This window comes from Rutidosis leptorrhynchoides, chromosome 10 (assembly GCF_046630445.1).
Source record: "Rutidosis leptorrhynchoides isolate AG116_Rl617_1_P2 chromosome 10, CSIRO_AGI_Rlap_v1, whole genome shotgun sequence".
Lineage (NCBI taxonomy): Eukaryota > Viridiplantae > Streptophyta > Magnoliopsida > Asterales > Asteraceae > Rutidosis > Rutidosis leptorrhynchoides.
The window spans coordinates 12,016,126-12,088,214 of record NC_092342.1 but is presented as its reverse complement, the minus strand read 5'-3'; the positions used below and the strand labels follow the sequence as shown (position 1 = coordinate 12,088,214).

The window sequence follows — 72,089 nt, the reverse complement described above, 5'->3', positions numbered from 1 at the left end:
AGACAAAAAGAGGGCCGAAAACCTAGCTGCCGATCACCTTTCTCGACTTGAGAACCCGAATCTTGGGGTTCTCCATGAGACTGTTATCCAAGATAACTTTCCAGACGAAAATCTCATGAAGATTGAGAAAATTGATGATCCATAGTTTGTAGACATAGCCAACTATCTTGCGGGTGGATTCCTAGAAACCGGTTGGTCACATCAGAAAAGAAAGAAATTCTTTAGTGACTAAAATACTATTTTTGGGAAGACCCTTATCTATTTAGGCGATGTGCGGATGGAATTATTCGTCGGTGTGTTTCGGGGAAAGAATGCACCGAAATTCTGCTTGACTGTCACCTTGGTCCAACAGGTGGGCACTTTGGTCCCCAAATCACGGGGAGGAAAGTTTACGAGGCCGGTTTCTATTGGCCTACAATATTCAAAGATGCCTACACTGTTTGTAAGGCTTGTGACGCGTGCCAACGGGCCGGTCAAATCACTAAACGGGATGAAATGCCTCAACAAAGCATCCAAGTATGCGAGGTGTTCGATGTTTGGGGAATGGACTTTATGGGGCCCTTTCCAAAATCTCATTCTTACCTATACATACTTGTTGCCATAGATTATGTTTCCAAATGGGCGGAGGCAAAACCTCTACCAACAAATGATGGCCGAGTTGTGGTAAACTTTTTGATGGAACTTTTCTCTAGGTTTGGCACGCCAAAAGCTCTTATAAGTGACCGGGGCACCCACTTTTGCAATAAGCAATTGGAAAAGGTGTTGAAGAGATATGGAGTAATCCATAAAATTTCAACATCCTATCATCCCCAGACAAGTGGGCAAGTAGAAAACACCAATCGGTCATTAAAATGCATACTTGAAAAGACCGTTGGTGCAAATCCAAAAGAGTGGTCAATCAAGTTAAACGATGCATTGTGGGCCTTTCGCACGGCCTACAAAACACCAATTGGAACAACTCCTTTCCGTATGGTATACGGAAAAGCATGCCATCTCCCGTTGGAGATTGAACACAAAGCGCATTGGGCGCTAAGGGCATGCAATTTGGATTACCAAGAAGCGGGTCGGTTACATTTGACCCAACTAAACGAATTAGACGAGTTAAGGCTCGAAGCCTATGACAACTCTCTAATTTACAAAGAAAAAACCAAACAATGGCACGAAAAAAGATTGAAACATCCAAAAGAATTCATGGAAGGAGATCGTGCCCTTGTTTACAATTCCCGTTTCAAGTTATCACCAGGAAAGCTTAAGTCCCGATGGACGGGACCATTTGTGGTTAGAAAGGTGTACCCTTATGGTACAATTGAAACGGTGAACTGGAAGGGTGATACTTTTAAAGTGAATGGCCACCGGGTCAAACACTATGTTGATGGTCCCCTAGAAATTGAGGATGAGGTTAGCCTCAACTTCAAGAATAAAGCATAAATCAAAATGGGGACGAGTTTGGTGAACGACTCGTTAAAAAATGGTTCACAATTGTAAATAGGTTTGAAATGTGTGCACGATAAATTTTAGTTTGGTACAAAATGATTTACGTTTGGCCTTTAAACACGCGCGACTCAGAAAAACAGGTCAGTGAGTTTTAGTGCAATGGGACGCCGTCCCATTTTCCTGGACGCCGTCCCCATTCAAAGACCTGGACGCCGTCCTCTTTTGCTAGACGCCGTCCCAAAATGAAACCTTGGACGCCGTCCTCCTTTCTGGACGCCGTCTAGAGTGACTGACTCAGAAAAAAATACGTTTTAAATACCTATCCAACCCATTTCTTAACCACAAAAACACATTTTTATCCATTTGTCTCTGCCAAATACGAAACACTCTCCAAAAACCCTAATTTCTACCTCAATTTCGCGATTTCTTCTTCAAATCCAAACTTCAAATCATGTTTTCTAGGGTATGGATACTCCATTTTTACACTTTTCTTTATCAATTACTTGAATTGTATGTTTATATCTATAAATTGGTGAAGGATAATTGTGGGGTGTTTGATTTGCATGATTATTGTTAAGATTAACATGCCTTAGTAGTTTAATTGCCCATAATGTGTTTATTTTGCAAAGATTACATGCTTTTAAGGGTTTGTTCATGATTTTAGGGTTTGTGGAATTTGAATCCGAATTTAGGGTGATTAGTTCATGATGTTGAGTTTGTGTATGATGTTAATGAATCTTGTGAAGTATTTAATTGTGTTGGTGATATAGATGTCAAATTGGCCGGGTTATTTTTGAATGTTCTTGAATTTTTTAGCATATTGTTGAATTGTAATGAACTTATGAAGTAAGTATGCTTGATTTTCATTTGTATGGGCCTGTTGAAGTAAATTGATGGAATGGAATGCCATAATGTATGATGTTATAATAGGTCATTTGAACTAAAATTGCGAAAAATGTGTTATGATTTGTGATGAATATCATTAGAATGCAAATTTAAATGTTATGACCTATAACACAACATGCTTGAATCCTTGAGTCATAAGTTGATGCTACATTGTGAAGTTGTGATTTTCATTTTTGAAAAGTTATTAACGGGTTTATGTTGACTATAGTTGACTTTGGTTTAAAATTGTGAACATACGCTTTTGCTTAAATGAGTCATAATACTTATGAACTTGAAATGGAATGATTAAGTTCTCTTGCTACTCGGTTATGTTTTAGCTAACATTAACACAACGGTTTCTATGTTCTTTTGGTCTGGTGTTAATGTTTTGCAGGGACATTCAAGCCGAGGAGGACCGACAAAGAGAGGAAGGACAGCAGGTTTGGCTCCACCACGACAACCATCACCACAACAGCAACATCATTCATCATCATCGTCAGGAGAAGAAGAAGAGGAGGATCGAAATGATCCTCGAGTTTGGTTGACACAGGTTCAAAACGACGAAGACTACACAGAAACATTTGAGACGATAAACCGTAGGCCTATTAATGCCACTTGGTATTTTATCTGGGGCCCATTGGAAGAGGCGGGTATGCGCCGCCATGTTTCTAACTTACTCGCCATCCCCTACGGTAGAGTAGTCACCCACGCTTGAGAGCAAGTTTTCAGCATCAACGAACCAATTTATCCGGTGCTGCTTAAAGAATTCTACTCAACTGTGCGGTTTAACAATGTCAGTGATTATTTGTCAAATGACTTTCTTCGATTTCGTTTAGGGGGTGAGTACAGGGGTATAAGTAGTTTTGAGCTATGCCGAGTTTTGGGTATTTTTGAGGAACTCACCGATACCCAGTTAGGTAAATACTTGCGGGCCTCCGATTATGTTGGCCGGCATGAATTTAGTGATGTTTCTTATTGGCGAAGGATTTGTAGGCCGAATGCGGCTGCACAGTTTAGATCAAGCAGGCACAGGTACAACGAAATCGCAGCCCGGGATGATAAACTGCTTCATAGACTTATCGCATGCACTTTTAATGCGAGGGTTGAGGGTCACGAGAAAGTGAAAACGTTGGATTTATGGATTATGGACCAAATAAAGCGGGGTTGCTATACTGACATTCCTGGGTTGATCGGTAATTATTTCCTGGCCATTGCTACCGAGACACGGCAACAGAAGCCACTTCTGGGAGGCCACTACATCACCCGAATTGCTCGACATTTTAACATAGATTTCAGCAGATTACAGGAGTGTACGAACGTCATGAAACCATTAAAAAAGGTTTCTTATATTAATGCTGAAATTCTTATGAAAGATAAAAATGGGCATTTGGTACCTTTTGAGGCAGGTGGCGCAGGTGGCGCAAGTGGCAGTGGCGTGCAGCAAGAACAGCAGCAGGAAGAAGAGGCGGAAATGGAAGCACAGACTAACGTTGGTGATCAGGTTCCGTGGCATCCGTCCCAATCAAGTTGGGACAGTTTGGTTGGTAGTGTTAATAACATGAGGTTGAGCCCGAACGAACAAAGGACGCACAACAACCAAATGTGGGATAGTCAGCAACGAATGGAGCAACGCCAGATTGCTCAAGTACACAATACGGGATGGAACAGTTATGGTATTGATTGGAATAACCATAACTCAGAGTTGTTTTATTCCAACCCCGAGCAGTACTATGGAACGACACGTCTGACACCCCAATACTACACGGATCCTGAACATCCACCTCCCCCTCATCCGATTTATAACTCTACCGCTGCGTTGCAGGATGCTCGGAACAGATTTGAGCGGGAATATCCACAGGGACGCCCGTACAGAGATGGTTCGGGTAATTATTTTTGGCCGTATGATAACTAGGCCTGCATGCCTTTGATCATTTTGTACTTTGTTTTGAGACAATTTAATTTGTGTGGTGTGATTTTAGACAATATTTGGTTTGTAATAACTGGCTAATTGTGTGGATTTATGAACGGTTGTGGTTGTAAAAACACCGTTCTTTTTATTATAAATTGTGTGGTTTGTTAATTTGTGCAGCGTGATTGAACTTCAAAGACTGGCATTAAGTTCAGCGACATTTGATATTATGATGTGTGTATGATGATAATCGCGGAATGGACGATGCTCTTATGCTGGCAGTAAGTTCAGCGGCATCCGTCTACATGTTCCACGATTTGCAGGTTAAAAATTGAAAATTTCTACAATCACCCTATCGCTTTACCCTCTAAATTTAATCATTTTTCTGATTTCATGCAATGAGGGCCTTGCATGATCTCAAGTGTGGGGTGGGGAATAGAAATTTATCGGGAACTCGTTTCACTAAAATTAAGGCGTTTATTATAAAAATTTTAAAATTTTCAAGTAGCCTTAAAAACGATTAAAAGTCTAAAAACCATGTTATACGCATTATGATCTTAAAATCTAGAAAATAAATGTTGGTTTACATTTTAAATTATTAATAGTCTTTGAAGTTGCACTATCATTCAATTATTTGAATGAAAATCCTACTAGTTTAGTAAGCTAACTTGTAGGTCACTTGTACCAAAACGAGTGTAAACCGTGAGAGAGCGGTGATTGTATAGCGTGGTCGGAAACCGGATCTCGCGCCAGATCGAAAACCCTAAGGACGGTCCTCATTGTTTCTCCTAACAAGGACAATGTTGCATCCGACCACTTGATATGACCAATAGGATGTATCTTTTCCATCCTCAAGGAAGTAAAGTCTTCCGAATGACACACTTACTGATTCAATTCAGAAGATGTAGTCCAGACCAGTTGTAGGGTGACAAAAACTCTTGAAAAGTCATTACTGACATCGACTGGAAATTTACCAGGCCTCAACGTCAAACAGGGAAACTGGTAGTCAAAGTTTATCTCAATGAGGGAGATTAACTAGTAAAACGGGGGGCACCATGTATACACAAAATGTTAGTGATTTATCAGATCCCCTGAAGGATAACCTCCAGAAAGGTAAAATATCAGCTTTTAAGTCTGATAAACCTCAATCTTCATGATTGATTTAACAGATTAGATGATTACCTCATAATTGTCAATGATGTCCGGACGTAATGTGTATCCTCCTAAAGCACATTATTTTCTACCGACATCTCGTAATGTTAGGTACCGTGGGAGGGATTGGCTTGACCAATAGCGGGAAACCCGCACTCATTTTTAAAAATTCAGAAAATCCGATCAAAATCGGAAAACGTGCATAGTATTAAAAACTAGCATGATATTTTCAAAACCATAAAACGTTTTCATAAGATCCTGATTTCCCTAGGGTCAAATTTTTCGGATACTTGGCTCTAATCTCCCAAAAATGTGTGTGTGTGTTTCCATTGTGTATATAACGTGCGTGTGATTTCAATAAAAGTGTGCTATACTTAAAGCGTGTGTTTCCATTGTGTATATAGCGTGAGTTGTGTTTCATATCAACGTGTGTGTTTCGTGTACTTCGAGTGATTCATGTAATGTTTGTAATCTATATTGTGTGATTATGTTTGATATTGTTCTACTTTGTAAAGAAAGAATTGCTTGAGGACAAGCAAGGTTTAAGTGTGGGGTGTTTTGATATTGCTCAATAACATCATATATATCTATCGCAATATCGTGTAAAATGCTCTAGAATCGAGGATAATGAAGGCGTTTCTACAAGTGATAATCCAAGATGCGCAAATTTGTATCGGAAGAGTGATTTACAAAGAGTTTTGATGATTTATGACATTGGTTGATCCCGATACGACTTAAGGTCTATTTAGTGCTCTAAAATGGTAAAACAAAGCTTCCAAGGTGTTAGGCTTCGTCCAAATAAAAGAGGATTGAAAAGAAAGCGAAACAGTGGATTTCAGCATATCTGGACACCGTCCGGGGTTATAGGACGCCATCCAGCATCTTGAAACAGGACGTCGTCCTGGATTTGAAGACGCCGTCTAGCTCTTAAGGACGGGACGCCGTCCAGCCTTTTTGGACGCCGTCCTGTAGTAGGTTTCAGCCGACTTTTGTGCTTTTTACCTACTTTCTCCACTTTAAAACTACTGTTTTGAGGGACTGTTTCATAACTTATGAACCAGTGAGTACAGAGACGATTTTTAGGAGCAAAATTGGAGAACTCCAAGCTCTTGGAAGAGGCTCAACATCAAGACATCAAAGATCAAAACCTTCATCATCCAAGAACTCCTTGTTCTTGTAGGTTATTCCTTGTTCTAAAACAATGATTTCAGTTGTTAATCTGATTGTTATGTTGTCTGTTACCATGATTGTTGGCTAGTTTCTATAATGTTTGTCTAGATTAATAACCAAGGTATTGGATGTAATCTTATTGATTGAATGTATTATGTGTGATAGATTAAAGCTTGAATTAAGAACCATGCTTATTGCTGTTAAAATCATTTGTATCTAGTTAATTGATATGTTGTTGATAAAGAGAACTCTTGTTGATGTATCATATTGATTTACAATCAACTTGTCTTAGATTGATTGTTTACTAAACCGGACCAAGGGGGTAAACTAGATTAAAATGGTTAAACAAAATAGGAATGAATTGTGTAGAGCGAACGCAAAGACAATTGTTATTCAAGTCTTTGATCTAGCTAATCAACTAGTCACAAACGAAAAGGTCTAAGTAATAGGGAACCCTCACTTAGTAATTCTAGTTTTAGTACTCGCTAAAGAGAACTCTTGGCGGGTCGATTTAGGTGATTAGCATGCTTATAATAGTTATTTGATTACAAATACAAGAACCATAGTGAAAAGGGAACCCTTGATCTTGTGATTATGTTTGCGTGTTTATTCAAGAGAACTCTTAGTGAACCTATTAGATAACTTACACACATAATTATTCAATCAGGCCTTAATATCAAAACTTACATCCAATACCGAGGGTAAAATATCTAGATGAACATTTCATCTCTTTGATTTAAATCAAAACTATCTTACTTGCTTTCTTTGCATTTATTTTCATCTTATAAATTTAAAAGACCAAAAATATTGTTTTTACATTTAACCTTCTCTGATTTGGCTAAATCGTTAAATGACCACCAAAACATAAAACTTGTACCTTTAAGTTTCATTTACTTAGTTAATCATAATATAGTTTCTAATTCTAGTTTGGCTAATACAACTGTCCTTGGAACGATACACGGAACTAAACCAGTTACTATACTACTACACGATCGGGTACACTGCCCGTTAGTGTGTAGAAATCTTTAATCGGTATTTTTCCATATTATTTTATACGACAATTTATACGACACTTCTCGCACATCAATTCTCATGAACCTATAACAATATATACATATATATCAAAGTATGTTTAAAATATATTTACAACACTTTTAATATATTTTGATGTTTTAAGTTTATTAAGTCAGCTGTCCTCGTTAGTAACCTACAACTAGTTGTCCACAGTTAGATGTACAGAAATAAATCGATAAATATTATCTTGAATCAATCCACGACCCAGTGTATACGTATCTCAGTATTGATCACAACTCAAACTATATATATTTTGGAATCAACCTCAACCCTGTATAGCTAACTCCAACATTCACATATAGAGTGTCTATGGTTGTTCCGAAATATATATAGATGTGTCGACATGATAGGTCGAAACATTGTATACGTGTCTATGGTATCTCAAGATTACATAATATACAATACAATTTGATTAAGTTATGGTTGGAATAGATTTGTTACCAATTTTCACGTAGCTAAAATGAGAAAAATTATCCAATCTTGTTTTACCCATAACTTCTTCATTTTAAATCCGTTTTGAGTGAATCAAATTGCTATGGTTTCATATTGAACTCTATTTTATGAATCTAAACAGAAAAAGTATAGGTTTATAGTCCGAAAAATAAGTTACAAGTCGTTTTTGTAAAGGTGGTCATTTCAGTCGAAAGAACGACGTCTAGATGACCATTTTAGAAAACATACTTCCACTTTGAGTTTAACCATAATTTTTGAATATAGTTTCATGTTCATAATAAAAATCATTTTCTCAGAATAAAAACTTTTAAATCAAAGCTTATCATAGTTTTTAATTAACTAACCCAAAACAGCCCGCGGTGTTACTACGACGGCGTAAATCCGGTTTTACGGTGTTTTTCGTGTTTCCAGGTTTTAAATCATTAAGTTAGCATATCATATAGATATAGAACATGTGTTTATTTGATTTTAAAAGTCAAGTTAGAAGGATTAACTTTTGTTTGCGAACAAGTTTAGAATTAACTAAACTATGTTCTAGTGATTACAAGTTTAAACCTTCGAATAAGATAGCTTTATATGTATGAATCGAATGATGTTATGAACATCATTACTACCTTAAGTTCCTTGGATAAACCTACTGGAAAATAGAAAAATGGATCTAGCTTCAACCGATCCTTGGATGGCTCGAAGTTCTTGAAGCAGAATCATGACACGAAAACAAGTTCAAGTAAGATCATCACTTGAAGTAAGATTGTTATAGTTATAGAAATTGAACCAAAGTTTGAATATGATTATTACCTTGTATTAGAATGATAACCTACTGTAAGAAACAAATATTTCTTGAGGTTGGATGATCACCTTACAAGATTGGAAGTGAGCTAGCAAACTTGAAAGTATTCTTGATTTTATGTAACTAGAACTTGTAGAATATATGAAGAACACTTAGAACTTGAAGATAGAACTTGAGAGAGATCAATTAGATGAAGAAAATTGAAGAATGAAAGTGTTTGTAGGTGTTTTTGGTCATTGGTGCATGGATTAGATATAAAGGATATGTAATTTTGTTTTCATGTAAATAAGTCATGAATGATTACTCATATTTTTGTAATTTTATGAGATATTTCATGCTAGTTGCCAAATGATGGTTCCCACATGTGTTAGGTGACTCACATGGGCTGCTAAGAGCTGATCATTGGAGTGTATATACCAATATTACATACATCTAAAAGCTGTGTATTGTACGAGTACGAATACGGGTGCATACGAGTAGAATTGTTGATGAAACTGAACGAGGATGTAATTGTAAGCAATTTTGTTAAGTAGAAGTATTTTGATAAGTGTATTGAAGTCTTTAAAAAGTGTATAAATACATATTAAAACACTACATGTATATACATTTTAACTGAGTCGTTAAGTCATCGTTAGTCGTTACATGTAAGTGTTGTTTTGAAACCTTTAGGTTAACGATCTTGTTAAATGTTGTTAACCCAATGTTTATAATATCAAATGAGATTTTAAATTATTATATTATCATGATATTATCATGTATGAATATCTCTTAATATGATATATATACATTAAATGTCTTTACAACGATAATCGTTACATATATGTCTCGTTTAAAAATCATTAAGTTAGTAGTCTTGTTTTTACATATGTAGTTCATCGTTAATATAATTTATGATATGTTTACTTATCATAGTATCATGTTAACTATATATATATATCCATATATATGTCATCATATAGTTTTTACAAGTTTTAACGTTCGTGAATCACCGGTCAACTTGGGTGGCCAATTGTCTATATGAAACATATTTCAATTAATCAAGTCTTAACAAGTTTGATTGCTTAACATGTTGGAAACATTTAATCATGTAAATATCAATCTCAATTAATATATATAAACATGGAAAAGTTCGGGTCACTACAGTAGGTCTCTTAAAATATTGGGTTGTCTATCCATTTTGTGTTTTTACACTGTAAAATAGACAAGAGTTAGATTTATAAAAAAAAAAATACTTATTAATACAAGCAATTTTTACATATATCATAAAGCATAAGCACACTATATTACATATATTACACCACACGAATACAACTATCTTATTTCGACTCGTTCGTTTCTTCTTCTTCGGTTTTGGTTCGTTTTGTCAAGTTTCTAGGGATATATGATGTTCCCCTAATACTAGCTGTCGTTTTCCACAACGATTTAGAAAAACCTGGTGGTTTAGAGGTTCCCGGGTCATTGTTACAACTTAAGGGCTTCGGGGGTTGACGATACATATAAATTTCATCGGGGTTGGAATTAGATTTCTCTATTTTTATGCCCTTTCCCTTATTATTTTCTTTTGCCTTTTTAAATTCAGTTGGGGTAATTTCTATAACATCATCGAAATTCTCGTCGGAATCCGATTCATCGGAGAATTGGTAATCCTCCCAATATTTTGCTTCCTTGGCGGAAACACCATTGACCATAATTAACCTTGGTCGGTTGGTTGAGGATTTTCTTTTACTTAACCGTTTTATTATTTCCCCCACCGGTTCTATTTCCTCCTCCGGTTCCTCCTCTTCCGGTTCTGATTCTTCTTCCGGTTCTGATTCTTCTTCCGGTTCTTCTTCGGGAACTTGTGAATCAGTCCAATATATATTCGACTCTTCGTTATTATTAGGTGAGTCAATAGGATTTGTGCTAGAGGTAGACATCTATCACACTATATCAAACATGTTAAGAGATTAATATATCACATAATATATACATGTTAATAATATATAGTTTCCAACAAAAATGTTAAGCAATCATTTTTAAAGAAAACACGGCCGAAGTCCAGACTCACTAATGCATCCTAACAAACTCGATAAGACACATTAATGCAAATTTTCTGGTTCTCTAAGACCAACGCTCGGATACCAACTGAAATGTCCCGTTCTTATTGATTAAAAACGTTCCATTTTAATTGATTTCGTTTCGAGGTTTTGACCTCTATATGAGACGTTTTTCAAAGACTGCATTCATTTTTAAAACAAACCATAACCTTTATTTCATAAATAAAGGTTTAAAAAGCTTTACGTAGATTATCAAATAATGATAATCTAAAATATCCTGTTTACACACGACCATTACATAATGGTTTACAATACAAATATGTTACATCAAAATCAGTTTCTTGAATGCAGTTTTTACACAATATCATACAAACATGGACTCCAAATCTTGTCCTTATTTTAGTATGCAACAGCGGAAGCTCTTAGTATTCACCTGAGAATAAACATGCTTTAAACGTCAACAAAAATGTTGGTGAGTTATAGGTTTAACCTATATATATCAAATCATAACAATAGACCACAAGATTTCATATTTCAATACACATCCCATACATAGCGATAAAAATCATTCATATGGTGAACACCTGGTAACCGACATTAACAAGATGCATATATAAGAATATCCCCATCATTCCGGGACACCCTTCGGATATGATATAAATTTCGAAGTACTAAAGCATCCGGTACTTTGGATGGGGTTTGTTAGGCCCAATAGATCTATCTTTAGGATTCACGTCAATTAGGGTGTCTATTCCCTAATTCTTAGATTACCAGACTTAATAAAAAGGGGCATATTCGATTTCGATAATTCAACCATAGAATGTAGTTTCACGTACTTGTGTCTATTTTGTAAATCATTTATAAAACCTGCATGTATTCTCATCCCAAAAATATTAGATTTTAAAAGTGGGACTATAACTCACTTTCACAGATTTTTACTTCATCGGGAAGTAAGACTTGGCCACTGGTTGAATCACGAACCTATAACAATATATACATATATATCAAAGTATGTTCAAAATATATTTACAACACTTTTAATATATTTTGATGTTTTAAGTTTATTAAGTCAGCTGTCCTCGTTAGTAACCTACAACTAGTTGTCCACAGTTAGATGTACAGAAATAAATCGATAAATATTATCTTGAATCAATCCACGACCCAGTGTATACGTATCTCAGTATTGATCACAACTCAAACTATATATATTTTGGAATCAACCTCAACCCTGTATAGCTAACTCCAACATTCACATATAGAGTGTCTATGGTTGTTCCGAAATATATATAGATGTGTCGACATGATAGGTCGAAACATTGTATACGTGTCTATGGTATCTCAAGATTACATAATATACAATACAAGTTGATTAAGTTATGGTTGGAATAGATTTGTTACCAATTTTCACGTAGCTAAAATGAGAAAAATTATCCAATCTTGTTTTACCCATAACTTCTTCATTTTAAATCCGTTTTGAGTGAATCAAATTGCTATGGTTTCATATTGAACTCTATTTTATGAATCTAAACAGAAAAATTATAGGTTTATAGTTAGAAAAATAAGTTACAAGTCGTTTTTGTAAAGGTAGTCATTTCAGTCGAAAGAACGACGTCTAGATGACCATTTTAGAAAACATACTTCCACTTTGAGTTTAACCATAATTTTTGGATATAGTTTCATGTTCATAATAAAAATCATTTTCTCAGAATAACAACTTTTAAATCAAAGTTTATCACAGTTTTTAATTAACTCACCCAAATTAGCCCGCGGTGTTACTACGACGGCGTAAATCCGGTTTTACGGTGTTTTTCGTATTTCCATGTTTTAAATCATTAAGTTAGCATATCATATAGATATAGAACATGTTTTTAGTTGATTTTAAAAGTCAAGTTAGAAGGATTAACTTTTATTTGTGAACAAGTTTAGAATTAACTAAACTATGTTCTAGTGATTACAAGTTTATACCTTCGAATAAGATAGCTTTATATGTATGAATCGAATGATGTTATGAACATCATTACTACCTCAAGTTCCTTGGATAAACCTACTGGAAATGAGAAAAATAGATCTAGCTTCAAAGGATCCTTGGATGGCTTGTAAGTTCTTGAAGCAGAATCATGACACGAAAACAATTTCAAGTAAGATTTTCACTCGAAATAAGATTGTTATAGTTATAGAAATTGAATTAAAGTTTGAATATGATTATTACCCTGTATTAGAAAGATAACCTACTGTAAGTAACAAAGGTTTCTTGATCTTGGATGATTACTTGGAATGGATTTAGAAAACTTGGAAGTAAACTTGCAATCTTGGAAGTATTCTTGATTTTATGAAACTAGAACTTTTAGAATTTATGAAGAACACTTAGAACTTGAAGATAGAACTTGAGAGAGATCAATTAGATGAAGAAAATTGAAGAATGAAAGTGTTTGTAGGTGTTTTTGGTCGTTGGTGTATGGATTAGATATAAAGGATATGTAATTTTGTTTTCATGTAAATAAGTCATGAATGATTACTCATATTTTTGTAAAAACACCGTTCTTTTTATTATAAATTGTGTGGTTTGTTAATTTGTGCAGCGTGATTGAACTTCAAAGACTGGCATTAAGTTCAGCGACATTTGATATTATGATGTGTGTATGATGATAATCGCGGAATGGACGATGCTCTTATGCTGGCAGTAAGTTCAGCGGCATCCGTCTACATGTTCCACGATTTGCAGGTTAAAAATTGAAAATTTCTACAATCACCCTATCGCTTTACCCTCTAAATTTAATCATTTTTCTGATTTCATGCAATGAGGGCCTTGCATGATCTCAAGTGTGGGGTGGGGAATAGAAATTTATCGGGAACTCGTTTCACTAAAATTAAGGCGTTTATTATAAAAATTTTAAAATTTTCAAGTAGCCTTAAAAACGATTAAAAGTCTAAAAACCATGTTATACGCATTATGATCTTAAAATCTAGAAAATAAATGTTGGTTTACATTTTAAATTATTAATAGTCTTTGAAGTTGCACTATCATTCAATTATTTGAATGAAAATCCTACTAGTTTAGTAAGCTAACTTGTAGGTCACTTGTACCAAAACGAGTGTAAACCGTGAGAGAGCGGTGATTGTATAGCGTGGTCGGAAACCGGATCTCGCGCCAGATCGAAAACCCTAAGGACGGTCCTCATTGTTTCTCCTAACAAGGACAATGTTGCATCCGACCACTTGATATGACCAATAGGATGTATCTTTTCCATCCTCAAGGAAGTAAAGTCTTCCGAATGACACACTTACTGATTCAATTCAGAAGATGTAGTCCAGACCAGTTGTAGGGTGACAAAAACTCTTGAAAAGTCATTACTGACATCGACTGGAAATTTACCAGGCCTCAATGTCAAACAGGGAAACTGGTAGTCAAAGTTTATCTCAATGAGGGAGATTAACTAGTAAAACGGGGGGCACCATGTATACACAAAATGTTAGTGATTTATCAGATCCCCTGAAGGATAACCTCCAGAAAGGTAAAATATCAGCTTTTAAGTCTGATAAACCTCAATCTTCATGATTGATTTAACAGATTAGATGATTACCTCATAATTGTCAATGATGTCCGGACGTAATGTGTATCCTCCTAAAGCACATTATTTTCTACCGACATCTCGTAATGTTAGGTACCGTGGGAGGGATTGGCTTGACCAATAGCGGGAAACCCGCACTCATTTTTAAAAATTCAGAAAATCCGATCAAAATCGGAAAACGTGTATAGTATTAAAAACTAGCATGATATTTTCAAAACCATAAAACGTTTTCATAAGATCCTGATTTCCCTAGGGTCAAATTTTTCGGATACTTGGCTCTAATCTCCCAAAAATGTGTGTGTGTGTTTCCATTGTGTATATAACGTGAGTGTGATTTCAATAAAAGTGTGCGATACTTAAAGCGTGTGTTTCCATTGTGTATATAGCGTGAGTTGTGTTTCATATCAACGTGTGTGTTTCGTGTGCTTCGAGTGATTCATGTAATGTTTGTAATCTATATTGTGTGATTATGTTTGATATTGTTCTACTTTGTAAAGAAAGAATTGCTTGAGGACAAGCAAGGTTTAAGTGTGGGGTGTTTTGATATTGCTCAATAACATCATATATATCTATCGCAATATCGTGTAAAATGCTCTAGAATCGAGGATAATGAAGGCGTTTCTACAAGTGATAATCCAAGATGCGCAAATTTGTATCGGAAGAGTGATTTACAAAGAGTTTTGATGATTTATGACATTGGTTGATCCCGATACGACTTAAGGTCTATTTAGTGCTCTAAAATGGTAAAACAAAGCTTCCAAGGTGTTAGGCTTCGTCCAAATAAAAGAGGATTGAAAAGAAAGCGAAACAGTGGATTTCAGCATATCTGGACACCGTCCGGGGTTATAGGACGCCATCCAGCATCTTGAAACAGGACGCCGTCCTGGATTTAAAGACGCCGTCTAGCTCTTAAGGACGGGACGCCGTCCAGCCTTTTTGGACGCCGTCCCGTAGTAGGTTTCAGCCGACTTTTGTGCTTTTTACCTACTTTCTCCACTTTAAAACTACTGTTTTGAGGGACTGTTTCATAACTTACGAACCAGTGAGTACAGAGACGATTTTTAGGAGCAAAATTGAAGAACTCCAAGCTCTTGGAAGAGGCTCAACATCAAGACATCAAAGATCAAAACCTTCATCATCCAAGAACTCCTTGTTCTTGTAGGTTATTCCTTGTTCTAAAACAATGATTTCAGTTGTTAATCTGATTGTTATGTTGTCTGTTACCATGATTGTTGGCTAGTTTCTATAATGTTTGTCTAGATTAATAACCAAGGTATTGGATGTAATCTTATTGATTGAATGTATTATGTGTGATAGATTAAAGCTTGAATTAAGAACCATGCTTATTGCTGTTAAAATCATTTGTATCTAGTTAATTGATATGTTGTTGATAAAGAGAACTCTTGTTGATGTATCATATTGATTTACAATCAACTTGTCTTAGATTGATTGTTTACTAAACCGGACCAAGGGGGTAAACTAGATTAAAATGGTTAAACAAAATAGGAATGAATTGTGTAGAGCGAACGCAAAGACAATTGTTATTCAAGTCTTTGATCTAGCTAATCAACTAGTCACAAACGAAAAGGTCTAAGTAATAGGGAACCCTCACTTAGTAATTCTAGTTTTAGTACTCGCTAAAGAGAACTCTTGGCGGGTCGATTTAGGTGATTAGCATGCTTATAATAGTTATTTGATTACAAATACAAGAACCATAGTGAAAAGGGAACCCTTGATCTTGTGATTGTGTTTGCGTGTTTATTCAAGAGAACTCTTAGTGAACCTATTAGATAACTTACACACATAATTATTCAATCAGGCCTTAATATCAAAACTTACATCCAATACCGAGGGTAAAATATCTAGATGAACATTTCATCTCTTTGATTTAAATCAAAACTATCTTACTTGCTTTCTTTGCATTTATTTTCATCTTATAAATTTAAAAGACCAAAAATATTGTTTTTACATTTAACCTTCTCTGATTTGGCTAAATCGTTAAATGACCACAAAAACATAAAACTTATACCTTTAAGTTTCATTTACTTAGTTAATCATAATATAGTTTCTAATTCTAGTTTGGCTAATACAACTGTCCTTGGAACGATACACGGAACTAAACCAGTTACTATACTACTACACGATCGGGTACACTGCCCGTTAGTGTGTAGAAATCTTTAATCGGTATTTTTCCATATTATTTTATACGACAATTTATACGACACTTCTCGCACATCAATTCTCATGAACCTATAACAATATATACATATATATCAAAGTATGTTTAAAATATATTTACAACACTTTTAATATATTTTGATGTTTTAAGTTTATTAAGTCAGCTGTCCTCGTTAGTAACCTACAACTAGTTGTCCACAGTTAGATGTACAGAAATAAATCGATAAATATTATCTTGAATCAATCCACGACCCAGTGTATACGTATCTCAGTATTGATCACAACTCAAACTATATATATTTTGGAATCAACCTCAACCCTGTATAGCTAACTCCAACATTCACATATAGAGTGTCTATGGTTGTTCCGAAATATATATAGATGTGTCGACATGATAGGTCAAAACATTGTATACGTGTCTATGGTATCTCAAGATTACATAATATACAATACAAGTTGATTAAGTTATGGTTGGAATAGATTTGTTACCAATTTTCACGTAGCTAAAATGAGAAAAATTATCCAATCTTGTTTTACCCATAACTTCTTCATTTTAAATCCGTTTTGAGTGAATCAAATTGCTATGGTTTCATATTGAACTCTATTTTATGAATCTAAACAGAAAAAGTATAGGTTTATAGTCCGAAAAATAAGTTACAAGTCGTTTTTGTAAAGGTGGTCATTTCAGTCGAAAGAACGACGTCTAGATGACCATTTTAGAAAACATACTTCCACTTTGAGTTTAACCATAATTTTTGGATATAGTTTTATGTTCATAATAAAAATCATTTTCTCAGAATAACAACTTTTAAATCAAAGCTTATCATAGTTTTTAATTAACTAACCCAAAACAGCCCGCGGTGTTACCACGACGGCGTAAATCCGGTTTTACGGTGTTTTTCGTGTTTCCAGGTTTTAAATCATTAAGTTAGCATATCATATAGATATAGAACATGTGTTTATTTGATTTTAAAAGTCAAGTTAGAAGGATTAACTTTTGTTTGCGAACAAGTTTAGAATTAACTAAACTATGTTCTAGTGATTACAAGTTTAAACCTTCGAATAAGATAGCTTTATATGTATGAATCGAATGATGTTATGAACATCATTACTACCTTAAGTTCCTTGGATAAACCTACTAGAAAAGAGAAAAATGGATCTAGCTTCAACCGATCCTTGGATGGCTCGAAGTTCTTGAAGCAGAATCATGACACGAAAACAAGTTCAAGTAAGATCATCACTTGAAGTAAGATTGTTATAGTTATAGAAATTGAACCAAAGTTTGAATATGATTATTACCTTGTATTAGAATGATAACCTACTGTAAGAAACAAATATTTCTTGAGGTTGGATGATCACCTTACAAGATTGGAAGTGAGCTAGCAAACTTGAAAGTATTCTTGATTTTATGTAACTAGAACTTGTAGAATATATGAAGAACACTTAGAACTTGAAGATAGAACTTGAGAGAGATCAATTAGATGAAGAAAATTGAAGAATGAAAGTGTTTGTAGGTGTTTTTGGTCATTGGTGCATGGATTAGATATAAAGGATATGTAATTTTGTTTTCATGTAAATAAGTCATGAATGATTACTCATATTTTTGTAATTTTATGAGATATTTCATGCTAGTTGCCAAATGATGGTTCCCACATGTGTTAGGTGACTCACATGGGCTTCTAAGAGCTGATCATTGGAGTGTATATACCAATATTACATACATCTAAAAGCTGTGTATTGTACGAGTACGAATACGGGTGCATACGAGTAGAATTGTTGATGAAACTGAACGAGGATGTAATTGTAAGCAATTTTGTTAAGTAGAAGTATTTTGATAAGTGTATTTAAGTCTTTAAAAAGTGTATAAATACATATTAAAACACTACATGTATATACATTTTAACTGAGTCGTTAAGTCATCGTTAGTCGTTACATGTAAGTGTTGTTTTGAAACCTTTAGGTTAACGATCTTGTTAAATGTTGTTAACCCAATGTTTATAATATCAAATGAGATTTTAAATTATTATATTATCATGATATTATCATGTATGAATATCTCTTAATATGATATATATACATTAAATGTCTTTACAACGATAATCGTTACATATATGTCTCGTTTAAAAATCATTAAGTTAGTAGTCTTGTTTTTACATATGTAGTTCATCGTTAATATACTTTATGATATGTTTACTTATCATAGTATCATGTTAACTGTATATATATCCATATATATGTCATCATATAGTTTTTACAAGTTTTAACGTTCGTGAATCACCGGTCAACTTGGGTGGTCAATTGTCTATATGAAACATATTTCAATTAATCAAGTCTTAACAAGTTTGATTGCTTAACATGTTGGAAACATTTAATCATGTAAATATCAATCTCAATTAATATATATAAACATGGAAAAGTTCGGGTCACTACAGTAGGTCTCTTAAAATATTGGGTTGTCTATCCATTTTGTGTTTTTACACTGTAAAATAGACAAGAGTTAGATTTATAAAAAAAAAAATACTTATTAATACAAGCAATTTTTATATATATCATAAAGCATAAGCACACTATATTACATATATTACACCACACGAATACAACTATCTTATTTCGACTCGTTCGTTTCTTCTTCTTCGGTTTTGGTTCGTTTTGTCAAGTTTCTAGGGATATATGATGTTCCCCTAATACGAGCTGTCGTTTTCCACAAGGATTTAGAAAAACCTGGTGGTTTAGAGGTTCCCGGGTCATTGTTACAACTTAAGGGCTTCGGGGGTTGACGATACATATAAATTTCATCGGGGTTGGAATTAGATTTCTCTATTTTTATGCCCTTTCCCTTATTATTTTCTTTTGCCTTTTTAAATTCAGTTGGGGTAATTTCTATAACATCATCGAAATTCTCGTCGGAATCCGATTCATCGGAGAATTGGTAATCCTCCCAATATTTTGCTTCCTTGGCGGAAACACCATTGACCATAATTAACCTTGGTCGGTTGGTTGAGGATTTTCTTTTACTTAACCGTTTTATTATTTCCCCCACCGGTTCTATTTCCTTCTCCGGTTCCTCCTCTTCCGGTTCTGATTCTTCTTCCGGTTCTGATTCTTCTTCCGGTTCTTCTTCGGGAACTTGTGAATCAGTCCAATATATATTCGACTCTTCGTTATTATTAGGTGAGTCAATAGGATTTGTGCTAGAGGTAGACATCTATCACACTATATCAAACATGTTAAGAGATTAATATATCACATAATATATACATGTTAATAATATATAGTTTCCAACAAAAATGTTAAGCAATCATTTTTAAAGAAAACACGGCCGAAGTCCAGACTCACTAATGCATCCTAACAAACTCGATAAGACACATTAATGCAAATTTTCTGGTTCTCTAAGACCAACGCTCGGATACCAACTGAAATGTCCCGTTCTTATTGATTAAAAACGTTCCATTTTAATTGATTTCGTTGCGAGGTTTTGACCTCTATATGAGACGTTTTTCAAAGACTGCATTCATTTTTAAAACAAACCATAACCTTTATTTCATAAATAAAGGTTTAAAAAGCTTTACGTAGATTATCAAATAATGATAATCTAAAATATCCTGTTTACACACGACCATTACATAATGGTTTACAATACAAATATGTTACATCAAAATCAGTTTCTTGAATGCAGTTTTTACACAATATCATACAAACATGGACTCCAAATCTTGTCCTTATTTTAGTATGCAACAGCGGAAGCTCTTAGTATTCACCTGAGAATAAACATGCTTTAAACGTCAACAAAAATGTTGGTGAGTTATAGGTTTAACCTATATATATCAAATCATAACAATAGACCACAAGATTTTATATTTCAATACACATCCCATACATAGCGATAAAAATCATTCATATGGTGAACACCTGGTAACCGACATTAACAAGATGCATATATAAGAATATCCCCATCATTCCGGGACACCCTTCGGATATGATATAAATTTCGAAGTACTAAAGCATCCGGTACTTTGGATGGGGTTTGTTAGGCCCAATAGATCTATCTTTAGGATTCACGTCAATTAGGGTGTCTGTTCCCTAATTCTTAGATTACCAGACTTAATAAAAAGGGGCATATTCGATTTCGATAATTCAACCATAGAATGTAGTTTCACGTACTTGTGTCTATTTTGTAAATCATTTATAAAACCTGCATGTATTCTCATCCCAAAAATATTAGATTTTAAAAGTGGGACTATAACTCACTTTCACAGATTTTTACTTCATCGGGAAGTAAGACTTGGCCACTGGTTGAATCACGAACCTATAACAATATATACATATATATCAAAGTATGTTCAAAATATATTTACAACACTTTTAATATATTTTGATGTTTTAAGTTTATTAAGTCAGTTGTCCTCGTTAGTAACCTACAACTAGTTGTCCACAGTTAGATGTACAGAAATAAATCGATAAATATTATCTTGAATCAATCCACGACCCAGTGTATACGTATCTCAGTATTGATCACAACTCAAACTATATATATTTTGGAATCAACCTCAACCCTGTATAGCTAACTCCAACATTCACATATAGAGTGTCTATGGTTGTTCCGAAATATATATAGATGTGTCGACATGATAGGTCGAAACATTGTATACGTGTCTATGGTATCTCAAGATTACATAATATACAATACAAGTTGATTAAGTTATGGTTGGAATAGATTTGTTACCAATTTTCACGTAGCTAAAATGAGAAAAATTATCCAATCTTGTTTTACCCATAACTTCTTCATTTTAAATCCGTTTTGAGTGAATCAAATTGCTATGGTTTCATATTGAACTCTATTTTATGAATCTAAACAGAAAAAGTATAGGTTTATAGTTAGAAAAATAAGTTACAAGTCGTTTTTGTAAAGGTAGTCATTTCAGTCGAAAGAACGACGTCTACATGACCATTTTAGAAAACATACTTCCACTTTGAGTTTAACCATAATTTTTGGATATAGTTTCATGTTCATAATAAAAATCATTTTCTCAGAATAACAACTTTTAAATCAAAGTTTATCATAGTTTTTAATTAACTCACCCAAATTAGCCCGCGGTGTTACTACGACGGCGTAAATCCGGTTTTACGGTGTTTTTCGTGTTTCCAGGTTTTAAATCATTAAGTTAGCATATCATATAGATATAGAACATGTGTTTAGTTGATTTTAAAAGTCAAGTTAGAAGGATTAACTTTTATTTGTGAACAAGTTTAGAATTAACTAAACTATGTTCTAGTGATTACAAGTTTATACCTTCGAATAAGATAGCTTTATATGTATGAATCGAATGATGTTATGAACATCATTACTACCTCAAGTTCCTTGGATAAACCTACTGGAAATGAGAAAAATAGATCTAGCTTCAAAGGATCCTTGGATGGCTTGTAAGTTCTTGAAGCAGAATCATGACACGAAAACAATTTCAAGTAAGATTTCCACTCGAAATAAGATTGTTATAGTTATAGAAATTGAATTAAAGTTTGAATATGATTATTACCCTGTATTAGAAAGATAACCTACTGTAAGTAACAAAGGTTTCTTGATCTTGGATGATTACTTGGAATGGATTTAGAAAACTTGGAAGTAAACTTGCAATCTTGGAAGTATTCTTGATTTTATGAAACTAGAACTTTTGGAATTTATGAAGAACACTTAGAACTTGAAGATAGAACTTGAGAGAGATCAATTAGATGAAGAAAATTGAAGAATGAAAGTGTTTGTAGGTGTTTTTGGTCGTTGGTGTATGGATTAGATATAAAGGATATGTAATTTTGTTTTCATGTAAATAAGTCATGAATGATTACTCATATTTTTGTAATTTTATGAGATATTTCATGCTAGTTGCCAAATGATGGTTCCCAAATGTGTTAGGTGACTCACATGGGCTGATAAGAGCTGATCATTGGAGTGTATATACCAATGGTACATACATCTAAAAGCTGTGTATTGTACGAGTACGAATACGGGTGCATACGAGTAGAATTGTTGATGAAACTGAACGAGGATGTAATTGTAAGCATTTTTGTTAAGTAGAAGTATTTTGATAAGTGTCTTGAAGTCTTTCAAAAGTGTATGAATACATATTAAAACACTACATGTATATACATTTTAACTGAGTCGTTAAGTCATCGTTAGTCGTTACATGTAAATGTTGTTTTGAAACCTTTAGGTTAACGATCTTGTTGAATGTTGTTAACCCATTGTTTATTATAACAAATGAGATGTTAAATTGTTATATTATCATGATATTATGATATATAATATATCTTAGTATGATATATTTACAGGTAAATGTCGTTACAACGATAATCGTTACATATATGTCTCGTTTCGAAATCATTAAGTTAGTAGTCTTATTTTTACATATGTATTTTATTGTTAATACACTTAATAATATATTTACTTATCATTTAACATAATTAACCAAGTGTATCAATATCTTAATATGATTCATATGTACCTAGTAAGACGTTGTTATAACGATAATCGTTATATATATCGTTTTCGAGTTTCTTAAATTAATAGTCTCATTTTTATGTATATAACTCATTGTTAAAATACCTAATGAGATACATACTTATAATAAAATCATGTTAACTATATATATAACCATATATATGTCATCGTATAGTTTTTACAAGTTTTAACGTTCGTGAATCACCGGTCAACTTGGGTGGTCAATTGTCTATATGAAACCTATTTCAATTAATCAAGTCTTAACAAGTTTGATTGCTTAACATGTTAGAAACACTTAATCATGTAAATAAAAATTTCATTTAATATATATATAAACATGGAAAATTTCGGGTCACTACACTTCTGGACTTATGAATTACGTGTCTTTATTGCCTTTGCTGAATGACTTGCATATTAACTAGAATTGTCTTCACAACTGCTTTGTATCAAAGTAATTGTGTGCTATATCTTATGTTATATGTAATATAGCGGTATTGTAAGTTTGAAAAATATTGTATAATAGTTTGAACGTGAAATATTATTGTAATCAGTTTTTCATATAGAATTGTAGTAGTTGAATTGTATGTTAGCTACTAAGTATGAACTTAACGGGTAGGTACTACCCGAATTAAAACTTATAAAACGCTAATATGAAGAAAAAGCTTTTATAAATAAGTTCATATTATGCTACGGAATACTATTGACTACTCTTAATATTCTATATGATTAACTTAATTCTTTTAGCTATTTTTGAAGGAAATGGCACCGACTACTCGTCAGAACTTGAACATGAGCGAGGAAGACTTCCGTGTTTTTCTTGCTGCCAACATAGCCGCAGTACAGGCTACAATGCAAAACAACAATAATAACTCTGAATCTAGTAATGAAACTAACGCCACAAGAAATCGTGTAGGATGCTCCGACAAAGAATTTACTGCCTGCAAACCTCTGGAATTTGATGGAACCGAAGGACCAATCGGATTGAAACGGTGGACCGAGAAGGTCGAATCGGTGTTTTCCATAAGTAAATGTACTGAAGAAGATAGGGTGAAGTACGCCACGCAAACCTTCACAGGTACTGCGTTAACATGGTGGAATACCTATCTAGAACAAGTGGGACAAGATGCTGCTTACGCACTACCGTGGTCAGCATTCAAGCACTTGATGAACGAGCAGTACCGTCCTAGAAACGAGGTCAATAAGCTCAAGGTAGAGCTTAGAGGATTACGAACACAAGGTTTCGACATTACTACGTACGAAGGAAGATTCACAAAGTTGTGCCTATTGTGTCCAAGGGCGTTCGAAGATGAAGAAGAGAAGATCGACGCGTTTGTGAAAGGGTTACCAGAAAGAATTCAAGAAGATGTGAGTTCACACGAGCCTGCCTCCATACAAAAGGCAAGTCGAATGGCTCATAAACTCATAAACCAAATTGAGGAAAGAATTAAAGAGCAAGCGGCCGAAGAAGCCAACATGAAACAAGTCAAGAGAAAGTGGGAAGAAACCAGTGACAAGGGTCACCAATACAACAACAAGAACAATCATAACCACAATCGCAACAACTATTCTAACAATCGCAACATCAATCGCAACAACAACAATCGAAATCCCAACAATAATTACAACAAACGTCCCAACAACAACAACTACAGCAACCGTCCCAACAACAATAACAAACACATCAATCCCAATAACAATCTCAATAACAACAATGACAACAACAATCAGAAAATTCCATGCTATAGTTGTGAAGGATATCATCCGGGTAAATTTTGTGAAGTAGTATGTACCAAATGTAATAGGAAGGGTCATGCTGCAACGAAGTGTGAAGCTTTCGGACCAGTGACTAAAAGAACAAATATTGCCCACATTATTTGTTTCGGATGCGGGAAGAAGGGCCACTACAAAACTACGTGCCCAAACCAGGGAAATAATAATGGGCAAAGCCGTGGGAGAGTTTTTAACATTAATACGGAAGAAGCGCAGGAAGACCCAGAGCTTGTTACGGGTATGCTTCTTATCGATGAAAAACTTGCTTATGTTTTATTTGATTCGGGTGTGGATAGAAGCTATATGAGTAGAGATTTTTGTGCTAAATTAATTGGTCCATTGACGCCTATGAATAATAAATTTTTACTCGAATTAGCAAACGGTAAATTAATTTCGGCAGATAAAATATGTCGGAATCGAGAAATTAAACTGGTTAGCGAAACATTTAAGATTGATTTGATACCAGTAGAGTTAGGGAGTTTTGATGTGATAATTGGCATGGAATGGTTGAAAAATGAGAGAGCAGAGATCGTATGTTACAAAAATGTAATTCGCATTGTACGAGAAGAAGGAAAACCCTTAATGGTGTACGGAGAAAAGAGCAACGCGAAGCTAAATCTTATTAGTAATTTGAAGGCACAAAAGCTAATAAGAAAAGGTTGCTATGCTGTTCTAGCACACGTCGAGAAAATCAATTTTGAAGAAAAGAACATCAATGATGTTCCCGTTGCAAAAGAATTTCCCGCTGTATTTTCGAAAGAATTACCGGGACTACCTCCACACCGATCCGTTGAATTTCAAATAGACCTTGTACCAGGAGCTGCACCAATAGCTCGTGCTCCTTACAGACTCGCACCCAGTGAAATGAAGGAACTCCAAAGCCAACTACAAAAACTTTTAGAACGTGGTTTCATACGACCAAGTACATCACCATGGGGAGCTCCTGTTTTGTTTGTCAAAAAGAAGGATGGTACATTCAGATTGTGTATCGACTACCGAGAGTTGAACAAACTTAACATCAAGAACCGTTATCCACTACCGAGAATCGACAACTTATTTGATCAACTTCAAGGCTCGTCGGTTTATTCGAAGATCCATTTACGTTCCGGGTATCATCAAATGCGGGTGAAGGAGGATGATATTCCAAAGACTGCTTTCAGAATGCATTACGGTCATTACGAGTTGATGGTTATGCCGTTTGAATTGACTAACGCACCAGCTGTGTTCATGGACCTCATGAACCGAGTGTGTGGGTCATATCTTGACAAGTTTGTCATTGTTTTCATCGATGATATACTCATTTACTCAAAGAATGATCAAGAGCACGAAGAACATTTGAGAAAAGTGCTATAATTGTTGAGGAAGGAACAACTGTACGCAAAATTTTCAAAGTGTGCATTTTGGTTGGAAGAAGTTCAATTCCTCGGTTACATAGTGAACAAAGAAGGTATTCAAGTAGATTCGGCAAAGATTGAAACCGTTGAAAAGTGGGAAACCCCTAAAACTCCGAAGCATATACGCCAATTTTTAGGACTGGCTGGTTACTACAGAAGGTTCATCCAAGATTTTTCCAAAATAGCAAAACCCTTGACTGCATTAACGCATAGAGGGAAGAAATTTGAATGGAAGGATGAACAAGAGAAAGCATTTCAATTGTTGAAGAAAAAGTTAACTACGGCACCTATATTGTCATTACCTGAAGGGAATGATGATTTTGTGATATATTGTGACGCCTCAAAGCAAGGTCTTGGTTGTGTATTAATGCAACGAACGAAGGTAATTGCTTATGCGTCCAGACAATTGAAGATTTACGAGCAAAATTATACGACTCGTGATTTGGAATTGGGCGCTGTTGTTTTTGCATTATAGACTTGGAGGCATTACTTATATGGGGTTAAAAGTATTATATATACCGACCACAAAAGTCTCCAACATATATTTGATCAGAAACAACTGAACATGAGGCAGCGTAGGTGGATTGAATTATTGAATGATTTTGACTTTGAGATTCGTTACCACCCGGGGAAGACGAATGTGGTAGCCGACGCATTGAGTAGAAAGGACAGAGAACCTATACAGGTAAAAGCTATGAATATAATTATTCGTACTAACCTTACTACTCAAATAAAGGAGGTATAACACGGAGTTTTAAAAGAAGGAAATTTGAAGAATGAAATACCCAAAGGATCAGAGAACCATCTTAATATTCAAGAAGACGGAACTCGATGTAGGGCTGAAAGAATCTGGGTACCAAAGTTTGGAGATAAGAGAGAAATGGTACTTAAGGAAGCACATAAAACTAGATATTCAATACATCTCGGAGCGGGAAAGATGTACAAAGATATCAAGAAACACTTTTGGTGGCCGGGTATGAAAGCCGATATTGCTAGATACGTAGGAGAATGTTTGACGTGTTCTAAGGTCAAAGCTGAACATCAGTAACCATCAGGTCTACTTCAACAACCCGAAATCCCGGAATGGAAATGGGAAAACATTACCATGGATTTCATTACTAAATTCCCAAGGACTGCAAGTGGTTATGATACTATTTGGGTAATAGTCGATCATCTTACCAAGTTAGCACACTTTCTGCCAATGAGAGAAGAAGATAAAATGGAGAATTTTGCGCGATTATACTTGAAGGAAGTTTTCTCTAGACATGGAATACCAATCTCTTTTATCTCTGATAGAGATGGCATATTTGTTTCAAGGTTTTGGCAGACATTACAGCAAGCATTGGGAACTCGTCTAGACATGAGTACTGCCTATCATCCACAAACAGATGGACAGAGCGAAAGGACGATACAGACACTTGAAGACATGCTACGAGCATGTGTTATTGATTTTGGAAATTGTTGGGATCGACATCTACCGTTAGCAGAATTTTCCTACAACAACAGTTACCACTCGAGTATCAAATGGCACCGTTCGAAGCACTTTATGGTAGAAAGTGCAGGTCTCCAATTTGTTGGAGTGAATTGAGGGATAGACAGATTACGGGTCCAAAGATAATCCAAGAAACTACTGAGAAAATCATCCAAATTCAACAACGGTTGAAAACCGCTCAGAGTCGACAAAAGAGCTACGCGGACCTTAAAATTAAAGATATAGAATTTGAAATTGGAGAGATGGTCATGCTTAAGGTTTCGCCTTGGAAAGGCGTTGTTCGATTTGGTAAACGGGGGAAACTAAATCCAAGATACATTGGACCATTCAAAATTTTAGATCGTGTCGGACCAGTAGCCTACCGACTTGAATTACCTCAACATCTCGCCAATGTAAATAATACCTTTCACGTCTCGAATCTGAATAAGTGCTTAGCTAAAGAAGATCTCACTATTCCTTTGGATGAAATTAAAATCAACGAAAAACTACAATACGTTGAAGAACCCGTCGAGATAATGGATCGTGAGGTTAAAAGACTCAAGCAAAATAAAATACCAATCGTCAAGGTTCGATGGAATGCTCGTAGGGGACCCGAGTTCACCTGGGAGCGTGAAGATCAGATGAAGCTAAAATACACATACATATTTCCAGAAGATTCGTCAACACCTCCAACTGCTTAAAAATTTCTGGACGAAATTTATTTAACGGGTAGGTACTGTAGGGACCCGAACTTTTCTATGATTATATATTATATGAGATTAATATTTACATGAATAAATGTTTCCAACATGTTAAGCAATAAAACTTGTTAAGACTTGATTATTTAAAATGATTTTCATGTAGACAATTGACCACCCAGGTTGACCGGCGATTCACGAACGTTAAAACTTGAAAAAAACTACATGATGATATATATATATATATATATATATATATATATATATATATATATATATATATATATATATATATATATATAGTTAACATGAAATTATGATAAGTAAGTAACTCATTAAGTATATTAACAACGAGATATAAACATGAGAATGAAACTGTTGAATTAAGAAACTCGAAACGGTATATATAACGATTATCGTTATAACAACGTCTTACTAAATACATATGTATATTATTAAGATATTGTTACACTATATTTAACATGATAAAATGATAATTATATATATCATTAAGTATGTTAACAATGAACTACATATGTAAAACAAGACTACTAACTTAAGAATTTCGAAACGAGACATATATGTTACGATTATCGTTGTAACGAAATTTTAATGTATATATATCACATTAAGATATATTCATACATCATAATATCATGATAATGTAATAATTTAACATCTCGTTAGATATAATAAATATTGGGTTAACAACATTAAATGAGATCGTTAACTTAAAGGTTTCAAAACAACACTTACATGTAACGACTAACGATGACTTAACGACTCAGTTAAAATGTATATACATGTAGTATATTAAGATGTATTAGTATATTTTTGAAAGACTTCATGAAACATATCAAAGTACTTATACTTAACAAAAATATTTACATTTACATTCTCATTCATTTTCATCAACAATTCTACTCGTATGCACCAGTATTCTTACTCGTACAATACACAGCTCCTAGATGTACATACTATTGGTATATATACTTCAATGATTAGATATTAGCAGCCCTTAATGAGTCATAAAACATATGGGAACCATTCTTTATAATCTATTATGAATTATTTAGCAAGATTACAAAAATATTGTTAATTATTCATGACTTATTTACAAGAAAATAAACCTACACATCCTTTATATCTAATCCATATATCACGACCTAAAACACATACAAACACCTTCATTCTTTAATTTTCTTAATCTAATTGATCTCTCTCAAGTTCTATCTTCAAGTTCTAAGTGTTCTTCATAAATTCTATAAGTTCTAGTTTCATAAAATCAAGAATACTTTCAAGTTTGCAAGTCTACTTCCAAGCTTTCTAATCCATTTCAAGTAATCATCTAAGATCAAGAAACCTTTGTTATTTATAGTAGGTTATCATTCTAATTTAAGTTAATACTCATATTTAAACTTTGATTCAATTTCTATAACTATAACTATCTTAATTCGAGTAGAAAATCTTAGTTGAACTTGCTTTCGTGTCATGATTCTACTTCAAGAACTTCAAGCCATTGAAGATCCTTTGAAGCTCAAGTTTATTTTTGATCATTTCCAGTAAGTTTACCTACTAAACTTGAGGTATTAATAATGTTCATAACATCATTCGGTTCATATATATATATATAACTATCTTATTCGAAGATTTAAACTTGTAATCACTATAACATAGTTTAGTTAATTCTAAACTTGTTCGCAAACAAAGTTAATCCTACTAAATTGACTTTTAAAATCAACTAAATGTTGGGATTTAACAAGTTTCATGATACTTAAAACCTTTTAAGAAACTTATCAAAGCGGAAGCAAGTTAGTTACATTTTATCTTGTTAAACTTTAAACCAATTTAAAGCTAAATCCCATTTGGATCAAGTTGTGAACATATGCTTACTAATTAAAAGGAAGGGAGTGATTTAATACCTCCTCAAAACAAGTTTGAGGGTTCTTTAAAATGAGCAGAAAGTTTGAAGGAGAATGGTGATGAAATAGCCTTCAACTTGAACCTTCAAGTGTTGTAAACTCCAACCCTTTGATGCTCCAACACCACCCTTGAACTTGTTAAAGTTTAAGACCCTTAAACACTTTGTAATCAAGCTAGAAACCAAGTTGTTGTTGCTGAGAATTCGAACAGCAGGTAGTTTAATTTGATGGTGAATGCAAGCCTCAAAACAATGAGACCTCAAGGGATTATACCCCAAGCCTTTACCCAACACCTAATACAATGGTTAGGATTTAATGACACTTGAAGCTAAGCTTTCAAACAAGCTCAAGAACACTTTCTTTACCCTAAATATTTCGGTCAGACTGCCCAGCAGAAAATTGAGAGAGTGTTGTCACTTTTTCTTAGTGTTTGAATGCCTGTATATCTTCTCTTACTTGAGTCAAAACATTGGTAGAAATGTTAAGCATGCACATGAGGAGTTGTGTACTCTTGAAAGTCCCAAACAAGCATGGGTGAGTCCAATTTTTATGCAAAACCTTTACCCATCAAGCAATATAAAAAAAATATGTAATTTTTATATAAAACTTGTTATTTGTTTGGTTACTTTCATTTTATAAACCATTTTATAAAATATAACACAACTTAATTATTTAAAACCTATAAATAATTAAATCCTTATCATATATAAATTATCCAAATAATTTATCTCAAGTGATTATATTTTAGAAAACCGATTTTCTAAAATCCAAGTGTTGCGTATTCATTTAATGATCCATTCATTAAGATTAAATACGATTAAGGTGTCGGTAAGCTTGTTATTGGGTATGACCCGACTTGGATCATAACACGTCAGCCACGTTAATTTAATATGTCTCTCGGGCATACGAAATACCTTCAATCTCCCACTTGCACGAGAAACATAAGAAATTAATGCAAGTGATGGATACAGCCTAACACACCGTCCATCACCCCTAATATGTTATGACTTTGTGCCATTCAATAACATCATCCCTTTCGAGTTCCCATCTCGAATATGATTAGGTGAATCTTTCATTATTTCCTTTCGTCCTAGATGTCATGTTAAATCCAAGAGATACAGAGTGATCACTCTCTTATGGATTTAACTTTTCAGGCCTTAGACATCTGACTCTCAACGAATAAGAGGGACAAATTCCATCTTGACTACATACGTCATAGATATACACTTTGTAATATACCTGAGTTCTTCCTTATGTACTACCATGTTTCAGAATAGCGAAGGAAAGAATCAAGGCACAGTACTTGGTGAATATCCGAACCCAATATGTATCTCAGGTCAGAGGATACAATGATATTCGCCTTTACTCAAGATTACATGTGATCAACCACAAAGGCTCTATACAGTAATTCTTGAGAGCGGGTCTTCCAATATTTGTTTCCCACAAATATCTATGAACCTTGGTTGCAACCTTGCCCCACATTCAACCTATGAATGTATACCAATCCAAGTTCATAATAGTCTAAACCTCACACTTGTTCCCACAAATGTGATCGACTACGGAAATTTAGAATAGTTGCTTATTCATGGATGAAATATGCAAAATAGGAACATGACTCATAATTAAATTAATACCATAATTATATTAATGAGTTTGAACTAATTCGTTCCGTTACAATACATAAAGTAGATCAATTCCAATCACTAGAATATCGAAGCCCTAACGCACAAACATGTCCCTCATGTTTTGGCCCATGTAAAAGCTTCGTGAGTGGATCCGCAACATTATGATCTGTGTGAACTTTGTGAATACATATCTTTCCCTTTTCAACCTCATCCCTGATGTAGTTGAATCTCCGCTCAATGTGACGAGTCTTTTGATGAGCACGAGGTTCCTTGATTTGAGCAATCGCACCCTCGTTGTCACAAAAGATCTCAAGAGGGTCCTGAATGGAAGGGACCACTCCTAAGTCGTCGATGAATTTCTTCATCCATGCAGCTTCCTGAGCTGCCAGTGAGGCGGCAATGTACTCCGACTCTGTAGTGGATAACGCAACAACCTCCTGTTTCGAACTCTTCCAAGAGACCGCACCACCATTTAACATGAAGACATAACCGGATTGTGATCGAGAGTCATCTCGATCAGTTTGGAAACTCGCGTCCACGTAACCTTTTACGGCGAGTTCCTCCTCACCAGACCCGTATATTAGAAACATATCCTTAGTCCTCCTAAGGTATTTCAGTATACTTTTAACAGCAATCCAATGACTGTTTCCTGGGTTGTTCTGGTATCTACTTGTCAAGCTTAGAGCGCATGACACATCCGGTCTAGTACATATCATTGCATACATGATAGACCCAATTGCAGATGCGTATGGGACTTTCTTCATTCTATCTTGTTCATCTTTCGTGGTAGGACACTGAGATGAACTGAGAACGGTTCCTCTTTGAATAGGTACCAAACCTTTCTTAGAGTTTTCCATCTTGAACCTTTTCAAGATTTTATCAATGTATGTACTTTGACTTAAACCTATCAATCTTTTGGATCTATTCCTATAGATCCCTATCCCCAATATGTATTGTGCATCTCCAAGATCCTTAATGGAGAAGCAACTCTTTAGCCAAGTTTTGACTCCTTGCATTGTGGTAATATCATTCCCAAATAATAATATATCATCCACATATAGTACAAGGAACATGATAGTGCTCCCACTAGCTTTCTTATATACACAAGCTTCATCACCATTTTTAATGAAGCCAAATTTCTCGGCTTCCTCATTAAAACGATGATTCCACATTCTAGATGCTTGTTTCAATCCGTAGATTGACTTCTTTAACTTGCATACCTTTTTAGGATATTTTGGATCAACAAAACCTTCAGGCTGGACCATATAGACATCTTCCATAAGATATCCATTTAGGAAAGCGGTTTTGACATCCATTTGCCATATTTCATAGTCGTAGTGAGCAGCAATGGCAAATAATATCCTAATAGACTTTAGCATTGCCACTGGCGAGAAAGTTTCATCATAATCAACCCCTTGAGTTTGAGTGAATCCTTTTGCTACAAGTCTAGCTTTGTATGTATCCAAGTTTCCATGTATGTCGGTTTTCATTTTGAAAAGCCATTTGCAATCAACTAGCTTAGAGCTAGGAGGTTGCTCAACAAGTTCCCACACTTGGTTTTCATACATGGATTGCATCTCGGCGTTCATGGCTTCCTGCCATTTATCTTTATCAATCCTCGATAAAGCATCTTGGTAGTTTGTTGGTTCATCCAAATCAACCGTATAGCAACCATCTATGAGAAACCCATATCTCTCAGGAGAATTGCTAATCCTACCAGATCTACGAATGTCTTGTGTATTTTGATCATCCATTTGATCACTATCAACATTTTCATGTTGAGTGCTAGTGTCAACCAATTGTGTATCATCTACTTGATCTTGAACCTCTTCAAGATCTATCTTCCTTTCACTATTTCCTTCCATTAGGAACTTAGTTTCAAGGAATTCCGCCTTCCGAGCAATAAATACGGTTTGCTCGGATGGATCATAGAAGTAATATCCCATGTCATCTTTGGGATATCCTATGAAGATACACTTTGTGGATCGAGCATTCAACTTATTAGGGACGTAACGCTTAGGATAAGCTTCACATCCCCATACCTTTAAGTATGATAGAGATGGAGGTTTACCAAACCACATCTCGTGAGGAGTTCGTTCCACTTTCTTGGTTGGGGCCATATTTAAAATACGAGCCGCGGAGCTTAGACAATAACCCCAAAATGATAGAGGCAACGAGCTTCTTGCCATCATAGATCGAACCATATCCATTAGGGTTCGGTTCCTCCTTTCGGAAACTCCATTAAGTTGGGGTGTTCCGGGTGGAGTAAGTTGTGAGATAATCCCACAACTCCTAAGATGATCTTGGAAGGCATCGCTTAGGTATTCACCTCCTCTATCGGTACGTAGTACCTTAATTGTCTTATTGAGTTGATTTTGTACTTCGTTTTGATATTCTTTGAATGCTTCAAACGTTTCGTCCTTGTGTCTTAATAAGTAGACATATCCGAAACGACTAAAGTCATCAATGAAAGTAACAAAGTATCTTTCACCTTTCCTTGTCATGGGTTTAAAGGGTCCACATACATCCGAATGTATTAATCCCAATAAGTCTTTAGCCCTTTCATAGGTCCCTTTGAAAGGTGCTTTAGTCATCTTGCCTTGTAAACAAGATTCACATACTTCAAACGAATCCATTTCATTTGATTTCAAAAGTCCATTCTTTTGAAGTGTATGTATTCGGTTCTTGTTTATGTGACCAAGGCGACAATGCCATAAGTAGGAATCACTCAAATCCCTTTTGAGTTTTTTGGTGCTTGTATGGTACATTGAGCTACTAGATGATGTGTCATCATGAACCAATTCATAAATTCCATTTGAAGGCGAAGCCTTGAAATAGAATACATTATCTTTAGAAACATGAATATCATCATCAATAAATTTAACAACGTAACCACATTGTTTTAAGCGAGAAATAGAAATAATGTTTCTACACAAATCCGGAGCATACAAAACATTTTCTAAAATAAGTTCCAATCCGCTTGGAAGCTTCAAAATAAAATCTCCTTGAGCTTTAACATGCACCTTTGCACCATTGCCCATATAGAGACTTGATGTTCCCGCCTCATGATCACTTCTTTTGAACCCCTGCAAAGAATTGCAAATATGAGTTCCACATCCAGTGTCTAATACCCATGTATTAGAAGAAGTAATACTTAGCTCTATATATACCATATATATATTACCTGAGGTTTGCCCTGCATCCCTCTTATCCTTCAACTCCTTAAGATAGATCGGACAGTTTCGTTTCCAATGACCCATTTCACCGCAACCGAAACATGGGTCTTCCTTGGGGTTTGCCTTCTCGGCTACCTTTTGCTTCTTAGCCTTGTTGATGGTTGGGGTAACCATCTTCCCTTTCCCTTTGCCTTGGTAAGCGGGTCCTTTTCTCTTAGCCACCTTTGGCTTAGAGGTCTTACCTTTGGACCCACCTTGATCGATTGCTAACACGGGTAAAGCCCTTTTACCCATGCTAGTTTCCGCCGTTCTAAGCATACCGTGAAGCTCACCTATGCTCTTATCCATCCCATTCATATTGTAATTAATTACAAATTGATCAAACCTTTTTGATAGGGAGTTTAGGATAAGATCGGTGGCTAACTCATTAGATATGTTTAGGTTAAGACGGTTAGCACGATCGATAAGGCTTTTCATCTTAAGTACATAAGATGAAACCGATTGGGTATCGTCCATACGACAAGCATGTAGCGCTCGAACCGTTTCGAAGCGTTCGACACGCGCTTGTTGAAGGAACATCTCCTTCAATTGCGTTATCATGTCGTATGCACTATGATGTTCGAAATCCTTTTGGAGTTCGGGTATCATAGTCCCAAGCATTAAGCATGAGACTTGAAGGGAGTCGTGGCAATACTTATCGTAAGAGGCCATTGCCTCCACATCATTCTCATCCGGTTGATCGGGAATGGGGTCCTCAAGTACATACGCTTTATCCTCTTGTTTGAGGACAATCCGAAGATTGCGGAACCAATCCACAAAGTTGGTATGGTTGAGTTTGTCTTTCTCTAAGAGAGACCTTAATGATAGGTGGTTTAGGTTAAGTGGTGCGTTTTGCATGTTGTTGTTGTTATTGGCGGCCATCTACAAAATTCAACAAAGTTCTTTTAAGTATCGATTTTAAATTTAATAAACAATACCCTCTTATTTTTAATTGTTTTATTAAATCTTAGAATCCAACGGTAAATCAAATTTCAGTTAGGTGACCTTTATCCCGTCATTTGATTTAGCTAGGTAGTCATTTATGTGACAATTGCAATCCTTTTGCAACTTCTAAGTTATGGGATCATGCAATCCTTTTGCATGGCATATTTATCCCATCAACGCCTATTTGTTCCTCATGCTTCGGTGACCCTAAGTTCATGATTCCTAAATCAAGTCGTCCTACTTGTGTAAACATGTAGACTTAACATACAAGTGGTTAGGTGACCTTTATCCCACATGTATGCGAAGTGTACCTTATTCATATTAGTTCACTCATGACGGTTAGGTGACCTTTATCCCATCAAGAGATTCCTAATATGTCTAAGTGTTTTCACAAAAGGATGGCGTTTAACTTGTTTACCTTGTTTTAGTTAAGGGATTTTAAGTTTTCATAAATTCTAGTTTAAGAAAACATTTGCCATACACCAACATGCATTTGGTGTATAGTTCATTATGAAAAGCCAATTTCATGTCTATAAACCATTTTATATATATGATCCTAATCATGATCTTAATAACCGTTTATTAATGTCCTTTTAGCCATTTCAATTTAACCATTTTAAATTGTCGTTTTGCATGTGATTAATAACGTCTAATTTAACCAATTAAATTTTAGTTTTGTTTGTTGTTAACTTGTGTGATTAACTTGTGGCATACAAACATACAATCCACAATCATACAAGAAATTAAAACAACCACGCATGCAAAATCATATGTTCACAATCAAGCCATATTGGTAGACATTTGTTTAGCCGAAAACAAATGCCACCGGATAAGGGGTAATTACACAAAGTAGGAGATTTCAAATCTCCCACTTAACCTTGCATCCAAATGCTTCTTCATGTGTTCTTCAAGTCTTCATCATTCTTCATCATTTTACAAAATATATCCTAATACATTTTGTCTAAAAAATGAAATTACAACCTAATCTATTTTACATACCAAATATAAAATAAATTACATAACCAAATGAATTATTACATGCCAAATGAATAAATATTATTACAAACCAATTGAATAAATATCAATCAACCATGCATGCAACCAAACACAAGGTCAAGGCTTAGATTGTGAACATTAACTACACAAGTGATAGGCAATACAGAATCACAAGTGATTGGAAACACAGAATCACAAGTGATCTGCAACACAGAATCACAAGTGATTGGCAATACAGAATCACAAGTGATCGGCAACACAGAATCACAAGTGATTGGCAGTACAGAATCACAAGTGATTTGCAGTACAGAATCACAAGTGATTGGCAGTACAGAATCACAAGTGATTTTGGCCAAAAAGACAAACCACCCAAAGCCGAAAATTTTACATTCTACTTCATGCATGTTCATAGAATGCAAAATTATAGTGGGTTTAATAACCATCTCGAAGCATATTTCAACAACTTCGGCTCTAGATACCATTATTGGGATTTAACAAGTTTCATGATACTTAAAACCTTTTAAGAAACTTATCAAAGCGGAAGCAAGTTAGTTACATTTTATCTTGTTAAACTTTAAACCAATTTAAAGCTAAATCCCATTTGGATCAAGTTGTGAACATATGCTTACTAATTAAAAGGAAGGGAGTGATTTAATACCTCCTCAAAACAAGTTTGAGGGTTCTTTAAAATGAGCAGAAAGTTTGAAGGAGAATGGTGATGAAATAGCCTTCAACTTGAACCTTCAAGTGTTGTAAACTCCAACCCTTTGATGCTCCAACACCACCCTTGAACTTGTTAAAGTTTAAGACCCTTAAACACTTTGTAATCAAGCTAGAAACCAAGTTGTTGTTGCTGAGAATTCGAACAGCAGGTAGTTTAATTTGATGGTGAATGCAAGCCTCAAAACAATGAGACCTCAAGGGATTATACCCCAAGCCTTTACCCAACACCTAATACAATGGTTAGGATTTAATGACACTTGAAGCTAAGCTTTCAAACAAGCTCAAGAACACTTTCTTTACCCTAAATATTTCGGCCAGACTGCCCAGCAGAAAATTGAGAGAGTGTTGTCACTTTTTCTTAGTGTTTGAATGCCTGTATATCTTCTCTTACTTGAGTCAAAACATTGGTAGAAATGTTAAGCATGCACATGAGGAGTTGTGTACTCTTGAAAGTCCCAAACAAGCATGGGTGAGTCCAATTTTTATGCAAAACCTTTACCCATCAAGCAATATAAAAAAAATATGTAATTTTTATATAAAACTTGTTATTTGTTTGGTTACTTTCATTTTATAAACCATTTTATAAAATATAACACAACTTAATTATTTAAAACCTATAAATAATTAAATCCTTATCATATATAAATTATCCAAATAATTTATCTCAAGTGATTATATTTTAGAAAACCGATTTTCTAAAATCCAAGTGTTGCGTATTCATTTAATGATCCATTCATTAAGATTAAATACGATTAAGGTGTCGGTAAGCTTGTTATTGGGTATGACCCGACTTGGATTATAACACGTCAGCCACGTTAATTTAATATGTCTCTCGGGCATACGAAATACCTTCACTAAACACATGTTCTATATCTATATGATATGCTAACTTAATGATTTAAAACCTGGAAACACGAAGAACACCGTAAAACTGGACATACGCCGTCGTAGTGAAACCGGGGGCTGTTTTGGGTTAGATAATTAAAAGCTATGATAAACTTTGATTTAAAAGTTTTTCTTCTAATAAAATGATTTTTCTTATGAGCATGAAACAATATCCAAAAATCATGGTTAAACTCAAAGAGGAAGTATGTTTTTCAAAATGGTCATCAAGACGTCGTTCTTTCGACTGAAATGACTACCTCTTACAAAATTGACTTGTAACCTGTATTTCCAACTATAAACTTATACTTTTTCTGTTTAGTTTCATAAATTTCAGTTCATTATGAAACCATATCAACTTGAATCACTCAAAACGGATTTAAAACGAAGAAGTTATGGGTAAAACAAAATTGGATAATTTTTCTTGTTGTAGCTACGTGAAATTTGTAACAAATCTATACAAATCATAACTTAACTAACTTATATTGTAATATACATGTATTCTAACATATATTATGTAATCTTGGGATACCTTAAACACGTATACAATGTTTTGACATATCATATCGACCCATATATATATATATATATATATATATATATATATATATATATATATATATATTTCGGAACAACCATGGACACTCTATATGCAGTAATGCTGAAGTTAGCTATACAGGGTTGAGGTTGATTCCAAAATAATATATATACTTTGAGTTGTGATTTAGCCTGAGACTTGTATACACTGGGTCGTGGATTGATTCGAGATAATATATATTGATTTATTTTTGTACATCTAACTGTGGACAAATAGTTGTAGATTACTAACGTTGGACTGTTAACTTAATAAACTTAAATCATTAAAACGTAATAAAAAATGTTGTGAATATATTTCGATCATACTTTGATATATATGTACATATTTGTTATAGGTTCGTGAATCGACCCGTGGCCAAGTGTTGTTTTTCCAACGAAGAAAATCTGTGAAAGTGAGTTATAGTCCCACTTTTAAAATCTATTATTTTTGGGATGAGAATACATGCAGTTTTTTTAAATGTTTTACAAAATAGACACAAGTGATCGAAATTACATTCTATGTTGAATTAAATAACCGAATATGCCCCTTTTTAGCTTGGTAGCCTAAGAATTGGTGTTTATTATAATTGCCACCAATTGACGCGAATCCTAAAGATAGATCTATTTGGCCCAACAAGCCTCATCCGAGTTACGGATGCTTTAGTACTTCGATTTATCATGTCCGATGAGAGTCCCGGAATGATGGGGATATTCTATATGCATCCTGTTAAAGTCGGTTACCAGGTGTTCATCATATGAATGATTTTTATGCAATTTGCATGTTATTGAGAAATGGAAATTGAAAATCTTGTGGTCTATTATTACGAATTGATAAATATATAGGTTAAACCTATAACTCACCAACATTTTTGTTGACGTTTAAAGCATGTTTATTCTCAGGTGATTATTAAGAGCTTCCGCTGTTGCATACTAAATAAAGACAAGATTGGAGTCTGCATGCTTGTATAATATTGTTTAAAAACTGCATTTGAAGACTTATATTGTTGTGTAATATTATTGTAAACCATTATGTAATGGTCATGTGAAAACGCTATGTTTTAGATTATCATTGTTTGATAAACGTCATAATATTTTAAACCTTTATCGATAAAATAAAGGTTATGATTTTTTTTAAAAATCGAATGCAGTCTTTGAAAAATGTCTCATATAGAGGTCAATACCTCGCAAGGAAATCAATTAATATGAAACGTTTATAATCAATATGAATGGGACATTTCAAACGTGACATACTACGCTCTAGGAGCTTGGTGAAGACCATAAAGTGCCTTTTCAAGTCGACAAACCTTTTCTGGGAAATGCGGATCTTCGAAACCAGGTGGTTGCTCAACATATACCGTCTCGTTAATCTCTCCATACAAAAATGCGCTTTTAACATCCATCTGAAATACTTTAAAACCCATGAAGGATGCAAAAGCCAAGAAAATACGAATTGCTTCCAGTCTCGAAACCGGAGCAAAAACCTCATCATAGTCAATCTCAGGGATTTGTTGATATCCCTTTACCACCAATCTATCTTTATTTCTGATAACAATACTCTGTTGATCTTTCTTATTCTTCAACACCCATCGAAGACCATAGGGTTCACAACCATGCGGTGGATTGACTAGTCTCTAAACTTTCAAATGTGCAAACTATAACAGCTCTTCCTGCATAGCGCTAGCCCACTCATCATATTTCAATGCTTCAAATGCATCTTTCAGTTCAATTTAACACACATAGCATGAATGAGAATGTACAAATACTTTCCCTATCTTGTTCAAATAAAAAGCTGTTACCACATTCGCACTTTGCGATTCACCATCTTCTGCTGCCGGTTGACTCTCACTTACTACAGGAACATCAGATGTAGTAGGAACTTCAGACGTAGATGCTTCATCAGACTTGGTATGAGGGATGCCAATATGAGGAATGCCCCTAGAATCTACGTAATAATCCTCTAAACGTTTTGAAGGCATAATAACACGATTTGACCTACATACTCCTCCTGCTTCAGTTGGCTGTTCAGACCCTGTTACAGTTGGAGGTTGATTATAAAGAGGATTTAAGTGCTCTTCTATCAACCGTGCTCGATTAACACCCTCATCTTCTTCTGAATCACTATCTTCATCTGTCTCATACACCATTTCCACATTAGGATCAGCATTAGAATTGTCAATCTGCATACTTTGCTGTGGACTCTAAATCAGACTCTGATGAGAATTTTGAGTCTGGACCTGAGTCTGGCTAGGAATAGAGATAACATTCTCTGTGGAATTCTGAGAATCATACAGCATCTGAGTTAGGATCTCATCGTCTGTAGCCTCCGGTGGAAAGTTAAAAGAGTCAAACAGTTTATCATATTCAAATTGCCATGCGAATCCTTTACTAACACGAGCTGGAGCGTTACGCTGAATATCAACCTCGAAATGTTCTTCAACGCATTTTGATTCAGTATTATACACTCGCTTATTTGGATTCCCATAACCCAAGAAGATACCCGAGACAACCTTAGAATTGAATTTTCCTCCTATGTCGCGTACTAGAATAGTACAAGGAGCACCAAAGGGTTCAAAATGTTTAATGTTAGGCTTTCTCTTGTGCAACAATTCATAACACGTCTTACCGTGTCTCTTCACCACTAGAACTCTATTCATCACATAACACGCTGTGCTCATGGCTTCTCCCCAGAAAACAATAGGTAAACATGCATCAGCTAGCATGGTTCTTGCGGTTTCAATTAACGTCCTATTCTTTCTTTCAGCAACCCCATTCGACTGAGGTGTATAAGCAGGACTGAACTGTTGTTGTATCCCCTTTTCATTACAAAATAGCAGCATGTTGTTATTCTTGAACACCTTACCATTGTCTGTACGAATCTTTCTAACCTTCAATTTATACAAACTTTCGAGCTTCAGAATCAAGACTTTAATGTGCTCGAAAGTATCTGATTTATGCTTCAGCATCACAACCCAAGAGAAACGTGAATACTCATCTGTAACCACCAAGCAATATGATTCTCCAATGATAGTCTTGCAATTAACTGGACCAAAGAGATAAATATGCAACAACTCCAAAGGAATATTAACAGAATGATGCTTCTTGGTAACATGAGACTTCTTTGTCTGTTTCCCTTTCTTACACGGAAGACATCCTTCAGAAATATGAAAACTCCTAAGATTAACACCATCAACTAGTCCATTTTGAACTAGATTATTCATCTTCCTTAGACTCAGATGACCCATACGCTTGTGCCAAATAATGGACTCCTGTTCAGTAGCCTTCGAAACAAAAGCTTGATGGCCTGTAGCTGCTTTAACATGAGCCTTTCGCATATCAAGAATATAGAGATCCTTACACCTTGGAGCAGTCATCAAAATCATGTCTTCTAGAATTACGAATTCTTTTTTCAAGATATACCACAATTTATCATCAAAAGCAACCGTATACTTTTTTTAGCAACCTGTGATACTGAAAGCAAATTGTTCGACATTTGCTCCACAAAATTGACTTTATCAAAGCTGACATTCTCATTAGCAAACACCCCTTGCGCAGTAATAAAACCTCCTTCACTACCTGCAAAGGAAACCGGTCCTCCATCCACTGTTTTCACATTAGAAAGTAAGGACAAGTTCCCTGTCATGTGCCTGGACGCCCCACTATCAACAATCCATGTACTGCAGCGAGGATTGTAGGCGACCTGCACATAAAAATAAGGAGATTAGTTAGAAAGGGCCACACATGCCCAAATGGCAGTGGGTTTCCCATCAACGCCACCCACTGGCAATTCCACCCGTTGTCCCTTAGATCTGGAAGGACCTTCAGAATTTTGATCACCTTTCACTTCTGTTTTACGTTTCCAAACAACATTTTTTGGTAATGGTTTCCTGTAATAGTCATTTGTTTGAAAAACTTTTTTTTCATATGATTTCATAGAAGTAGGTTTAAACACATGTGAAGATGATCTTCTATCGAAAGTACGTTTGGAACTGAGATCAATCTTCTTGTGTGGTGTCTATCGAATGGGTTTGCAATACATAGACCTATGTCCCAACATCCTGCAATTGAAATAGTTAACATTATCAAAACCATTAGCATTAAACACTTGACGCCTAGAAGTGGAAAACTGTCTCCTCGGAGGTGTATTCTGTTGCCTAGCTGGAGGGGGTGACGTGACTTGCTGTTTAACAGTCTGTCGACGATTAGGCGGAAAATATTTCGTCACGCTTCTTGAATTTAAACTCTCACCTTTTGGTGGAAGTTCAACTTTGGAATCAACTACCTGAGAATTTACAGTACTACTATCCTTAACAAACTTAACAGGGGTGAGCTGAGTGTTTTTCTTCCTAGATTGTTTCGATTTTCTAACACTCCTTTTCTCAGACTTCTGACCCTCACTCCTATTTGCCTCATTCTTTGGATTATTCAAAATAGTAATGGGCTTAGTCACAACTACAAAAGGTTTCCCGTCTTTTTCGGTGTTGACATCAGTGTCAGACTCCGTCTCATAAACAACATCTAATGGCTTTTTACCTTCACCATTCTCACTTTTACACTCATCAGGATTTTTCTCAGGCTTACCATACTTAGGTTCTACAACCGGATCTCTACTTTTCTCAACATGCTTATTTACAAACTCTCCCAAAAGCGGTGGTGCAACCTGATTATAGCCTATACCTTGGTTTTTAGGATGTTTCAAAGTTTGTGCCACGTATGACATTCTCTGCTAGTTATCAATCCTAGCCTTTTTTGACTCATATTTTAACTTGTATGAATCTTTTTCAGCCTTAAGTGCTTCTATCTGGCTCAAATACAGGTGAATCACTTTTTCATCATCTACAATAGTTGATTTTAAATGACCTACCTGATTCTCTAAGGACTTAATAACATCAACATACTCTTTCTGCTTATTTAGGTAGAAAAGAGCATCATCATAGTTCTTCCTATGTGTCTGGTTTTCTAGACTCAAGTTCTTAAGTTCAAGTCTAATTTTCGGATAAGTTTCACAAGTAGCAGTTATCTCATTAAGCTTAGAGACCACACATTCAAGTCTAGCTATTTCCTGTTCAAGGTCAGTGTATTTTAAACAAAAAGAATCTGAATTATTACATACCTTGTCATTGCTGGATGTGTTAGCCATGAACGCGTAATCTTTTCTACCGACCTGCGAATCTGTATCTGATTCTGATTCTGACTCTGAACTTGTACTGTCTGAATAATCAGCATCATAACCTTCTTTGCCCTCAACTTAAGCAGGATTATCCGAACTTGTCACCGTGACTACCTTCTCATCAGTACCTTCAACATCACCCTTGATCAAATGTGCAAGTTCTTTTCTAAACCAGGTTCCTGTATGACAACTCATTCCTGAGGATTCATCATCATCTGAAGAGTTAGTTGTGAATTCAAGATCAGAAAGATCCTTGTCTTTGCTGAACTTATCATACAACCTATCACTAATTCTCTTCCTAAGACACATCTTCATTACAACTTCAACCTTTTTCATTCGTGCGTCACATTTGCATACATAGCATGTGCAAGCTGGATCATCTTTACCTATACACCCAGCATTTCTTCTGATAACCCTTTCTTCTTCTATTTCAGCTTCACTCTTACCAACAAAAACCACGTTAGCCTTTTCAGCATCAACTGAGATCGACCAATCACACACTTCATCAGCATAAGTAGTAGTCAAAGCTTTGGATTGACCACTAGACGTTGCTTCCTTGTTCACTGTTGGACCAGCATGTCCAGGAGTCACCTCAATTGAAGTGTTATGAAAAGGATTATGAAAACCAGGCTTAGGTGGTCTTGTGCATGTCCTCTTGAAATGACCAAGTTCATCACAATTATGGCATCTCACTTTGGACATATCAAAACCAAACTTAGTATTGCGGTTCAAGCTCAAAGTACTCTGACCTGTTCTTTTCAAATACTTTCTAGCACGTCTCACCACACTGCCCATAACATACAGGATGTCCATTCTCTCAATCTCATCCTCATCGATCTGATCATAGTCCTCATTTTCTAGATGACCATTAATTATCTGCCCACTTATCATATCATTGTAAGAGTTAACCATGATAGCAGCTAAAGCCATATCCTCCTGAATCAATTCTAGAGGCCTTTTCTTTATATTTTCTGTCTTGATCACTGGTGATTGAGTCTGTTGCATAACCTCGGAATCAATCAGTTTAGCAGTTGACTTCTGTGCTTGAGATTTGGCATTGAAATAACCAGAATCTGATACTGGAGCTGAGGTCTGTGAAGCATTGGTTGAAATGTAAGCTGTTTGCAAAGGAGCATGATTTTCCGAAGATGACTTAATAATGGACGAACCAGCTACAGTACCAAGTCTCTTCCTCTTTGCCTCAACCTGAATATCCTTTTCCATCAACTTGGAAGTAAAAGCCGTCAAGGTTAACGTACGACCTGACGCTATGTACCTGTTCTGAATCTTTTCAATTTCATTGTCCCATTGCTCAGGAAGACCGTCTTTCAAAACTCTAACTGCTTTCTCATCAGATAAATCTAGTCCATAATCTGCCATTTCAGCAACCAGTAGACGATATCTCTCCAAAGTTTGTCCAAGAGACTCGGAAGGAAGAGCAGCAAACACTCTCCATTCATCTTTGAGAACCTTACCCTTAGTGACATGGTAAGTGGCTGTTCCTTCTGTGGCTGATTGAAGAGCAAGCCAAAGGGTATACGAGGTATTGTTTCTGTTCTTGAACTGTGAGAAAATCTCCTTAGACAGTGCCTGAGTAAGTTGAGCATAGAATTTACACTCCAAGTTATATTGTTCACGCTCAGCAGGATTGAACTGATCGGTCTCTTTAGGTTCACCGTCCGCCCCATTTGGCCATGCGAATTCAGTCTTAATAAACTCTCATAGTCTAGAGTCAATACCATTCAAATATATCATAAAACGCGCCTTTCAGTCCAAAAAGTCCTTTAGATTATCAAGCTTGGGAACCTTATTGGAAGTTCCAGACTCATTCTCTGACAGTATTAACTAGTAAAAGTGGCCCGCGTGATGCTGTGGGACCTTTCGGATTGCATATTCATAGTTAACGTGACGTTATGTGTTTGCATAATTAAAAACGCTTTGCTACAAGTGTGTTTGGATACACGTGGTTGGTACCTAGTATACCTAATGGCCTGCGCATATTTAACGTTAGGAAGATTGCGTAAAAAGGGAAACGGGACCATCGATATGATGTAGTTAGTTTAGCGTTTTTATTATACGTGGAATGAAGCCCGAAATATTCAGCGGTTTTTGAAAAACGTCTGTTTCGCGTATAGTTAGCTGTGTTGTGTTCGTAAAATTAATTCGAGTTGAATGGTGATGTCGTAAAAATTTAACGCGCATCGAGCAGGAAGATATGACCCGTTTAAATTTTTGGTGGAGTTTGTTTAAAGGTTTTTAATAAATAAATAAATTTACATCTTGTACCATTAAAAGGTTGTCATTTGTGGCATTGTTTAGGGGGTGTTTTGTAATTTCTTTTTTATGTCGTTTGAAAAACGTGATTTGGGTGAAACGACCAAAAGGCTAGTGTGTTTTAGTATTATAGGGGTAATTTGTGAAGTCCAGGTGAAATCACTAAAGCACTCAGTTCATTAGCCGCTTGTTCATTAGTGTCCGACATTTTAATTAATTATGTGAGAATTAAATGTAAATTAAATTTCTCATTTAAAAGACACTCAGTCAATTGTCTGTGACACACGGTCGATTGTCCAGGACACACGGTCGATTGACTAAGACACACGGTCGATTGTCTGACAAAATTTTGGCAGCACTTCGTTACACACTAAGCCTTTGGTATTACAAATCACACGACCGACTGTCTAACTCCCACGGTCGATTGCATTGCTCACACGGTCGAGTGACTACACACACGGCCGACTGACTTAAGAATCTTACACGGCTTAAATGATACACATATGGTCGGTTAACTATTTCACTCGGTCGATCGAAGGACTCACACGGCCGATTGTCAAGACACACACGGCCGAGTGTGTTCTTGACAGATACAGGTCGACTTTTAGGGTTTTCTCGACAAAAATCGATTTTTCGATCGATTTTTCAAGAGGATGATAAAACCAAAACGTAGAAAACGATTATAGTGAGACCAGAAACACTTTTTGACCGATAAAACGCGAACTATAACGTAAAAACTGAGATTAGTCGATCGAAACTAAAATAACACCAAAACCTTAAAATTATGACCCAAAAACGAATTCAAATCAAGCAAACCAGAGACTCCAGCTCTGATACCACTTTGTAGACGAAGATTTACGGATCTTAGGTCGCTTGCTAACAATCCTAGAGGTGGAATACACTAGAATTGGGTTAAACCGAGATATGGGTCGTATCGGAGAGGCGAAAACCAGTCGACTAAGGTGATTAGAATGTTTAATCCTACAAAGGAGAAATAAACCCGTATATATACTAAGTATCAGACACACTCGGTCGAGTGTGTCTCTCAGTCGGTCGACTGACTTACACAGTCGGTCGAGTGTGTGGACACACTCGATCGACTGTGTATGTTTATTAACATATTGATCATTTAAATAATAAAGCACACACAAACACAAACGTAATCAATAGTCACATGTAATAGTTATTACATAACCAAATGTATTAAACGTCGAAATAATCTACGGCTGGGGATTCATGCACCAACATGATAATCAATTATAGGTCATATATACTTATGTATTATTCTTACTTTGCATTCTGATGAAACTTGTTATGTATTATTGTTACTCCGTGAAAGACCTTTGCAATCTGATGAAACTTGTTATGTATTATTGTTACTCCGTGAAAGACCTTATATTCTTAATTGACGTCATATATATCTGCAATAATATATTTCATATACATCTTCAATATTATATTAGATGAGAATTAAATTGAGGTTTTGAGTCATTGATTATGTTTTCTTTATTCATGTTCGAGTTTTCTTTTTATTGAGACATGTAAGTTTTAATGTTATCTCATTTATTTATAGTTAAATTAGTAGTTAGTGTTTATATGTTTTTTTTTCGATCGTCAATAGAAAACTGCGTATTAATTATGTGAATTGAATTAAATAAGACTTTTGCTTGTTGACCCATTACTAAATATCACCGCAACTGAGCATTTGATCGTGTGAAATTAGATATATTAAATATATTTTAATTAAATGGGTAATTATGAGACTATTAGTATTTAAATTGGATTTATATGATATTAATTACTTTATATGATATTATATTTTACATCATTCAAAATACTACCTCACAACACTAACACTACAAAAGGTCATATCCATAATATTATTACGTCAGCATAATTATCCGTCATAACTACACATTACCGACAATACTTCTCACAATAACATTCACCATTACAAATGGTCTTACAAGCAAAAGAAACATTGACCGAAAGAATAATAGCCGAAACTATTGTGCAAGCTATTACATTTAAAGATACATACATTAAGACCACTCGTTACATTATTGTTGTGGTTGTTCGTGGAGGTCACAATGCAATAACACAATGTTGTAGGCGCTAAAATGTTACGTTGTTGGTGGAGTGGAGCAAATAAATGACGGACAAGGCCACGCTCAATACTTAATTTTCTTTTGTTCTCACACTTTTAATTTAAATTAATAATTTTTATTTTCACTCGACTAACAATAATTCATCACATTATTCTCAACCATTGCCAACATTTTTACACTTAACCATAACAAAGGCCCTTCTTACGAATCATGTGACCCGAATTAAGATCCACGGAAGTATGGACCATACTACAACCAATTTTTACAAGGTTTTAGAAGGCCAGTAAATGTGTTATTTTGAGGTTCAACATAATAAAGTGTGACAAAGTGAATATATGGAATATTACATCCCTTTTTTAGTTTTTTATTCACTTGGTGCATGCAAACGCCCCGTGCCTACGTTTAATTCCAATTAAATGGAGCTGGATGGAGTTGACAGCTGGGAGCTTCGGCGAAGGCGGGAAAAGACAACACAGGTGAAAACCCGAATGTAATCCAAATGGCACATGTATTCAAGCCATGAAACATAAAGGACTAGCCAACAAATGATAAGAAGGGCCGTATGCGGCACGTATTTATGGAAAACTATTGGACCAAGACCAGTAACACTGCATGTCCAGGTCAAATTTTCACATAGCAAGCCACGAGCATGTTAGTAACAATGTGTGTTGAGCTTTTTTTTGCTTGGTGTGCTGCTTCTAGCACTCAAAAGTTATATAATGTGGAACCCTTCAATCATATGTTTTAATAATATAATATGTTTTTCGTTATTTATTATTTTTTTCATTCAACTTTTAATCATATATTGATATATCACTCGATACGCAATACGCTATTGATATATCACTCGATACTTAATACGCTGATCCACTCCTCTCAATATTTTCAACAAATTTGGCACATCAATGTCAACTACCATACCTAACCTACCAACACACACAAAAAAAACAAAAAACAAAAAACAAAAAAAAAAACCTCTTAGGAGTAGAATTGGTCATATCATCACATGGTATTTATTTAGTTTTCAGTTATAAACTTCTAGGTTAGCTAGCTATTACGAAGTATTTATCTATTTTTTTTTACGAATAAGCGTAATAACATATAACAGATTTAAAGATCAATAAGTAAAATCGTATCAAATGAGATCTAGACAATAGCAAGGTTAGCTAGTTATTACTATATTATATAATAGACAAAAATGATGAATAGTAATTAGGGGCATTTTCGTCATTCTACTTTTTTTTTAATTCTAATTAAATTTCACCGTACCAACAAAGACCCCAACAGTTTTTTCAAATATTCAAATCGACCCCCCAAACAGGTGGGTAAAGTGTTAAATAATAATTTTCATAAAAAATCTTAAAAAAACCCACCCAAATATTCAACGGGTCATAACTTCTCGCTCGCAACGAGTTAAATTTTTCCGACACCATCGTTAAACTCGAAATAATTTTAGAACACAATATCACTAACTATACGCAAAACAGACGTTTTTTAAAAAACGCTAAATATTTGGGGTACTTTTCATACACGTTGATTTTGCGTTAAATTTTTAAAAGTCGATAATTACATAGCTAAACGCGGAGATGGACATATATTGTTAATTTAAAATAACATTTAAATCTTTCACGGATTTTACCTTTTCGTTCGACTCGAGTTGCGCTTCAACGACATCATTCTTTAGCCACGAAATAATTTTACAAACTAAACGCAATTAAATAAATTGAAAACCGAACTTCTGGCGCGAAGCTATGGTTCAACAACTAGTTATTAACAAAGAGAATGAGTAAATAATTGGAGTAAGATGGATCTATTCCGAGGGTGAAAACGTGGGTCTTTAAAAACCCTGTCTTCATTTCTAGAGACTCGGTAAGCCACGACAAACTTTTGGTCTTTGAAAGTATAACATTATTCGTGTCATGTACGTTCACCACACAAAATACGTACAATCTTCTTGATTACGTCACTCTACTTTCGTTTTTATGCATTAAAACATGCACAACCACCACCGTGAGTGTAGTCGTCCTACTAGTTACACTTTTGTAACCTTATGTACTACTATAAATAAATATTATCACACACTCTACTTTCAAACCATATTGTAACAAATTTAATTCGGATTTTAAGAAAATGGGAAGAGCCCCGTGTTGCGAGAAAGTAGGGTTGAAGAGTGGACGATGGACTAATGAAGAAGATATGATACTAACAAATTACATTCAAACTCATGGTGAAGGCTCATGGAGATCTTTACCTAAAAATGCCGGTACGTATATATGTTGTTTCTAAATGTACCTAGTTTAATTATTACGTACAAACATGCTTGAAAAAAATTTGTATGTATATGTAGGATTGATGAGGTGTGGGAAGAGTTGTAGATTGAGATGGATTAACTACTTGCGATCCGATGTAAGAAGGGGTAATATAACTAAGGAAGAAGAACATCTTATAACCAATTTACATGCATCTTTAGGTAACAGGTTAGTTATTTATATATCTTGGCATCTATTACATCTCATCTCACTTTTTATCATAACATAAAAGAAAAAAGAAAAAGTTCATGTCACGTCGGTGTCATTAGTTGTTTATATATTGTTACCATATATATACAAATACGGAGTAATACAATTAAGGGAAATATACATATGTATGATCGCATTTAGGTCTAGTAACATGTTCTTTAGATAACATCATGAGTTCGCTACTACTCTAAAATTGATTGGTAATACAGGGATATTCTCCTAAACTTATATACATATATTTGTTTATTTCATTTTCCGATATAAAATACATTAACAGATTAGCTCTAACAATCATCCTCTTAATCGGTTTGTTCATGCACTTGCCCATATGTGTGTGTGTGTGTGTGTGTATATATATATATATACATATATATGTATATATACATATATATGTATATATACATATATATGTATATATACATATATATGTATATATACATATATATATATATATATACATATATATATATATATATACATATATATATATATATATATATATATATATATATATATATATATATATATATATATATATATATATATATATATATATATATATATATATATATATATATGTATCGTGGCTTTTTATCCCAGGAACCCATTCAACACCATCTCGATTCATCCGGGACCGCGACCTCTCGGTCACGTCCGTAGTAATCTCGGTTTGAACACTCACTGCCACGATGATTACACGTGTGTCACCTGGTCCATCAACATGTCATGTATATAAGTTCATGAGTTCCCTAGTAGTATAAAATCAATTGGTGATAGAGTGATGTTCTCCTAAGCTTATATACATACATTTGTTTCTTTCATTTTCTGAGATGTGACACATTAACCAATTAGCTCCAACAAGATACGAATCCGCATATATAATAATAGAATATCCCAACTGTTAAATGAGTGTCTTTATACCGTGTGAGAAACTACTAGAAGCAATTATTTTTCTTATAAGGTGATGATTCTTACACCATTACATTATAGAGATAATAAAACATTGTATTGTATTTATAACACTTTAATGCATGAGCTTATCTACAAACACTAAAATTTCTCATGAATTTGACATTGTTTTCGTAAAATAAGTTTTAAAATACGTTATTAAATCTGTAACGCAAACAAAAAATAATATTTTGTCATAAGTTTTTTTCACTAAAATTTTGTTATATATAGATGACATTCTATTTCACGTGTAATAGTACTTGAACTATTCATGCAAAACATGAATTAATTCTAATTTTGTTGCTTCAAATGATCAATATCTAATCATATAAAATGTTATAAAATAGTTAACATGAAATTCAACTTACAAGAGAAACATTAAAACATGAGGATGCGTGGTGTTTGTTTTATAAGCTTATATATATATAAAAGTATATATTATTAGGGTTTAGCTAATGAGTGCCCTAAGGGCAATTGTTAAGCATGATATATTACACTCGAAATTTTCATTTATAACTCAAATCCTATTTAATAAACTCATTTATTTCCATTTACACATGGAATATTAATTACCAATCATGTTATTTTTGAAAAAGTATACATCATTAATGACGCTTAACATTTGCTCTTAGGGCACTCATTAGCTAAACCCATATTATAATAAAGGTATATTCGTGCGTAAGTGTATCTTTTTAGTCATTAGGGAGCGTTGACTTGGCGTCAATGTGCACAATTCATCAGATTACGGGTGTTGGCGCTCGAAGGTACGTCACTCAGGGTTTTACTTGCTAGTGGGGACTCAATGTAATGGTCGCTAGAAAGGTTTCCCCGCAATTCACCCGGTACCAGGTCTCGTTCTCGGGGGGCTTGATTATCCGAGGTTTTACCTTCTATGGGGAAGCCAATGTACTCGTTCATAGGAGAGTTTCCTCGCTTACCAAAAAAATTAAAAAAAAAGTTTCTAAGTGATAATCATAAAATACGTGAAAGGTGAGAGACTCAAAAGCTTTTCATAAATAGATTTTATCACACCTACATTGATTTGATTTACCATTTAATATTTCTGTAATATACTTCATAATTTTTGGTTGTTTTTATCTAACATAACCTTATACAAAGTATTTTTTTTCTTTTTGATGTAAATATAATATAATAATATATAATATAATATATAATACGAATTATATAATATAGAAAAAAGGGTCAAGCGAGATTTATTGCAACGTGTGATTCTATTATACTAAATCGGAAAATTATACAATTGTTTGTTTCTTTATCTAAACATAACCGTATACAAAGTAGTTTTTTTTTTTTCCTTTTTGATGTAATAATAAATATAAATATAATATAATATAATATACTAAAATTGTAAAGCGAGATATTTTGCAACGTGTAATTCTATTTCTAGTCTATGGTACTAAAATCGGAAAATTATACGGAGTACAAAATATTTTTGTCTCACTCGATATCTATACGTCGGTGATTTAATAATACATATATATATATATATATATATATATATATATATATATATATATATATATATATATATATATATATATAGTGACCACTGAACCAGTGAACTAAATACTATAATCACCCCACAACTTTAATTCGACTAGGGTAAATACCAAACTTTAAATCAACAGTGACATTTCTAATATTTATGTCAACGACAACTTGTAAACACGGAGTAATACGTAACTATTTTACACACTGATAGAACATATATTGACCTTGACATTTATTCCCAACTAATGTGGGATTGGGTTTGCACCCAACAATTCTCCCCTCAAACTGAAGACCACTTACCAGGCCACAGGATCCATTATCGTTGGTAAACCGAGGGGCGATTCACCCACATTATAATTTTTGGGCTAACCTGGCTCTGATACCACTCATATGACCGATTACAGCCCAACAAGCACCAACCGTATAACACTCATGGGTCCCAAAGTACTCTAAAACCAATTGGTAGTAGAGGGAGACACACATGAGCTTATATATTGGCCTTAACATTTATCCCCGCCAATGTGAAATTGGATTTGCGCCCAACAAAAAGAATCAGATATTAATTTATTTTAAATCATTGATCGCTACAAAACAAAAAACACACTAATACTCTATTATATAAATTAATTATTCACTTTTATATATATATATATATATATATATATATATATATATATATATATATATATATATATATATATATATATATATATATATATATATATATATATATATATATATATATATATATATATATAAGAATAATAAAAATAATAAGTTAAACTTCTTTTTATATCGTTAATGTATGTATTTAAAAAAATAGATAAAAAATAAAAAGTAGAACTATAATCTTAACTAAAAGTACTACAATAATGAAATAAATTAGAATACCTGCATAAGAGCAGAACATACCTCAAACTCAAAAAATAAATTAAAACAAACCCACTGCTATGGCTAACCACAAATAAACATAAAATCGATAATTAAATCAATCTAAAATGTCAACATGATACGCTATAATTAAAGTGAACCAATACTTCTAATCAATATACAATTCCATATTCTTCTATTTAAGATTCCATAACCTCGCTACTTTCATCACACCAGTAAAAGGTTTGACTTTAAAAATCAAAAACTTGATTCGCATGAAATCTTTGAATAAGTTTGCTCAATTCCCCCTTTGATCTCCCTCTATTCTAAAACAATCTCCAATGTCTTTCTGGGCAAATGTAATGTACCGTTGATGACCACCGAAGCTTAGCTTGAGTGGTATGAGGGTGTGATCCAACTTGGGTACTGCCAACTTAGGTTCGATTCTCACTCCAAGCGGGAAGTTTCCAACCTTTGATGGTACTGTCAACATCAATGTGACTTGGGTAGGTCTCTGGGGTTTTTTTGTCAACCTTCCATGGTAATGCCAACATCGTTGCGAATTGAGCTTCCTCCTAACGCATGTGTGGGTGACAAATGAGAGCAGATGTCGATATCGCCGTTAAAAAAAATATACCGCTGCTGCTATCACTAATATGTTTATGATGTTCCAAATGTTATTTGTATACGAATAAACAGCAATACTCTCAATGATGCTCTATAATTCATCTCCTAACCCTCTAAACATAAACTTTGCCCTCAATGTACTCAAAACCTCCTTAGCATATATACATTGAAAGAATAGGTGTCTAATTGAATCAGTATGATGATCGCACAAAACACATTTATATGATTGATTTGGATATCACATTTGCAGCTTATCTTGAGTGGACAATCATTTTTGATGGCTAACCATAAATAAAAGCATGCTTAGGATTAGTTTATGGAAACCTACATGTTTTTTTTTTTATCAGTGAACAATAAAATTAAAACAAAGAGTAATTAACTATTCGTCTTCTTTTGTATCAGGTGGTCTTTGATTGCTGCCCAATTACCCGGGCGAACAGACAACGAAATCAAAAACTATTGGAACTCTCATCTTAGTCGAAGAATCCTCCCCTCAAGAAGATCGTCGACAAATCCCGCGGCAATCACGATCATCCCACCAATATTCAATAAACGGAAAGGAAGAACCAGCCGGTCAGCCATGAAGATCAACAAAACATATAAGTTACCGTCTTCTAATATTCATAAAAAGATAGTTCCACTAAACGAAAAGGAACCTATTAGTAACAACATAACATGTTTAAAAGAAAGTGAAAGCGATGTTTCAATAAACCCTTGTGATTACTTGTTAGGAGATGGACAACAAATGGACTTTTGTGATGAAGAGAGAACAACTCAAGATATGGTTGATGATGATGACTTGCTTTACTTTATGGACATGATGGATTCAGAAATGTTACTCGATTCGAGTACTAAGAATAAAGTCTCAATTGATTTTGTGATGAATGAGTTCGCAAGTGTGATTGAAGGAAACGAAGGAAGGAATCTTGTAGGTGAAGAAGCGGAAGTTGGTGGTACATGTTCTTCAACATCGACACGTTCAGTTAGCGATTTGAATTGGGAATTTGATGCCGATGATGACATGTTAGGGTTAGGATTAGGGGGTGAAAAAGAAAATAACATTTTATCATGGCCATGGGAAAGCCCTCCATTAATAGATGGTGAGAATATTGAAGGATTAGATGCATGGCTTGTGTCTTGATTATGTACTTTATGTATGGTTGTTGATAAATTGTGACATTTTGGATATAAGTTAAAATAGTTTAGATATGTACTATGTAGTAAAGAATAAACTTGCTAGGCTATAAAATCATGTTACTAGCTATGAGATTATACTCTTGTAACACGTACAAGTTTGGTATCTAATGAACATTATCAAACGAGGATTCTTAAAATATTAAATGACTAACCGATCTCAGACTAATATTATCTATCGTAAATATACCTTAAAAGTTGGGATTGCGCCCGCAAATAATGGGCACGAATCCTTTATACCCATGACGCATTCATCAAAAAAAAAAGAAAATTTACTCGTCGAGTCCTGTTTACCTGTCAACGGGTAAATCTATTAGCTCATGCACGCGACCCGCGGATACCATGGTCTGCGAGCAAACCCTCGGGTTTAAATACATATACATATTATCTAAGTTGTACCCACGAATACCCACAACCAACGGGTAAACTCGCAAATAAGTAGTATGAATTTACATTGAAAATATAAGTATATTAATTTATAATTATATAACATTTATGTGGGTTAACGGGTATACCATATACCCACAGGTTTCTTAAATGGTATCACGAGTTCGCCGGTCGGATTTTACCCGTCTGTGACGTCCCGTACAAAACCATCATATACGAATCGTCAACAACAGGTCCATTACACGGTATAATACTACATGCTGTTTTAAAACAAGTTTTGCATTCATGAAAAGATAACGTTTTATAAAAGATAACGTGACACAAAGGTCGTTATAAAGCCATTATTCAAAATAACATAAGTTGCGAATGCAAAATAAAAGTTCCATGATTGAGACATCTCTAAGTAATGCAGCGGAAGTCTAACACAGCGAGTCTGTAACAGCAAGTCTATAACACCAAGACTATAACATCAAGTCTAACAACGGAAGCAACAACATCTAAGCACCTGAGAAATACATGCTTAAAAAGTCAACACGAATGTTGGTGAGCTATAGTTTGTTTGTAATCAGTAATGTAATGTAGACCACGAGATTTCAGTGCTTCAACCAGCGTTTCAAATCAGTATGATAAAGTATATGCTTATCCGTGGGCACCCGGTAACTAACTTAACGTAATAATAGTACCCCCTAAAAGTACATTTGGCGAGTGCGTATGTTCTCGAAGTATCAAACACCCGTTAAATGCTAGCGCAACTAGCCCGAGTGGGGATATCAATCCCTATGGATCCATATCTAATATTCGCGTTCACCGGTTCAAAAACCAATGATTAAACGTTACCGTGCTAAGGGGAATCTTTGTGCCGTTATATCACCCACACATATATAAAGTTTAAGTACTCGTGTCTAGTATGTAAAACATAAAAAGCGCATGTATTCTCAGTTCCAAAAATAGTTAAAGTAAAAAGGGAAGCTATAATTCACAGTGAATGTGCGGTAAAATTGATACGAAAATTTAAGCAAGTAGTAAGTCGGTCCAAACAAGTAAGTTGGTCGATCCAAAAGGTCCGCAACCTAAGTCAATGGTTACTAAGTCAGTAAATTGTACCCAAAAGTTTTATAAGTAAATAAGTTAAGTCTTAAGTATCATCATCATCATCATCATCATTCGTAAAAGCTAAAGTAAGTATTCAACAAAAATAGAGATCGAAATAATAGGCTGACTTCGGACAGCTGTTACGACCTCTATACAAATCAAAAAGACGCGTGGTCAGTGGTCAAGGCTCCATATGTGAGTCCTCTAACCGCTGTCCAATTTTCAAATCCTAACTCGATGTCGTTTGACTGTGGCGACGGTTCAAGCGGGAGTAGGTCAGAATTTTCATCACGTCGTTACAAAGGCGTAGTGATTTTCGGAAGGCTATACATCCTAAACTGTATATCGGATTTAGGCGAGTCCTAAACGAAAAGTTATCTACTCGAAACGAAATACCTGAAAATAAATTTTCCAGAAGCCCCAGGAGTCTGATCAGACCACAAAAAATAGCAAACAAGTGCTCCGGTGGGTTTCTTGGTGCTTGATGCTCATCACGGTTCTCATCCTTGAAGCGTGTAAGCTTCAAGTGTACAACTCTTTGATATTTAAGCATCACTTTGACCAAGTTTCAACCATCAACACACAACTAAGAGTAAAAGCTAACATTCTACAAGTTTTGAACATCAAGGTTGCCTTTTTATTGCATAAACACCATAAAGCTTCAATCTTTGTCCTTTTGACACAAGTTCAATGCATCTTCATCATATGAGATGATGAAGACTTGATTTTTATCACCATAAAAATCATAAAAAGGTTCCAAGTAAGTGAGATCTACAATAATAACTTAGATCTCAAGTATTAAGAAACCCTAAGCTAGAAAGCTTGGATCTTTACAAGATTAATGAAACCATAAGCTATAAAGCTAAGATCTAGTAAAAGTAATGAGACCATAAGCTAAAAAGCTAAGATCTTTAACAAAATAATGAAACCCTAAGCTAGAAAGCTTGGATCTTTACAAGATTAATGAGACCCTTAAACTAGAAAGCTAAGATCTAGTAAAAGTAATGAGACCATAAGCTAAAAAGCTAAGATCTTTAACAAAATAATGAAACCCTAAGCTAGAAAGCTTGGATCTTTAATGTTCTTGAAGATCCTTAAAGCAAAAGGCTAGATCTTCAAGTTTCATGAAGATCATAAACACAAGTTTTGATCTTTTAACAAAATAAAAGAGATCATAAGTTAGAAAACTTAGATCCAACAAAAGTAATGAAGATTCAAAGCTAGAAAGCTTGAATCTTTCATGTTCTTGAAGGATTCAAATCAAAGTTTGAATCTACAAGATATAACAAGATCAAGAAGCTAAAAAGCTTGATCTTATGATGATGATGATGATGATGATGATGATGATGATGATGATGATGTCGTGTACATGAAGAAGAGAAGAAGAAGAAGAAGAAAATTTAAAACTTACACTTTTTAGAGTGAGAAAGACTAGAGAGAAAATTAGAGAGTAAGTGTGTGTAAAATGTGAATGAGATCAAGTGTAAAATGGATGATCAAGGCTTGTATTTATAGTGTGGTGATGGTGGTGGTGGTCTTCCAAAACTGTAGCCAGGGGGGACAAGGGGACAACTTTTTACTTTTTGGGTAGTGGTTGTCTAAAGGTGGTGCTTATATTAGGATCACATGCAACATGTATGGTAATGGTGAACAAAAATGCTAGTATGTTAGCTCTTATAAATGGATTTTTGTCTTACATTTGTATGAGTCATAAACTTATTAAAATTGGGCATTAAATAGTCCATTAGCTAGAGTAGGGTAGGCTAAAGTCCAATAAGGTAGAAAGCCCAACAAGACTAACTAGTGTGCATTAGTAAATTACTAAGCGTAATTAAGCAACCAAAAACCCAAGTAATTGTTATTAGGAAATAACAATTAGTATTACGTAGTCATAATATTCCAATTATGACAAAAGCTAATCGTATACCAAGTACGTAGCTCGTTTCAAGCGTCAAGTGACACTAACGGTCATAAAAGCATTCGAGGATCAAGTTAAGTAACCAAGTACTTAATAACACGTTTTGGAAAATATAAACGAAAGTAATCAATATGAGTAATGATCCCAGAATATAAACCAACACAGTACGCACAAATACGCAGTTTCGTGAAATTAACAAGCACAAATATAAGTCGAAAAAGTCGGGTCGTTACACCGTCGCAGATTATATATATCCACGACCCACACGCGACCCATCAACGGGTACAAAATTTTACCCGTCACTTATTCACGAGTATGTATTTTTGATTTTATCCGTCCATCACAGGTACGAGTCCCTGCAAGTCGCGAGTTTTCGCCGCACATGGCCATCCCTACCTTAAATTAATTAATGTGGTAACAAATTATACATGGTATTATTAATATTAACTTATACATACATATAAGAACAAATGTGCGGAATTATCGTTTTAGCTTCAAATTTCGCGTGAGAAATTGTTGTTTTAATAACACGTTAGGTGGGTGTTTTTAGTTAGCGGGATACGTGTGGGTTTGGGAAGTTATATATCGTGATTATTAGTTATAAAATTAAAAAAAAAGGTACGGAGTAATTGTATTATATGTTTGGTTCAACCTTTTGGTGTTCGATTGCGACTAAAATTAGGTGTTCAATTTTTGATTTTTTGTTCGATTTGAGTGATGGATCAGGGTTAGATCGCCTGATTTAATCTTTAGTTATGCATCTACAACTTTTTAGGACTTTGAGGCAATCGATAAATTGTTGAGGTTTTATTCGTTTCTTTTGTAATTGCATCCATCTGATCGGGCAATTGATGAAAGGGTTAGAATTTTATTCACCTTTTTCGAGAAATATTCTATGTTGAAAACATCGCTATAGATGATCTAACTAGAAGAGAGTTCATAATTAATATGGAGCTCCGCTAGATGTTTTGAACTTTTAGTTGGTGAAGCAACTTTAAACAAATAGTATATATATATATATATATATATATATATATATATATATATATATATATATATATATATATATATATATATATATATATATATATATATATATATATATATAATTCGTAGAGGAAATCCTCTCTAGCGACAACCACATAGTGTTCCAACTAGCGAGTAAAACCTCTAAGTGATGAACCCCTCGAGCAACGAGACCCGTAACCGGGTGAATTGTACACATGGGCGCCCCCTCCGGTCTAGAGCTCATTTTAACTCGATCTTGAGTGTTACCAAGACTTGAATCTAGACCACCTGCTTCACAGCAAACTCGGTGGCCACTGCACTATGTCCAAGTAGTTTATACATCTTACACACACACATATATATTAAAACGATCTAGAGCAAGCTTTTGATAGGAGAGAGCCGAGAGAAATCACAGATTGAATGCAAATGCACCTACCATATGCACATATTCTTCAATCTATGATCACACACTAAAAGAAGTTAATTGTTTTCTATGGAAAAAAATTGGTCTGCCACGTGTCATTCTGTGTGGCACAAACTGAGTCACGTGTCAGTCTGTGTGACTCACACTGAGCCACGTGTCAGTCTATGACTAAGTAGCAGTGAGTCTGCACCTACGTGGTAGTGAGTCTAACCACCGAAGTTACGCTTGAGTGATATGGGTGCTGGATCTAACTTGGGGTACGGCCAACCCAAGTTCGATTCTCACTCCAAGCAGGGAATTTTCAACCTTTGATGGTATTGCCAACATCAATGCGATTTGGGAATGTCTGTTGGGGTTTTTCTCAACCTTCGATGGTACTACCAACATCGTCACGAATTGGGTTTCTCCTAACGAGCGTGTGGGTGACAAATGGGAGCATTCGATGTCGATATCGACGTCTAAAAAAACGTGGTAGTAAGTCTAACCTACGTGGAAGTAAGTCTACGCCTACGTGGCAGTCAGTCTACGTCTGTGTGTGGAATTTTTTAATAAAGTTTTTTTAAAAATATAATATTATATATAAAAAAGAATTTTTCAATGTATGATCACAGATTGAAGAACATGTGCATATGGTAGGTGCATTTGCGTCTGTAAGTTTTTCCAGAGTTCTCTCCCACCTTTGCTTCATTCTAATTCCTCACTCTATATATATATATATATATATATATATATATATATATATATATATATATATATATATATATATATATATATATATATATATGGGCAAGTTCAAACGAGAACCACTAAAAAGATGAGAACTGCGAGAACTATTTAATTTAATAGTTTTTATGCGCTTAAATACAACAAATTACATGTAAATTTTAATTAATGCACATATCATTAACAAACATATGTTCATTAGTACAACGACATGTTAAATTGTTAATTATATGAAACTGTTCACATGTTCGGAAACAAATATGCACATGTGAACGAGAAACTATATATTTCATTATATAGGTAAAATGTAAGTATTTTTCAACTATTTTATGTTCATTCATACTCTTTATGAAGGTTTATGTGTGATTTAATCTAGTTACATTTAAAAATCTTTATAAATCAAAAGTTCTCGCAGTTCTCGCCTTTTTTATGGTTCTCGTTTGAACTTTTGGCTATATATATATATATATATATATATATATATATATATATATATATATATATATATATATATATATATAGGAAGAGGATCCAGTGAGAAATTTTTAGTATGAGAACTCTAAGAACTCCAAAATACACTGAAATTTGAGCAAAAAAAGTGGCGGGCGAGCAAAAAACAAGAAATTCGAGCAAAAAACACGAAATTCGAGCAAAAAAACACGGGCGAGCAAAAAAATTTTTTTTTTTTCGAATTACAAAAATGTAGAACACATTTTTGTTCGACTTTCAAATTTTTTTTTTCGATTATCACGTGTTTCATATATTTTTGTTCGAATTTCAAACAATGTAGAACACAAATTTATTCGAATTTCATTGTTTTTGTTCGAATTTCACATTTTTGTTCACCCCCCTTTTTTTGTTCGAATTTCACCATTTTTGTTCGAATTTCGGCTTTTTTGTTCGCCCGCCCACGTTGTTAATCGAATTTCCCTTTTTTTGTTCGAATTTCAGTTTATTTTTGAGTTCTCAGGGTTTAAATGATTAAAAAGTTCTCATTTGATCCCTCTACTATATCTATATATATATATATATATATATATATATATATATATATATATATATATATATATATATATATATTTATATATATAACTAAAAGTTCAAACGATAACTACAAAAAAGGCAAGAACTGCGAGAACTATTAATTTACAAAGATTTTCACTTGTGAATAGACTGAATCACCCATAAATGTTAATGGAGAGTAAGAATGAACATAAAATAGTTTAAAAAAACATATATTTTACCTATATAATCAAATATATAGTTTTATGTTCAATGTGCATACTTGTTTCTGTAACATGTGAACACTTTATATAATTAACAGTTTAACATGTAATTTTTGGTAATGTACATATCTTTGTTAATAATATGAATATTAATTAACATTTATTTACATTTAATTTGTTGCATATTAATGCATAAAAACTATGAAATTAAAAACTTCTTGCGGTTCTCGCCTTTTTTGTGGTTCTCGTTTGAACCTTATATATATATATATATATATATATATATATATATATATATATATATATATATATATATATATATATATATATATATACACACACACACACGTTTGTTCAATTCGGGACTTAAATCGTAAGCCTCATTATTTGATACCATGATTGTGCTAATGGCCTTTTGATGATATAAACGATAATACAATATCGCGCTTTGCTGTGAGATGGGTTTATTCGAATAATGGTCGGTTAACTGAATGCTTTAACAAAAACGGTTACTAGTTCGTAACTTCTTAACGATAGTTACAAAATATTTAAAAAAACGACTTTTCTTAGTTAATTTTATAGTTTTCAAAGTCATATAAATCATACAAATACATACTCCGTATTACCTATGAAGCATATAAAAAGTAGTTATATGAAGTTTTCTTTATAAATTTATATAGGTTCATTATGTAATTGGTATAGTAGTAGGACATTGTATTTTCATCAATTTATTAAGTTGGATATAAAATTGGAGTATAAATATAAATTCCAATAGATATTGTATTTTTATTTAATAGATATTGTATTTTTATTTAATCGAGAGAACTTATAAACCGCTAAACACTTCACAAGTCTATACATTATTATAAAGTACATGTCATTATACTTACGTGTTATCACCTCAATTAATCAAATTTAATTTGTCCTACGTGTCATTCTATTAATTAATATGAATTACATAATCCTACGTATCACTCTATTATTAATATCAAATTAATTAATAAAATGTGGCTGATTGTTATCTTAAAAGATACAGATAAAAGATAAATATATAATGATCTTAAATTAATAGATACTCCATGATTGTTACCTTAAATAAATAAATAAAGATAAATATAAAATCATCTTAATTATTAATTAAAGAATACTCCGTGATTGTTAAGATATAGATAGTAATCTATAAAAGATAATAACCATAAAATATTAAATAAAATTATGATCCATCACTTTTAGAAAAAACGAGATATTGCTAGAATTTGTATTATATAATAATTAAAAATATACATATATACATAAACTACTATAATATTAAATAAAAGCTACGGTTTAGAATTACATAAAAACGTGATGCCCCCATAAGTAAAGCATTATTATTATTATTATAACATTTCAATAACTATTACTCCGTAATAATATTAAAAAATAAAAATATCTACTATCTATACATCTATATACATTATAATAATAAGGATTTATAATCACAAGTTTTAATAAGGATTTACAAGTTTTATAAAATCACAACCATGATTTAAATATAATAAGGATTCGTATATTATCATTCATATTAATATCATACGATCTCAAGTTTTAATTATTATTCATTAAATTTAATATTTAATATATTAATAATTAAAGGCTACTACATTTATATTTATAAATAAATAATCTACCACGTGCTCATAATCTATAAGTTAGTATTCAATAATAATATTTTCGATATAAAAATGTTATAAGTTTAAAAGATTTTTCTCATTGTAATTGTATTATAAATATGATAAATATCAAAACCAACGTTATAAAATACTAATTTATACAACTAGCGTGCAATACACGGCTCATGTTAGTATTAAATACTAACGTTTTCAATACAAATATTAATATGAATAAATGATTTTTTTCATTGTAATTGTATCATACATTTGATAAAATATCAATATTAAAGTTATCGAATACTAATTTATACAAAAGCCGTGCAACGCACGGGCTCATAAAACTAGTAAACTAACAATAACCTGACTCAAAATTAAATCCTACCTACTTTCCCTCAATAATGAAATCCCGTCACAACCATAAATCGTCGTCACAGTCTTACACACATCACCACCCTCTTTATCCACCACACACCACCGCTACCTAATGTGTGAATTATTAATAATGTGTAAATTTCGTATACCAAATACGAATGGATTGAAAAATACTCAAGAAAAAAAATTAAAGGATTAGAGTAAATTACGTTTTTCATATGATATACTACTCCTACTAAGACCATTTTTAATGGTGCATGTAATATCACGTGCAGTTTATACACTTTTTGGTCAAAAAATGTAAATTGTCTGCGATTAGATAATGTCAGTTTCTGACATTTTTTAACCATTGTGTCAGTTTTTTGTGTTGGTTTTCCTGTAAGGACCACCAGTATTTGATTTAATTAATTTGTTTTTACATAAATAAAATAAAATACATGTAATATTAAATTATGAGATACATTTCATTAAAATTCAACAATACAAAACAATCTTAAAAATAAAGATTACATAAATAAACACTAATTTATAGGTCAAAACAACGTTGGAAGATTCTATATTTGCTCGACTAAATCATCGTGAGTTGGTCGTGCACCACACTATCCCTTATTTCTCTTGTGATAACGTCTTGATCTCGTCCTCTATTCTATATACGTTGGGCACGATTCTCCCTTTCCCCAGTTATAAATCGTTCTCCACATTTACATATTGCACAATCATTGTCTTTTAAAATCATATTTTGTAAAATAAGACAACATTCCATTACTCTTCGCATCTTGTTTGTTTTCATTGTCCGTGCAGGTTGACTTAAAATATGAAACCGACCTTGAAAAACCTCGGATACCCTCTCTATGTCTTTTCGGGCACTAGCTTGAAATCTTGTGAACTTAATCCTTTGCTCATATGTGTGACACGACATTTCTTTGATAAGTGTCGCTCAATCGGGATATATACCATGGGCAAAGTAATAACCTTTGGTGTATTGATGACCATTTACTTCAAATGGTGCGGATAGAGCTGTTCCTTTCTTTAGTTCAACGAAAATACGGGACTGATTCAAAACATTTATATCATCGTTAGAACATGTCGTCCCGAAAAAAGCATGTCAAATTCACAATTCATATGAAGCCACTGCTTCAAGCATAATCGTCAATTTCTTGTGATCATCCGTAGTACATTATCTTTTCAAAGAAACGGGACAAATCTTCCACTCCCAATGCATGCAATCGGTACTCCCTAACATACTCTTGAACCCATGTTTATACCCGTGTGCACGATATAATCGTGCAATATAGTGTGCAGTGGAAGATCTCATGTATTGACTTTTATATAAATCAATGACACATTTACAAGAGTTGTCTAAACATATTATTGATGTTTGCTCACTCATATGTAAATGTTCATCAAATATATCAGGGCTGGTTCCATACGCCAATTGGCGTATAGCCGGAGTACAATTTTTGTAAAGTAGTAAACGACTGCCTACCTGTAGTAACCCGTCCTAATTCACCTAGATGAAGTCTTCAACATCTGATCCCATTGCGAGGTACTGACCTCTATATGATACGTCTTACAAACATTGCATTCATTTTAAAAGAAAACTCATTTCAAAATAACCAAATGATATATGTTTTTCAATAATATGAATGACTAATCTGTCGTGTACTTAATAACAGTCTTTTTGAACTCGACGACTTGAATGCAACGTCTTTTGAAATATACCATGAATGAATCCAAGTAATATCTTTAAAATGAGTTAATGCACAGCGGAAGATTTCTATCATACTTGAGAATAAACATGCTTAAAAGTGTCAACCAAAAGGTTGGTGAGTTTATAGGTTTATCATAACAATCATTTTAATATTTTAATAGACCACAAGATTTCATTTTCATAAATATCATACATCTTATACAAGCATTTCGCAAACTGCATAGAGATAAAAATCATTCATATGGTGAACACCTGGTAACCGACCTTAATAAGATGCTTATGAAAATATCCCCATCATTTCGGGACTCTCATCGGATATGATAAATTCGAAGTACTAAAGCATCCGTAACCCGGATGGGGCTTGTTGGGCCCGATAGATCTATCTTTAGGATTCGCGTCAATTAGGGTGTCTGTTCCCTAATTCTTAGATTACCAGACTAAAAAGGGGCATATTCGGTTTGATAATCCAGCCATAGAATGTAGTTTCAATTACTCGTGTCTATTTCGTAAAACAGTTATAAAAGCAGCGTATGTATTCTCAGTCCCAAAAATATATATTGCAAAAGCATTTAAAAAGGGAGCAAATGAAACTCACGATACTGTATTTCGTAGTAATTACGCATATGACGGTACTGAACAATGCAGGGTTGACCTCGGATTCACGAACATATATTCATTTATATATATATTAACACACATAATGGTAATCGAACAAATATATATATTATTAGTAATTTAATTGTTATTTTAAATCATGTGTTTTATTAATAACTTAATTAATTATATTTATTTTATATACCTTAAATAAATAATTACTAAAAAATATTACTATGGTTGTATTAAATATAGTTTTATATAATTAATAGTTATATGATAAAATAAAAAGTTGTTTCATTTTATAATAATAATTATAATAGTTATTATGATAATAATAATGATACTAGTATTAATAACAATGATAATAATAATAACAATAATATTAAAATAATAATATTAATGTCAAAATAATAATAATAATAATGATAATAATAATAATAATAATAATAATAATAATAATAATTTTGATAAAAATGATAATTTTTCTAATACTGATAATAATAATAATAATAACAATAATGATAATTTTAATAAAAATGATAATTTTAATATTTTTAATAATAAAAATAATAATAATAGTAGTAATAATAATAATTATAATAATAATAATTTTACTAATAATGATAATAATAATAATAATGATGATATTAATACTAATAATACCTATTTTAATAATAATAATGATTTTAATGATAATAATAATAATATTAAGAATAACTATTAATCATAATAATTATCATGGTAATGTTAATAATAATACTTATAATAATAATAATCTAATAAAATTAATAATCATGATAATAATAACAATAAAAATAATAATAATAATAATTAAGTAACTACCTCAAAGAAATAGGCCTTTTAAAAAAAAAAAATGTTCCAGCCCTGGCTTGAACCCGAGACCTCTCGTTCCCCGACATCACCCTCTAACCATTACACTATTTCTATTTTTCTGTTATATTTCAACACCCATATATATTTTATCTATTAACCCGTCAGTTCTACTTCTTCTCCTTCTTCATTAATCTAATTCGACCAGAGCTATTACCATCGCTAAACACCATCAATCCATTACCACTCGCATCATACTCATTTTCATCCTCTCATCTTTATCATCACCATAACAGTGATTTAATCAGAAAACCCATAACTGTAGCAAATAAAAAAATGGCGGTAATGGTGGTTTTCGAAGGAAACAGAAAAAGGGACTCAACCGTAGTTAATTCGAGCAGTAAAAAGGTTCAAATAGTGGCGGTTTGGTTGGCGAAACACTGCAGCAACATAAATAATTTTGTTTAGTTGCGAGATGACACGATCAAACAGAAAACAGAAGCATAGCAACTGTAATTCGAAGAAATAGAAACAAACATGAGGGAAACAGTTGCAGGTGGACACTGTTTCATCGTCTTCTTCATACAGAACATGAACAGTACTTCCAACAGTAGTGGCAGCAACATTTCAATGGGTTTTAATGGTTGTTATTGGTTTCATTGAACAGACAGAAGTAGCAGGAACATTTGCAGATGGTATTCGATTATAAACAGAAATCTAGCAGTAAAACAGTGAATACGATTGGTTTGAAACAGAAAAATAGATGTAGCATACATGGTGTTTAGTTTATAACGTGTTTAAAACAGAAATGATAAGTAGAAACTGCAACATTAGTCTTCGTGTGTGTGTGTGTGGTCTGCGACCTGCAACTGAGCAACAGTAGGGTGTGGTGATGACGGTTTCAGATGATGTTCGAAGTGATAGTGGTTTTCAAGGTGAAGAGGGTTGTCGATGGTGGTTAATTATATGATGAAGATGGTGGGTGATTGTAGTGACTCGAAATTTTCCATGATTATATATATTAAATGAAAACTATATTTGCATGATTGAATGTTTCCAACATGTTAAGCAATCAAACTTGTTAAGACTTGATTAATTGAAATAGGTTTCATGTAGACAATTGACCACCCAAATTGACCGGCGATTCACGAACGTTAAAACTTGTAAAAAACTATATGATGATATATATATTGATATATATATATTTAACATGATATTATGATAAGTAAGTATCTGATTAGGTATATTAATAATGAGTTATATACATAAAAATGAGACTACTAAGTTAAGAAACTCGAAACGATATATATAACGATTATCGTTATAACAACGTCTTACTAAATACATATGTATCATATTAAGATATTGTTACACTATATTTAAAATGATAAAATGATAATTATATATTATATTAAGTATGTTAACAATGAACTGTATATGTAAAACAAGACTACTAACTTAAGAATTTCGAAACGAGACATATATGTAACGATTATCGTTGTAACAACATTTTAATGTATATAAATCATATTAAGGTATATTCATACATCATAATATCATGATAATGTAATAATTTAACATCTCATTAGATATAATAAACAATGGGTTAACAACATTAAATGGGATCGTTAACTTAAAGGTTTCAAAACAACACTTACATGTAACGACTAACGATGACTTAACGACTCAGTTAAAATGTATATATATGTAGTGTATTAAGATGTATTAATATACTTTTGGAAGACTTCAAGACACATATTAAAATACTTGTACTTAACAAAATTGGTTACAATTGCATTCTCATACATTTTCATCAAGAATTCTACTCGTATTCGTTCGGTACTCGTACTCGTACAACACCCAGCTTCTAATTGTATATACTATTGGTATATACATTCAATGATCAGCTCTTAGTAGCCCTTAATGAGTCATCAAGCATGTGGGAACCATCATTTGGCAAATAGCATGAATATCTCACAAAATTACAAAAGTATTATAAATCATTCATGAATTATTTACAAGAAAAGAAACTTACACATCCTTTATATCTAATCCATATACCAACGACCAAAAACACATACAAACACTTTCATTATTCAATTTTCTTCATCTAATTAATCTCTCTCAAGTTCTATCTTCAAGTTCTAAGTCTTCTTCATAAATTCTATAAGTTCTAGTTTCATAAAATCAAGAATACTTTCAAGTTTGCAAGTCTACTTCCAAGCTTTCAAATCCATTCCAAGTAATCATGTAAGATCAAGAAACCCTTGTTATTTACAGTAGGTTATCTTTATTATTTAAGGTAATACTCATATTCAAACTTTGATTCAATTTCTATAACTATAAACTATCTTAATTCGAGTAAAAATCTTACTTGAACTTGTTTTCGTGTCATGATTCTACTTCAAGAACTTTCAAGCCATCCAAGATCCTTTGAAGCTAGATCATTTCTTATCACACCCAGTAAGTTTACTTACTAAACTTGAGGTAGTAGTGATGTTCATAACATCATTCGATTCATATATACATAACTATCTTATTCGATGATTTAAACTTGTAATCACTAGAACATAGTTTAGTTAATTCTAAACTTGTTCGCAAATAAAGTTAATTCTTCTAACTTGACTTTTAAAATCAACTAAACACATGTTCTATATCTATATTGTGATCACCCGTCCTAATCCATACAAAAGAAGTCCATATCGATTACAAATGATTCACAACAGTTGATTACATCGTGAGGTATTTGACTTCTATATGATATATTTTACAAACATTGCATTCGTTTTTAAAAGACAAACTTTCTTTTCATCAAAAGTTGACAGTATACATACCACTTATTAATATATCCAACTATAAATGACTTGATAATAATCTTAATGAACTCAATGACTCAAATACAACGTCTTTTAAAATATGTCATGAATGACTCCAAGTAATATCTCTAAAAATGAGCAAATGCACAGCAGAAGGTTTCTTTCATACCTGAGAATAAACATGCTTTAAAGTGTCAACCAAAAGGTTGGTGAGTTCATAGGTTTAATTTCTATATAATAGTCATAATGTTTAATAAGCCACAAGATTTCATTTAATTAAATGTGCAGGATCATTACAACTGCAAAAAAAAATCATTCATACGATAAATCGCCTGGTAACCGACCTAAAAATAGAGCGCTTAAGATATCTGGCATCATACATTCCACTATTCAAATGTATGACAAGAACCCTTCGAAGTACTAAAGCATTTCCACTATTCGAAAATGGGAGTGGTTGGTGCCCGTAGATCTACCTTCAGGATTCGCGTCAATTAGTGTTTTTCACTAATTCTTAGGTTACCAAGCATAATAATAATAAGTACAGATATCCGGTATAACAAAACAATCATAGAATGTAGTTTCATGAACTTGTTCTTATTTTGTAAAATATTTATAAAAGCAGCGCATGTATACTCAGTTCCAAAAATATATATTGCAAAAGCATTTAAAAAGGGAGCAAATGAAACTCACCTAATGTATTTTGTAGTAAAAATACATATGACTATATTGAACAAGTGCAAGGTTGACTTTGGA

General features: G+C 33.7%; 1 protein-coding gene across 1 annotated transcript; it reads left to right on the top strand.

Annotated features, from left to right (window-relative positions):
• Positions 1-51,039: 51,039 nt before the first annotated feature.
• Positions 51,040-56,526, top strand: LOC139873483 (transcription factor MYB11-like). Its single transcript, XM_071861414.1, has 4 exons — positions 51,040-51,172; positions 51,257-51,386; positions 55,788-56,047; positions 56,150-56,526. The coding sequence occupies exons 1-4, from the start codon at positions 51,040-51,042 to the stop codon at positions 56,524-56,526; spliced, it is 900 nt and encodes a 299-aa protein (XP_071717515.1).
• Positions 56,527-72,089: the final 15,563 nt, after the last annotated feature.

Excerpts from the sequence above, each read along its gene's own strand:
- LOC139873483 (XM_071861414.1), top strand. The coding sequence starts at position 51,040 with ATGGGAAGAGCCCCGTGTTGCGAGAAAGTAGGGTTGAAGAGTGGACGA. Across the intron at positions 51,173-51,256 it reads ATCTTTACCTAAAAATGCCG|GATTGATGAGGTGTGGGAAG; the intron begins GTACGTATATAT and ends ATGTATATGTAG. Across the intron at positions 56,048-56,149 it reads AAACGAAAAGGAACCTATTA|AGAGAACAACTCAAGATATG; the intron begins GTAACAACATAA and ends TTTGTGATGAAG.